Source organism: Strigops habroptila, chromosome W, assembly GCF_004027225.2.
Source record: "Strigops habroptila isolate Jane chromosome W, bStrHab1.2.pri, whole genome shotgun sequence".
NCBI classification, from domain to species: Eukaryota; Metazoa; Chordata; class Aves; order Psittaciformes; family Psittacidae; genus Strigops; species Strigops habroptila.
Genome location: NC_044301.2, coordinates 24,051,068 through 24,123,156, shown reverse-complemented (window position 1 = coordinate 24,123,156; position 72,089 = coordinate 24,051,068).

Sequence of the window (72,089 nt, the reverse complement as noted above, 5' to 3'; positions counted from 1 at the left end):
ATTCGTCAGCCAAGTAATTCTATCTTGTTGTGGGTCAGGTTGAGCAGTGGCCCCCCCTAAAAATCCTTCATAGTAATTCCCATTTGACGGAGTGCATCTCGGCCTAACAGGGCTTGTTCTATCCTAGCAATAACAGGAGTCACTGTGGCAACCAACTGTTTTCCCTGCTCTTCATCATCTATTATAAACATCATTGGCTGCGAGCTTACAAGAATGTTAGTATCCCCTCCCGCCCCGGTGACCTATCAAAAGTGGACTGTCGGAGGGGATGGGTGGGATCTGTCGTTGCAGCTTGTATGCGGCCTTGCAGTTCGAGATACCATGCCTCCTTCAAAAGAAGGAATAGCAGGCCAGTTAGTACCGCCCTTGCCAGCTGCCTAGCGTCGGCAGGGGCTAGTGGCTGGACGTGGGCGGAGTCGAGCAGCATAGGTGTGGTTTCGCTCGACAAACCTTCCTCTTTTATTGCCTTGTGAAGGGCCTGAACCAACTTAGCGTCTAGGGGCGTCCACATAGCTCCTCCTTGTGGCCCAACCTGAACAGGGAACGCCTGTGGAGGCGCGGCCGCAGGTACAGCTTCTAGGGTTACGCCACTTAGCACACAGTCTTTCGCAATCAAGTTCCAATTTGGCTGCGCCACAGGGGGCGGGGTTTCGCCCAGCCGCTCCAAGGCGCGTCCCCGCATCCCCGCCTGCGCCTCCAGCACATCCATCGCCCTGCCAAGTTCCTCCACAAGGTCCCCCGGTGTCCCACGCCCCTCCTCCCCGGCACCCGAGCCCCGAGGGGGTCCAGCGCCACTCGCCGCAGCCTCCTCATTTTCTGACTCAGAATCAGAACGCATTTCACATCCACCTCCCCGCCATTCCCGCCATGCCGTTTGTTCCTTCGGGGTACTGCGTTCCTTCTTCCGTGCCCCAAAGGGCCCTGCGTCACCGCCACCCACACGTTTCAATCCCAGGTCTAATAATTCCTCGTCGTCTAGATGCCTCAGTACCATGCCTGGGAGCGCATCTAGGGGGTCCACATTCTGATTTTTTGATTCACCCGGCCCAGACCCGCCGCCCCTGATTGCAGCGTCCCCTTTAAGACATTCCTTGTTAAGACGGGCTGCAGACTTGCCGCCCCTGACTGCAGCGTCCCCTTTAAGACATTCCTCGTTATAATGAGCTACAGTATCCTTTAACTCCCCCCACGGATATGCCGGTGGCGCGGGGGGCTCCTTCCGCGCGGCCCCTCCCTGCGCACCGGTCGCAGAGGGCTCCTCTTCAGACTCAGTAACAAGAAATGCCTGCGGCTCAGGCAGCTGCTCTATAGATTTATCCTCCACCTCGTCCTCCCCACCATCACCAGGCTCGCCAGTCTGCACTGCCGCTGTTGTAGTGGGAGGCGCAGTTTCAAGCGCGGCTCCCCGTAAGTATAACTGCGCCGCCCCCCATGCCTCCCGATCTTGCCGAGCCAGTTGTAATAAAGCCAACAACTTTCCCAAAGTGATGAGGGCGTCTGGCTTTCCCGCCAGTGCCTGCTCAATCAGTGTCTGTTTAAGTTGTGGCCAATTTTTGGAATTAAATATCTGAGCAGGGTGACCAAGCACCCCACTGTGAATCAAAGATTCCAGGCACGCCTTAATGCTGCCAGATTTGATACAAATCTTGAAATCCTTTGCCAACGTTTTCAGTACCTTAACCGTCACCCCCATGCTCGCGAGCTACACCTCTGCCCTCCGAACGAATCACGTCGGGCTCACCACTTGTTGCTGCATTGCTTCAGCCAAGACTTGCAGAACTAAGCCAACCCCTGGCTTAGGGCTAGAAGATCACAGACACCAATATGGAGGATGACCAAATAGCGTTTTATTAAACAACAGCAGGTGTTTTATACCTTTCGGCCACACGGAAGTACCTGTGCTGACCCAATCAGAAGGGCAGGTTAACAATTTTTACCTTTTATGGTATTGTCCAGCCTAGCCCCACAATTCCCCTCTTCATGCTATGGGGCTTGTGAGAGTACCTAGGGAGGGGCTCTCTCTTTCCGTACATCGCGATATCTTCCGGCCGCCATACCTTAACTACCTACAACTGGGTGTGACGTGCTGTGGTATGGAATACCCCTTTGGCTACTTTGGGTCAGGTGTCCTGTCTCTGCTTCCTCCTGGCTTCCCGTGCTCCTCCTCACTGGCAGAGCACGAGAGACTGAAAAAAGACCTTGATTGGAGTAAACATTACTTAGCAACAACTAAAAACATTGGTGTGTTATCATCAGCACTGTTCCCAGACTAAAGTCAAAAACACAGCACTGTGCCAGCTACTAAGAAGGAGAAAAATGACTGCTGCTGCTGAACCCAGGACATCATGTTTCCTTCTTGTTTTTCATTCTTACAAGCAACTTTGACTGGAGTGATGTCCAAGAATGAACTGCAAGAATGTCTTCCAAAGTTGAAGTGCAGAATTTATGCAGGTCTTTTTTTTTTTTTCCTTTTGTGGAAACTCTTTCTATAATTTTTAACCTACACATCCTTGCTGTATTGGCTTTGGATGTAGCTTGGAAGCTTGATTGTATCTGTTCATTTGAAATAGCACAGTGGGAGGATGTGCTGGGTAAAAAGTAAATTATTTCCCAGTGCTGTGTGGACAGTGGTTCATGAATTCATTCTGCAACAGAATAGCCATTAGTACCTGTGAATCCACAACACAGACGAAAGGATATAAAGTCTATAAAAATATAAAAGCAAGATATATCTTATTATTATAGTGGAGACTATAAAGAAATGTAAACCTGGACTAACCAAAACATATCAATCTGTTAATGCATGGGGGATATTTTTCTAATTTTAAGCTAAATAGCATGTATGTCATTGAAGCCTCAAGTATTTGTAATTTAACTTTGATATGAAGTTCCATTTAGTCATTTTTCTGCCACTGTTTTGTATTTCAGCATTGGTTTTATGCGTTTTGTCAGTGATTCCATCTGGACTGTAATTCAGAAAAAGAATAGCCAAGCTTTCCTTCAGTCACTGAGACGGAAAAATACAAAATGAAAAATTATCTTTTGTAAATAAGTAAACTCAGTTTTGTTTCGTGGTTACGGGATATTGAGCTTGGTGGTTTTGAACAATAGAAAGGAGTAAGTAACAGAAATGAGGTGCACAATAACCAGCCAGAACTGGACTGGTGGTAGTTGGCTTGACGACGGGACTTTCCAAACTTGAAGTTCAGCCAAAGGACAAGGTGATGAAGAGGAAGATGATGAAGAAACGACCACCAGGGGTCCCAAAGACCACTACCATAATAGAGTGCGCATGTGGGAAGAATAATCTAGAAATATGATGTCATGTATAAGTAACTTCATAAATATGCATGTAATGTAATGAATATGTATGATTAACAATGATATAATCACAGTTTGTTTGATGCTCGGATGGGACGTGCTAGGAGGAGCTATCCCCTGTGTACCCTGGTGCAGCAATAAAGAATACCTGCTTGTCAACTTAAAACTTTGTTGGCGAGTTCTTAACGAGTTCTACGAATCAATCTGGCACCCCAGATGGGACCCTCTCTGCTCGGCTGCAGGACATGCTGAGAACAGGGCTCCCTTGGGTACCCCCAGGGAATTTTCCTGGAGGGACCCCTTGACTCATTCGGATCACTGCGGGAGCAGACAAGGACCATCTCTTATAAGGTATTCTTTATAAACTATATTATATAGGTGTAACGGTAAAGGAAAAAGAACTCTTATGGGAGGTTAGCTGTGGTGGGGGGACTCTATATTAGAGTGCCCTATGAGCTAACCAGGGATAGCTGTGGTGGGGGTGCTTTGGTAATAAAGCACCCTATGAGCTACCCTAGCTGTGGTGGGGGTATTCTGCAATAGAGTACCCTATGAGCTACCCATTTGGTGCCTCCCGTAAATCGTGACAGAGAAAGTTTTGTAGGTAGAGGCGTATACCCGGCTGCTAGTGCTCATGAGGTATACATTGGGTTATTGGTTGTGTTTGGCTTTTGGTAACTGACCTAATATTTGGAATATGGTGACGATTTGGATATTGTCAATACGATATGACGAATTCTGAGTTGCAGTTATACATATATTATGGTCATAATACTAATCGTTGTTGTTGTAGCTGGAATTTGTCTTTGTTTTAAAAGATTGTAAGTGCGTCTGGTGGGATCCCGTGTGTCTTTCTTTGTTTTAAAAGATTGTAAGCGTGTCTGGTGGGATCCCGTGCGTGAGTGTATAAAATTAGTAATATGAAACCAACAGAGTGGCAAAAGGTTTGAGTTAATCATTAAAAGCCAAGATCCTGACTGGGGAGAAGTAGATGTAATGGTGGATGCATTAACTGAAACAGAAAAACAGCTGGTGTTAAAAACCACCCGCACTCATGTAAGTGTTCAGATTACTGCAGGAACATTAGCAGGCAGAGTGGAAAATCATATTCCCACTACAACACCAGATTGGGACTATGATACGCCTGCAGATTATGCTGCTTTGAAAAAAAAAATCAAAATTGGATAAAATTTCAATTGGAAAATGCAATTCCAAAAACAGTAAATTGGTCAGCCCTATTTGTTATAAAACAAGGGCAAGCCGAAACACCAACTGAGTTTTTGGATAGGTTGAAAGAAGCAATGCAAAAGTTCACTACATTAGATCCCTCCTCAGAGGAAGGGAAGCACCAGATAGCCAATCTATTTTTAGGGCAATCATCAGAAGATATTAGAAAGAAGCTTCAGAAGTTTAAAAAAACAGATAATTGTGATATAGAAAAATTGATAGAAGTAGTGTGGAGAGTGTACAGAAATTGGGAACAGATAGAGAAGAAAAGGTTGGGTCATACTATAGCCACAGCCACGGTGGCAGCTTTAGGACAAGCAGGGATTGGTAGAGGAATTAGCACAAGAAGTCAGGGCAGAGGCAGAGGAGGAATGTCAGGAAGAAGTGAAAGAGCAAATCCTTTTCTTGTGGGACCAGAGCAGTGTGCATACTGTAAGGAAAATGGACATTGAAAGCGAGATTGTCCTAAGTTGAAGAATGTCCAGATAGCTCCCGTGATGGAATTGGAGCTGGATTGATGGGGACCTGGGAAATCTACCCTAGCAGATCCACTGGTTAAATTGAAGCTAGGGACTGGAGAAAATGAGGAGGAATTTTTAGTGGATACAGAAGCAACTTACTCAGTGTTGAACCAGAGTTTGACTCCATTAGCAAAAGAGTTTGTTATGGTTGTGAGGGCTACTGGCAGCCAAGAAAAAGCGTTCTTTCTGAAACCTTTAAAGCACAAACTAGAAACAAATAGGAATGCATAAGTTTTTATATATGTCGAATTATCCAAAATCTTTGTTGGGGCGAGATTTACTAGAGCATTTGGAAATGTTTAAGGAAGGAGAAATGAAATTAAGAGTTAAGGATGAACAATTAATTGAAATCCTGAGTTTATCTTTAATTCAACAGAAAAGATGAAAAGGAGGACCTCCCTGAAATAGGGGAAGTCTTTAATCAGGTATATCCAGGGGTATGGGCATCTGAGGTTCCAGGTAAGGCAAAAAATGCTTTGCCTGTTAAAGTGGAAATAAAAGGGGGGGCCCGCCCAGTTCGAATAAAACAATATCCCTTAAAATTGGAAAATCGGAAAGGAATCAAAGAAATTATAGATAAATTCTTGAAGTATGGATTATTGATTGAATGTGAATCAGAATATAACACTCCCATTTTACCAGTAAAGAAACCAGATGGGAAGAGTTATAGGTTAGTTCAGGATTTAAGGTCAGTCAACAAAATTGTGGAGGATATTCATCCAGTAGTAGCTAATCCTTATACCCTGCTAACCAAATTAAATAATAATCAAAAATGGTTTACCGTCCTGGACTTAAAGGATGCATTCTTCTGCCTGTCTCTAGCAAAAGACAGTCAAAATTTATTTGCTTTTGAATGGGAAACCCTGACACGGGGAGAAAAACCCAGTTAACTTGGACAGTGTTACCTCAAGGATTTAAAAATAGCCCAACGATCTTCGGAAATTAATTGGCACGAGAGTTAATGTCTTGGAAGACACCTACTCAGATGGGAACCTTGCTGCAATTTGTTGATGATTTGTTAATTGCTACTGAAACTAAAGAGAAATGTTTTCAGTGGACTGTAGAGCTGTTGAATTTCTTAGGATTAAGTGGATATCAAGTGTCCAAACAAAAGGCTCAACTAATCCAGACTCGAGTATCTTATCTAGGATATGAAATAACAGGAGGGCTAAGAGAACTTGGAGCCACTCGGAAGGAGGCTATTTGTCAGACACCACAACCAACTACAGTCAAAGACCTTCGGACGTTCCTAGGAATGACAGGATGGTGTCGACTTTGGATTCATGATTATGGTATCCTGGTAAGGCCTTTATATGAACTGTTGAAAGGAAACCCATCCTTTCTGAAGTGGACTGATCAAGCTGAGGAGGCATTTAAACACCTAAAAATAGAACTCATGAGAGCTCCAGCCTTGGGGCTCCCAGATGTGACTAAGCCCTTTTGGCTATACTCCTATGAAAAACAGGGAGTGGCCTTAGGGGTCTTGGCTCAGAGGTTAGGACCCTATAAAAGGGCAGTGGCCTATTTCTCAAAACAACTGGATGAAGTGAGCAAAGGAAGGCCAGGATGCCTCAGGGCAGTGGCCGCAGTCGTCACTAACATCCAAGAAGCTCGCAAATTTACCTTGGGACAGAAAATCACTGTGTTGGTACTAATGTTGTGAACCCAGCATCTTTCCTTCAGGAGACTTTCACTGAACCATTAACTCATGACTGTCTGACCACAATAGAAACTGTATACTCCAGTTGACCAGATTTAAAAGAAGAACCTTTGGAAAATGCAGATTCCTGGTTTGCTGACGGCAGTAGCTTCATGAGAAACGATAAACGAAAAGCAGGATATGCTGTAACCACAACCTCACGGGTGATAGAGGCAAAACCCTTGCCCTGTAATACATCTGCACAAAAAGCAGAAATAATAGCCCTGACTAGGGCTTTGGAATTGGCAAAAGATAAACGGATAAATACATGGACTGACTCTAAGTATGCCTTTGGTGTAGTTCATGCACATGGTGCTGTTTGGAAAGAATGAGGACTTTTAACCACTCAAGGAAGACAAATCAAACATGCAACAGAAATTTTGCAATTATTAGAAGCTGTGCAACTACCTAAAGAAGTGGCTATCATGCATTGTAAAGGACATCAGAGAGGTAACACTGAACAAGAAATCGGAAATAATTTGGCTGATTATGAAGCTAAAAGAGCTGCAGAACAGGCTGACATTATGTCCTTGATTCCTAACGGTAAACCAGCAGTTGAACAGACTAGACCTAGGTATTCAAAAGAGGATAGAAAATTAATTGAGGAATTGAATGGAGAGGAAAATGAAGAAGGTTGGGATCAAATACCTCATGGACAAATTATAGTTCCATATAATCAATTATAGAAACTAGTTAGAGAAGAGCTATCTAGCCTATCCAAAGTAGTTTTGCAAAATCGAATGGCTTTGGATATATTGTTAGCCTCACAGGGAGGAGTTTGTTCTATAATCAATGACAGTTGTTGCCCTTACATAGACCAGAGTGGAAGAATCACAACTGACCTAAAGGATATATGGGAACAGGTTAAAGTATTGCATAGGGTTGCTGAGGATGATACTTTGTGGGGATTTGAGGAAATATGGAAGAAATTAACATCTTGGTTGCCAAATCTCTCCTGGTTAAAGCAGTTGTTCATAGGAGTAATAATATTGATAATCCTAATTGTAATTACTTGTATTCTCATTCAATGTTTCTTTTGGTGTTGTAAACATTCAATGATAAATTATGAAGAATGGGAAAGAAACAAAATTAAACATCAGGTAGAAACAGGAAAATATTTTGGAAAACTTTAAATAGTAATGGGATAATCTAAGAAAATTGCAAAAGAATTTGAAAAATCATAAAAAGGGGGGATTTGAGACAGGAAAATACAAAATGAAAAATTATCTTTTGTGAATAAGTAAACTCAGTTTTGTTTCGTGGTTATGGGATGTTGAGCTTGGTGGTTTTGAACAATAGAAAGGAGTAAGTAACAGAAATGAGGTGCACAATAACCAGCCAGAACTGGACTGGTGGTAGTTGGCTTGAATATGTATGATTAACAACGATATAATCACAGTTTGTTTGATGCTCGGATGGGACACACTAGGAGGAGCTATCCCCTGTGTACCCCAGCGCCACAATAAAGAGTACCTGCTTGTCAACTTAAAACTTTGCTGGCAAGTTCTTAATGAGTTCTACAAATCAGTCACCAAACACAGATGATTCCCTACCACTTCCATCTCCTCTCCAGTGCGAGATGCCCAAGCTCTTGTGCTATTTTGAGTTGTACTGTTTTTCTAGAAAACAAGTTGTTCCAGGAATGAATGAGTTAAAGTCAACATTTGTATCAGTGTTGTGAAACTATATATTATCTATTGTATTTCCTTGGCCTTAAGTGGATTCTAGAATGGGATGAATTAGGCTGGCTAGATATTTTCTGCTAACTCTGATATCCCTGTTGAGCAGCTGTCCCAGTACAAATATATTTGGCCCTTATTTTTTTTCCCACAAGCTATATCCCTGTATAAAACCAGCTTTATCTCTAAAGAACAAATAACACCCAGTGCTCACAACAGATGCCAAGAAATATTTCTGTTTTGATTTTTGAAAATAAAAATTCAACTGTGTTCAATAAAATTCAGAAGCCGTTTTCCTCTGTGGAAATTAAAGGAATACAAGGAAGTCTAGGAAGATAGCGACCTTCCTAATTAAAGCGGTAGCAACTGCAGGAATCCAGTTTTTACAACCACTTCTATCTCACTGTGCTGAGAACAAAGCAGTCCTCCATTAATATTTTATTTTCTCTTTTCTACCACTGTAACAATGCTCTATGTTCTGAGAGCGCCCTGGAAAGACATGCAGAGCAATGTTAATTATGGTTTAAATAACTGACGCTCTGATTGTGTTTTACTTTCTGATTTGTATGTGGCATGTCACTGGTTCTACATATAATTACATCTAGTCACTGCCATAATTTTTCCCACTTACATCATCATATACAGTAGTCTGTTTCAAAATCATATACAGTAACTAGTAACGTCTTCACCAAATGATCTTTGTTTTTAAGCACTTGGAGTATGTGTAGCAGCGGAGGTCTGATTGCCATCAGAGTTAACGCATCCAGGAAGATCTATTATGAAGCAGTTAATGTAAGGGAAGCTGGAAGTCTGCATTAGAAGCACATTCGGAGTCTAAAGAGTGGTTATCAGGAAATTTCCAGTGTAGCCTGATGATAATTCCTTATTTAACATTGCACCTAGATCTTCAGCTTCTGGGAACCCAGATATTTATTATCTGATATTTTATAGGTATGGTCACTAACTACTGGGATTATTAAGTACAACCAGCTACAGGACGTATAGTACCGTACAACAACATAAACAGGCTTTCAATACTTATCTTCAGGTGTTGACTGAGTCATTCTGAAAGCTTGAGTGTATGTACATGTTTGGAGAGTGAGTAACCAGATGCTTCTTGGAGTACCTCATTAGTCAACGTGACTGCTGCACAGGTGTTTCCAATTCAGTGTTTGTCCTGTAAGCAGCTAACTTGAAAATTAAATCCTACCCTTGTGATGCAGCCTTAATGAACTAAAAATATTTATGGCTTCTTTGAAAACCTACATTCTTAGGTGTGATTGCAGAGCATGTGCATTTGCTCAGAAATAGCGTAACTCCCTGGTAAAATGTACACCCTTTGGAGTTGTTTGTCTGCTTTGCATGCATGTTCTGCTGCTTGCAAATAACCTTCTGCCCACTGGAATTGATAATGGAGAGGGATTAGTGTTTGGAAAGGCTACAAGCACAAGTTATCCTCAGGCAACCTGGGAGGTTTGCACCAATAACCACTCTGTAACAATTACCCCATCTGTGTCCTTACTTCCCAGTCAAAATGACATGGCTTTACCCCTCAGTGAAGGTGGAGAGATACACAACTTCATGTTTGCTGTGGAATAAGGATACGTGCAAATGAAGGTACTGCAGGGTAGCTGCAGCATGCCTAGAAATCCACACCTTTGCTTAAGTTGTAGTAACTTGTCCATAGAATCAAACCTTTAGTGTTTTTATGATTCATGTCTCAGTAATGATTAACTGACATGTAGAGGATCAGTAGAAACTGATTTGGGACCAGCAATGACTTCCAGGGGTCTGTTCAACATAATTGTAAAGGACTCAGTAAGGTCAGTGTGTGCTTCAGAGTCTTCTGGAATTTGGGGCCTTTGACAGTGAGTGCTGGTTGTTCAATTGCTGTGAATGGGTGGAAGAAGGATACAGTGTCAGTGTCAGGTACACCTTCAGACAAATAGGGGGCTATTGGGTACTCCTGACAAAACATTTTTAAACAGAAAAAAATTAAACCCACTAAGGTTTATGTCAGACATGACATAAGAAACATGATGGTAAAGTCCTGGAAGCACTGCAGGATGGAAGTATTTGTAGTAGAAATAGCCTTTGCTCTTGTATTTAAAAAAGAAAAAAAAAAAAAAAAGGACCACATATTGTTGCTTCCCATTTGGCCTGGAAGATTATTCAAAATGTAGGAAAATTAGGAATTGTGAAGCAATAGCACGTTGAATGCTGTTGGGATTAAAAAAAAAAGTTTTCTGGGACACAGAACACTGGAAGCAGGTATCTAAAAGTGCTGTGGAAGGTGGATCTCGCATGATATTAGGCTAGATACATGAGACATCCCAGAAACCTGAACATTTTACCAATGAGAGAAGAGAAATGGAAAAGAAAAGCATTCTCTAGAAATGTCAGATGGGATTTTCAGAAGTATTTAGCAATTGTCTGTGTCTGTCCCAGCTTGAAAAGCTGTCCCTGTTTAAGACATCGCTTGAACATGTGGTTCTATGCTGCTGATGCTGATGGAGCAGAAGTGTTACATGAAGCTGAGCATGCTGCATATGGACGGGCTTAGGAATGTGTGGAAATGCTTTGTCTGAATTAAGGACCCTGTTTAGAGGCTTCCACACATTGGCAGAGGTTGAAAAGGTTTGCCATGAAAATAAGGAATGTAACTTTTTACACTGATTTTTGGTTTTGGTGTTTGTTTTAAAAGTAATGTTAGTCATATTAGCAAAAAAAAAAAAAAAAAGCACATATACAAAATATTGTCCTTAGTTTCCAGTGCTGCATTAGAGTTCAGGAGCTTTTATCTGGAAATGCTTTATGTAGGTATGTGCAGGTTTACACTTAGGAAAGCGATGAACGCTTTTAATCAACATGGACAATTGTGTGTAGGCACAAGAGGAATGGTGCTGGATTGAAAATATAATGGAGGTTTTTTGTATTTTAGAAGTTTAGTACACATGGTTAAAAATTTCAGAATGAGAACTTGACAGAGCTTTCTCATATCAAAAATCAATGTAAAACTGCACCATAAATGGAAAAAACCCATCTTTCTTGCGTATCAGGGATAAGTGTAAGTCTTGTTTTCATCTTGGTTTCCCTTATGCCTTGGTGTCATTACCAAAACAAGTATTTTGGTGCATTAGGAAATGTAATTTGAGTCAACTGATATCTGAATCAGTTCTGGGAGCCTGTGTTTGAGACCTAAATCTAAGCCAACCGAACTCATGCTCTAGGTTGGACTTTGATGAGCAATGGAGGCTGAAGGCCACTGCAAAATCTTCTTTTGGGTAAATTCAGATCACAAATTCATGTTGTTAAAGATTATAAATGTCAAAGCTTGTGATTTGTTTTTTAAATCTGGCTTCCCAAGGAAATTACATACATTTTTATCTGCACGTTTTCCACTAGTGTTTTTTGAATTGTTTTGCTCATTACATTTGGCAGAAAAGTCTGTAATATTAAGTTTCATGAGAATAGGTAGCCCAGTAGGGGAAAAGATGCTGCTAATGACTTTGGACCAGAGAGGTGACAGTGTGAGCATGCCTCTTGTGGGAAACAGAGATTTTGAAGCAAAAACGACAGAAATGAGAGCTTGTGGGCAGAAACCCACATGCTGTGGAAATCAGGTTACAAAATAATTCCAGAAACAAAAAAAATGGTTTCATGAAAAATCTGAACTTGGTGAGCAGAAACATAGTTCTATATGCTACCTCTCTGTAGGACCTGAGAAAGTTATACGTGTTAGCATCTAATTCTCATAGATATTTCTGTATTCCAATTATACTTGAAAGTAGGTCAGCTAATAGTCTGGGCATGTGAACAGGTAGTTCTCTACCACTAGTGTGCACGTGTATAGACGTATGCATTTAGTGCTTATATTGTAGTGTTTGTGTATTTTACATGTTTCACATTGAAATACTTAATGAGCATGTTTTCTTATTTGCTGTGTGTCTCAATATGTGAATGTATTATAAATATTGTCCATCCGGATACAATATTGTTGTCTTCTGAGGGAACAAACTTCGCTTTCTTTTTTCCACTCTTCCCACATTCTCCCCAGCCTAGATAATCACCAGTCACAACTTCAAAAGCGTATGAGTAGCAAAGTACTCTCTAGAATTATCACTGGATCACAAATGTTCTTTGATGCATCTTTAGTACTCTATATATGCAGAAGAGACTGATTGATTGAAAAATCATGGCAGTCAGGTAAAGTTCCTGATGACTGGAAGAAGGGAAATATAACCCCATTTTCAAGAAGGGGAAGGTGGAAGACCCAGAGAACTACAGACCAGTCAGCCTCACCTCTGTGCCTGGCACAATCTTGGAGCAGATTCTCCTGGAAAGCATGCTAAGGCACATGAAAAACAACGAGGTGGTTGGTGACAGCCAACATGGCTTCACTAAGGGCAAATCCTGCCTGACCAATTTGGTGGCCTTCTATGATGGGGCTACGGAGCTGAGGGATAGGGATAAAGCAGTTGACATCATCTACCTGGACTCGTGCAAAGTGTTCGACACTGTCCCGCACAACATCCTTGTCTCTAAATTGGAGAGGCATCAATTTGATGGATGGACCATTCAGTAGATAAAGAATTGGCTGGATGGCTGCACACAAAGAGTTGTGGTCAATGGCTCAATGTCCAATTAGAGACCAGTAACAAGCGGTGTCCCTCAGGGATCTGTGTTGGGACCAGTCCTGTTCAACATCCTTGTCGGCGACATGGACAGTGGGATTGAGCACACCCTCAGCAAGTTTGACGCCGCCGCCAAGCTGTGTGGTTCGGTTAATACACTGGAGGGAAGGGATGCCATCCAGAGGGACCTGGACACACTCGTGAGGTGGGCTGATGCCAACCTTAGGAAGTTTAACCAAGCCAAGTGCAACGTCCTACACATGGGTCGGGGCAATCCCAGGCACAGCTACAGGTTGGGCAGAGAAGAGATTCAGAGCAGCCCTGAGGAGAAGGACTTGGAGATGTTGGTTGATGAGAAACTGAACATGAGCCGGCTTCAGTGTGCGCTCCCAGCCCAGAAAGCCAACCGTATCCTGGGCTGCATCAAAAGAAGCGTGACCAGCAGGTTGAAGGAGGTGATCCTGCCCCTCTACTCTGCTCTTGTGAGACCTCACTTGGAGTATTGTGTACAGTTCTGGAGTCCTCAACATAAAAAGGACATGGAGCTGTTGGAGCAAGTCCAGAGGAGGGCCACGAGGATGATAAGGGGGCTGGAGCACCTCCTGTATGAAGACGGGCTGAGAAAGTTGGGGCTGTTCAGCCTGGAGAAGAGAAGGCTGTGTGGAGACCTCCTAGCAGCCTTCCAGTATCTGAAGGGGGCCTACAAGGATGCTGGAGAGGGACTCTTCCTTAGGGACTATAGTGGTAGGACAAGGGGTAATGGGTTCAAGCTTAAACAGGGGAAGTTTAGATTAGAGATAAGGAGGAAGTTCTTTACTGTGAGGGTGGTGAGGCACTGGAGCAGCTTGTCCAAGGAGGTTCTGAATGCTCCATCCCTGGCGGTGTTCAAGGCCAGGTTGGACAGAGCCTTGGTGACATGGTTTAGCAGGGGGGTTGGAACTAGAGAATCATAAGGTGGTCATTTCCAACCCTAACCATTCTATGATTCTTTGTTGTTTCTCATCAATCAACACACCCAAATCCACTTGTTACTGGTCTCCAACTGGACATTAAGCCATTGACCACAACTCTGTGTGAAGCCATCCAGACAATTCTTTCTCCAGTGAGTGGTCCATCCATCTGATTGATGCCTCTCCAGTATAGAGACAAGGATGTCGTGCGGGACAGCGTCGAATGCTTTACACAAGTCCAGGTAGATGACGTCAACTGCTTTGTCCCTATCCATCAGCTCCATAGCCCCATCATAGAAGGCCACCAAATTGGTCAGGCAGGATTTCCCCTTAGTGAAGCCATGTTGGCTGTCACCAACCACCTTGTTGTTTTTCATGTGCCTTAGTGTGCTTTCTAGGAGAATCTTCTCCAAGATTTTACCAGGCACAGAGGTGAGGTTGACTGGTCTGTAGATCCCTGGGTCTTCCATTTTCCCCTTCTTGAAAATGTGGGTTATATTTCCCTTTTTCCCGTCATCAGAAACTTCACCTGGCTGCTATGATTTTTCAAATATGACGGACAGTGCCTTAGCAAATTCATCCGTCAGCTCCTTCAAGACCCGCAGATGCATTTCATAAGGTCCCATGGACTTGTGCACATTCTGGTTCTTAAGATGGTCTCGAACCTGATCCTCTACTACAGTGGGCCTAAGGTCTTCATTCTCACAGTCCCTGCATCTGCCTTCCAAGACTTTTGTGGTGTGGTCAGAGCACTTGCCAGTGAAGACTGAGGCAAAGAAGTCATTGAGAACCTCAGCCTTCTCGAAATCCAGGGTAGCCAGTTCTCCCGATAGCTTCCGGAGAGGGCCCATGTTGTCTCTAGTCTGTCTTCTGTTTGATACATACCTATAGAAGCCCTTCCTGTTATCTTTCACATCCCTTGCCAGATTTAATTCTAACTGGGCCTTAGCTTTCCTGACCTGGTCCCTGGCTTCCCAGACAATGTCCCTGCATCCTTCCCAGGCTGCCTGTCCTCACTTCCACCATTTTAAGCTTCTTTTTTCCCTCTAAGTTTCCTCAGCAGCTCCTTGTCCATCCATGGAGGTCTCCTGGCCCTCCTGCTGCACTTCCTTCTAGTTGGGACACCACACTCCTGAGCATGTAGCAGGTGATCCTTGAATATCAACCAGCAGTCGTGGCCCTCCCTGCCCTCTATGGCTTTATCCCATGGAACCTTACTAAGCAGGTTCCTGAAGAGGCCAAAGTCTGCTCTCTTGAAGTCTAGGGCAGTGAGTTTACTGCATACCCTTCTCACTGTCCCGAGGACCTCGAACTTGACCATCTCATGATCGCTACAGCCAAGGCTGCCCTGGAGCATCACATTCCCCACCAGCCCCTCCCTGTTGGTGAGCACGAGGTCCAGCATGTCACCTCTCCTTGTCAGCTCCTCTATTACTTGCAAGAGGAAGTCTTCTTCCATACAATAGAGGAACCTCCTGGATTGCTTCTGCCGGGCGGCACCGTCCCTCCAGCAGATATCAGGATGGTTGAAGTCCCCCATGAGGACAAGGGCCTGCAAGCATGAGGCTGCTCCTATCTGTCTATAGAGTGCTTCATCCACAGAGTCCTTCTGATCAGGCGGCCTGTAACAGATCCCCACAGTAATGTCCCCCATTGCTGTTCTCCCTTTGACCCTGACCCTCAAACTCTCTGTTGACTCATCACCTGTCCCCAGACAGAGTTCCATACTTTCCAGCCTATCACTGACATAAATCGCTACTCCCTCTCTCCGTCTGCCTGGCCTGTCTTTTCTAAAGAGCCTATAACCTTCTGTTCCAACACTCCAGTCATAGGAGCCATCCTGCCATGTTTCTGTGATGCCAGTGATATCATATCCCTGTAGCGGTGCACACATCTCTTATTCCTCTTGTTTATTCCCCATACTATGGGCGTTTGTATAGAAGCATCTGAGCTGAGCTCCAAATGAAGCTGACTCAATGGCTGGAGCAGCTGAAATAGCTTTGTATTGCTCCAAGCATTTATTACAGGTGCTGGCAACTGACCAGGAGTGTTGGGATGGATCAATGCTCCCCTCCCCAAACACATCTAGTTTAAAGCTTTCTTGACCAGCCTGGCAAGCCTCCTACCAAAACAGCTCTTCCCCTTCTTTGTCAGACCAGCTCCACCAGCCTCCAGTAGACCTGGCCTCCCAAATGGAGCCCCATGTTCTAAATAGCCAAACCCCTGACTATGGCACCACCCTTCTAACCATTTATTAACCTGCCAAATCCGCATGGCCTTTTCAAGGTCCTCCCCTTTGACCTGGAGGATTGATGAAAAAGCTATCTGAGCCCCAGAGCCCCTAACCACCTTTCCCAGGGCTCTGTAGTCCTTCTTAATGATTCCCAGGCTACTGCTGTCAATATCACTAGCACCCACATGGACCACAAGAAGGGGGTAATAGTCAGCAGGACTTACTAGACAATGCCACCTCTCAGCAACATCCCTGATCCAAGCCCCTGGTAGGCAACACACCTCCCTCGAGATTGGGTCAGGCTGACAGATGGGTGCCCCTGTACCTTTCAAAGTAGAGTCACCTATTACTATGACCCACCACTTTTTCCTGGAGGCACTACTAGTAATCCTCTTTACTGGTGCATCAGCTGTTTGTTCATTTGGTGCGGTTTGCGTTTCCTCGTTAGCCTCCTGAAGAACTGCAAAGCAGTTCTGGGTGGGAACGTCAGATTTTAGAGGAAGCCCCTTGCTTTTAACTGTCCTCTTCTTCCTTTTTTTGTTGTTTTTCTTTTTTTTTTTTGTTACTAGCTCCCAGCTTCCTGGATTAATGCCCTCCTTTTCTGTATGCGCTATGGTGGACGCTTGTGGCCCCTGCAGATTTTGGGCATGGAGCAAGCAGTCCTGCTCCCTCTCAGCTTCCCCTCACATCTTTTAGCCTACTGACAGTTTCCCGCAGCTCAGCCACCTGCTGCAGGAGGACTTCCGCCAGGGTGCACTGAGTGCAGCCCTGTCCGTTATGCGCCCTTGCCTCAAGAGACAAGTCAAGGCACTTTCTACGCTGCAGCCTCTCCTTTCATCAGTTCTGTAAAAAAAAAATAAAAAATAGGTGCCTTCTTCCTTGGAAATAGGAATGGAATAGGAAATTGGGTACTGCCACAGAACTCCTCCAAATTGAGAACTCCAAAGCATTTGGATGCTGAATTTCTGCTTTAGTGTCTATCAGTGTTTCTTGGGTAACATGATAAAAGCAAACTATTTCAGAACTAGATCTTTTTTAGACCCCTATTTACTTGCTTACACTAGCCCTGCAGCTGCTCCCCAGGGAAAAAGACAGTTCCTGAATTTACAATTGCCCCTTATTAGCTTTAGCTGTGCAGGTAATACCCACCCAGTAGGGAAAGGAAGAAAAGTGTTTGCCTGTTTTGCGGTCATGTGTTTGGATGATGAGTCCTTTTTTAAGAGGGCCTTAAAGGCAAAGATGTACCATTTAATAGCGATAATCACACTTCTGTACCATGGAAACATGACCAACCATATCAAATATTCCTGAGCATGCTGACAGACAGTCAGAAGCCCAAAATTTCTTTGGAAAGCTTTCATTGTCCATTGAAGCAGTCTTCTCTTTCTCTGTTAATGCTGAATGATTCTCCAGAAGGTCCACCAGCTCCTTTCCTCTCCACAGGGTTAGCTGGAGTGTCCAAACTCTAAAGGATGCCAACTGGCTTGCAACTAGCCATTTATAGAGCAGCTCCTGTTCCAGAGCCGTTTTTTCCCCACCAACTTTGGCTGTTTCTCATCTTCATCCCTTTCTGTACAGAACTCTGAAGTCCCTGTAGAGGTATCATAACATCCTGAAGCCTTCATCAAATGGTAAATTGTTATTCTGTTAGGCTGTCAAAAAGGATTAGAAGGAGGGATCTATTCTTCTTGTTCTCATTCTTTAATGACAAGTTACATTGCCAGCCTGTCCACTAAATCACATCAGGCAAGGACTAATTTACTTCATACCAAAGTAGAGAGAAACCAGAAAAAAAGAAATCTCCTACTTAAGACATGTGTTGAGAATTCAGATAATTCCTGTGCTACTGTAATTTTATTTTAAGAGTTAGTATTTTATTAGTATGAAAATGCATACTACCCCTTGACTGCTTCTTTTGTTTTGGAAATATATACACCCATTTTAAGTAACTGTAAAGCTTTAAAACAATCCACATTTGAGAATTTAATCAAAATTGTGAGAGTTAATGTTTTGACACATGTATTTTCATGGAGAAATTTTCAACTAGTTCTGAGAATCTTATTCACATTCTTTATCAGGGCTCACCTCTTTCATCCTCTCAAAAGGCATTTGAGTTTAGCTGGAAACTAAGGATGCTATGTTTACCAGCACTATTTTCACCTTTACACATATGTGTAGGTCTCACATTGCAGCCAGTATCACTGCTCATGGATGTAAACATGGAGCCTGATATACACATTCTCTAAAACAGAGCCCTTAGAGAAGAAAGAAATGTCTACTGTAACATTAGAAACCTCATTCTAAAGTGCTGTTTAAGTGTGGCCAACTCCCCACGTCTAGGGGCATGACTGTCCTCCAAAGGAGAAAGGGGGGATGCCTTGAAAAGAGGGAGGTGGGAAAAAAAAAAAGAATATCCACAGCTGGCTTGATTCACCCCAAAATTCACCTTCTCACTTCCATGTTTGGAGTGCTGGCAAAATTGCTTGGTTAATCCAGCTCTTTGTATTTTGCCCTTATGATGATATATGTAGTGATGGACAGATGAGGTTAATTGCAAGATTATGATTGGCAAATGTAACCGAATAGCAGGCAGCCATGATTGCAGTATCCCAAAACAGAGCTAAGAGAGTTCAGTGAGTGTTAATGCTGTTCTGCATCCTGCAAGACCAGGATGAACGTCACACATTTCCAAGTATAAGAAATTCTGCATAAATAGGACATTCAATTACTAATGAATAGACTCTAAGTCAGTGATTAATTAGCATTTTAATTATGGTTAACACATTAACCCTGTTTTATGAAAACTCTTTTTAAAAAGATAAATATGTACTTCCATTTGATTTTCACATTTCTGATGTCTTTTCATCTGTTAGATTACTGTGTCCTATAAGACTTTCTAGAACGTTTAATTATTTACTTTAAAAATTCAGGATGTTACAATGATATTTGTAAAGAAAAAGCTAGGATAATGAATATACAACACAGTATTAGCAGCTTCCCCAACTGTTGACAGGAGGTTAGGGGGGTATGGGTGGAGGAAGAAAGAAAATCATAACAAGACAATAATGTTGCACTAGATGTATACAAGTGAATATGCAATAAGCATTGGGAATAGTATACAAAAGCAATAACATAATTTACCATTCTGTATGAAAGAACTATCTGAGGTGCTTTTGTCCATATTGAAGGTAATGTTTGGAAGTCTGCTAGAAAGCAGAATATAACCTAAAAACTGTTTGCATTATCAGTTACAGAAGAAAACATTTGTTTAATAATCAGGTATTTATTTCTATTATTTATTATTCATCCATCTCTCAATGACTACTAGCATCCAAGCTGCTACTGTACCAAGGGCTGGGATTTACTGGCCTGTTGCTGCTGCTCCTGCAGTTCTGCCTCCTGATAATTCCTATGATGACCCAGATGACCCTTTTGACCCAGGGATTATTGATCCAGAAAAGGAGCCTGATTTATACCCCCCAGACCCTCATGATAAATGGGCAGCTGTAAAGGGAGAAGTGAGACGAGCGGGGGATGCAGATGTATTGCGTGCTTTCCCTGTGGTGTATATGCCTGATCAAGATCTGCGATGGGAAGGTCTCTCGTATGCTCTTATCAAAGATATCAGGCGAACAGTGACGGACCATGGACTTGGGGCCCCATATACAATCCATTTGATACAGTCTCTCTGTGATACTCATGTATTTACCCCAAGTGATTTTAAAAAGCTGTTTCATTTAATAATGATGGACATGCAATACACTATGTGGGAGAGGATAGAAACTATTTGATTATTGCCAAAGAGAAGTAACTGCTTGGCTGGAGAAGAAAGAGTTAAAGAAGCAGCAAAGTACACTGTGTGATTAAGCAGAGCAACCCAGCTGGACAGGAGCAGGAGAACAGAAAGATAAGGAACTGGTTATTTTGGGACTGTTTGTGAAATGATGAAGAATGTTGAAAAAACAAAACTATAAACCAGGAACTAAACATGATATGATAAAATAGCTTGGTATAAAAGGTAGAGCAATAGGCTAAAAATATCTTTTGCTAGAATGGTATAAAAGCTAGAGCAATAGGCAATAAAGGGATTCGCTGCATGAAAAAAAAAAAAGTAAAAACTGATAATGGACCTGGATATACAGCCAAACCTACCTTAGCACTTTTCTAACAACAGATATCTCTCACTCTCCCACGGGCCAAAATGTACAAAACAAAAAAGGGGGAGTGGGGGATACACACCCTATGAATTAACTTAATTTTTTGAACCTCAAGAAATTGATTTGTTGGGTTCTGTTAAAATGGATGAATGTTTGTATTTTAATTATACAGGTCAGAATCAATCATTAATTCAAATTGTTAACTCTTCTTTGTCTGTCTATCAAAATGCTTCTATATGGTGTAATCATACATCTGTTAACATTTCTCGCTCCTCTAATAGTCCTATATCGCTTCCCCGAGGTGTCTTTCTAACCTGCGGAGATCGAGCATGGCCTGGTATCCCTTCTCACCTACGAGGAGGCCCTTGTAGTTTAGGCAGATTGACAATGTTAACCCCAAATATTTCTATGATACTGAATTATACTAGATTCCACCATCTCCGCAGGTTAAAAAGATCTGCTCATGCTTTTACTCCCGACTGCAAAGACACGGCTACATCTGGAGTCCTGCAGAGAAAATCTCAGCGTCCTTTATTGCACCAGGAGTAGCCGCTGCACAAGCTCTTGCAGCTCTAAACAAATTAGGCTGTTGGCTTGCAAAGCAAACAAATGCCACATCTAATGCTCTTTCCAGTCTCCTCCTTGATACAGATTCCATAAGACATGCAACCTTACAAAATCGGGCTGCCATAGGTTTTCTTTTCCTTGCCCATGGTCATGGGTGTGAGGACTTTGAAGGTCTATGTTGCATGAACCTTTCAGACCACTCTGAATCGGTTCACAAAAGTATACAAACTCTTAAAGAACTCACAGGAAAACTTCAGGTTGAGGATGACTGGAACCCTTTTTCAGGTTTATTTGCTGGAATAAGAGCATGGGTAAAAAAATTGATTGTATTAGGAGCTCTTGTTTTGTTAGTGTTTATTAGCTTGTTAATTTGTATTCCTTGTTTAATGGAACTTATGCAATCTCTTATTGATCGAGCCCTCAAACAGGTATTGATAGTAGATGTACAAAACAAAAAAGGGGGAGATGTGGGAGGTGAAGGTGATGGGATCTGCATGATGAGCTTGAGCAACACTCTGAATACAAGCTATGAGGCCCTGATACCAAATAAGCCTTGGGAAACAGATAAGCCAGGATGTTGGGAAACAGATAAGCCAGGATGTTGAAAGACAGGAAAAGCGTGGCATGCCCGGGCATGTTGGGAAAGTACCGAATGAGGGAATAAAAGGGGCTTGATTGTAATAAAGCTTTGCCTCGGTATCCTCACCGACCTGAGTCTGTGCTTTCAATACGCCACAGTCTCAGAATACGTAGCCAGAGAATGACCTGCTCCAGTCTTGCCCAAGGGATTCGGTTTCCCTCCCAAAATAAGATGAGCCCACAAGCTTGTTTGCACTAAGTCTTGGCCGAAATGAAGTCAGGATGTTACTGAAGTGCACACATTGGCCCAGAAAGGTTCATCTCCCACTTTAGGCATAAACTTAAATGCTTTAATGCAACTGTGTCAGTAAGGCATAGACTAGAGTGGAAGAGGAGCTGGGAATTCCAGCATGGACTAGAGAAGAGCATGGAATGAATATTTCTACAGATGTTTTATTGAGGGCTCATAGTAGCAAAGGAGAAATAATTTGGGGTTTGTCCTACAATGTCTTTAGTCTTCAAAGGCTGCAAATCCTATAATTGACAGGTAGAAAATAGGCTATATGGAAGTTAATTCACTAGGGACTACAATTGCTGCACCCATGCCCTCAGTGCCTATTACAGTCCTGATCCAAAGTCAGTTGAAGACAATCAATCAGGCCCTAATTGCACACTGATTAGTATCACTGTGCTTGGCAGCATAGTAAATCTTTAGGAATTTGGAACCACTGTGTTTTTGGAGTAGTTCTTTTCACCATTATGTGTGACTGATAACTTGCAGTAGGACTTACTTAAACACAAAACACTCTGTGTAATTGTTGCCAAGATAATAGATGAAATAACTTCCATTGGAAAAGTTTCAAAGGTGGAAAAGTTTCAGACAGGCATTTTCTGCAGGTGTAATGAAAGGATCAGTATGTATTTCCCCCAAGGGCTTTCATTTTTCATTTTTATCCTTAAGAGAAGCCAGTGGCACTTCCTGGGTATTGTCATTGACTAAGACACAAAAGAAGGAGAAAAAAGAAACAATTGATAAAAAAAAAAAAAAAGGGAAAGAAAAAGTGTATCAAAACATGACTTCTTGTTTTCAAGAAGGGCCAACTTTTACTTTATAATAACAGCTTTGAGATCAGCAGCTGTGGGATTACATGGCAGAGGTTTGTAAAAAAAATCAATAACTGCTGCTGTTTGGAGAGAGGGAAAGAAAGGACAGCTAACTAGACCAGATTGTAACAGTTCTGCAAGCAGCCACAATGCTCACCTTACAACAGCACAGCCCTGCAAATTATTAAATAATAAATCACAAAGTCGAACAGTCTTGGGTGGACAGAATGCATTTGACTGTAAAGCAGACAGAGGCCTATGAATTATTCACATCTCAAGAAAAGATAAAACAAGCAGAGAAGAAATGAGAAGAATTCTTCCAAACAGTTTCTCCTGTACTGAAATATACCTTTTGATTACTGATACATATTTGGGGATTCAACTGGTCAAAGTCATGCCAGAACTAAGAAGAAGGAGACAACTGCAACTTAGGTTTAGTGCTATGGGAAAATCCTGACATTAATAAGTAACTTCAGAAGTAATATTCCTGTGAAATATCATTTTGCAACATTAGTATGTTAGCAATTCAGGGTGAAAAATGGATCTCAGAGAATAAGTGTCATAGAAGTGTCAAAATCTCAAGTATTTAATTTAGTGAGTTAAAACTTTGTAAGAGCTTATTTTAATTAGAATGGCAAGCTGAAAGCTGAAAACCTGCTGTCGTGGTTTGAGCCCAGCCGGTAACTCAGAACCACACAGCCGCTCGCTCGCTCCCCCCCTTCTTCCTCCCCCTGCTCCCGGAGGGATGGGGAGGAGAATCAAAAGAATGTAACTCCCATGGGTTGAGATAAGAGCAGTCCTGCAACTAAGGTATAATACAAAAGCACTACTGCTACCACCAATGATAATAATGATTAGTGAAATAACAAGAGGAGAGGATACAATTGCTCACCACCCGCCAAACAATACCCAGCCCGACCCGAGCAGTGATCTCCCCTTCCGGGTAACTCCCCCCGGTACATATACTGGGCATGACGTGCTGTGGTATGGAATACCCCTTTGGCTAGTTTGGGTCAGGTGTCCTGTCTCTGCTTCCTCCCGGCTTCCCCTCCTCCCTGGCAAAGCATGAGACTGAGAAAGTCCTTGGTCGGAGTAAACATTACTTAGCAACAACTGAAAACATCACTGTTATCAGCGTTGTTCCCAGGCTGAGTTAAAAAACACAGCCCTGCACCAGCTACTAAGAAGGAGAAAAATGACTGCTGTAGCTGAACCCAGGACACCTGCTTATGAAAATGGTGGGAATCTTATGTTTTGATAATTTCAAGCATCTGACTTCTTAGCTGAAATAGGAGGAAAAAAGTTAAAGCTGATCTTCAATATAACGACAGGAAAGAAAAGCAGAATTCTCCATTACAGACTGTGGGGTTTTATTACTGGTTTATAACATTTAGGTTGTTTGAACATAGCTAATGTCCAAGACTTACAGAAGAAACACAGTAAATCAAAACACTCATTTTCCTTTGAAGTTGTCTCTTTTTTTTTTTTTTTTTTTTCCCCCTTGCAGAATTTCAGGCTTACTACACTGAAGCACTGATATAGTGGAAGAAAATATGTATGGCCAAATCCTGCTGACACTGACTGAGGCCAGAGCATAATGCTCTTGGGCTGTATTCATGACATGGCTCCAGAATCTCATCCATTCCACATTCCTTCAGAGATGATTTAAAAAGGGCTTTACCCCACCATATCTGCATGGTTTAAATGATAATTTTTGTTTAAAACTCACTCTCTTAAAACTGGATTTATATGTATAGACAGTAGTGATTCCTTCTTTATGATGGAATGGCAATATATGGATATGATTTCATGAAGGATGGAAACATACTGCTGATGAGCCTAATGCTGTCTGAAGCTATAGAAAACCACCTCTCCTTCATTCTTTGATTCTTGAAGACCAAGTCTATGAACAAACCTATTTGTGGGGAACCTTTTCCATGACTTACTACTATGTGTTACTACATGTAGGAGCAGTGGTGAAGTTGTGTGCCTCATCTTTCAATCTGTTCCCATGTTACTGACAGATTTATTTTTGTAATAAGAGAGTCCAATTAAGAGGAAAGGGAGGAGGACCTAACTCAAGGGAAGACACAACTAATCCTGCTGAAGTCCCCTGTACGAGTGCACTGGAGTCCCACCTATGGGTTGGAAACTTGCGTATTCCAGTAACTGGAAGCAAATGCTCTCAGTTTCCAGGCACCAGCTCTTCCAGTGGCTGGGTTTATGAGTTTCCCACAAACGTTTGGCCTGATAAGGAATAGAGTTGCTTTACTAGTGTAGCTGCTGCAGAAAGCAAGTGCAGCTGAAAAGCAGCACATGCCACATCCCGAGGATGGGAAGTCTGGTTCAGGGTGCAAAGGTGGGGCCTCCCTCCCCACACTTGCTCCAGAGTCAGTCTCCTCATTCCTGTTTATTCCCAGCCCAGAGTCTGTCCTTTTACCTGAAATGTGTAGAAATGTTCAGGTCAGTCTTCCCAGTTTCCTGATTTCCTGAACTCAGCAAATCAATATTGACCTGTCCATGCCCTGGCAAAGGCTGCATCCAAACCTTGCTCCTTGCATTCCAGACCCATTGCTCGCCCAGCTTTGCACTGCAGTCAGCTCTGAGCCTCCTCATCTCGCTCCCACCTGCCTTCACATGTAAACCAAGTGTCCTCTTGTACCAGTGTGTGATTTCCCCTGAGCTGGAGGGTTAAAAATCCAGCTATGAATTGATTTTCAGAGGTGAACATTAGAGGGGTACAATAAGACTAGGGAACAAGGGATGAAATGTTGTAATTCAAGAGAGATTTGGGAGGGATGTAAATGATGCTCATGGCCTGGATAGGAGGATCCTTCACTGGATTGGAAACCAGCCTGATGGCTGAGCCCAAAGAGTGGTGGTAAATGGCATCACATCTAGTTGGCAACCGGTCACTAGTGGTGTCCCTAAAGGCTCGGTGTTAGGGCGAGTGTTGTTTAATATCTTCATTGATGATCTGGATGAGGGGATTGAGTGCACCCTCAGTAAATTTGCAGATGACACCAAGTTGGCTGGGAGTGTTGATCTGCTGAAGGATAGGAAGGCTCTGCAGAGGGATCTGGACAGGCTGGAATGATGGGCTGTGGCCAGTGGTCTGAGGTTCAACAAGGCAAAGTGCCTGGTCCTGCATTTGGGTCACAACAACCCCATGCAATGCTCCAGGCTTGAGGAAGAGCAGCTGGAATGCAGCTTGGTGGAAAGTGACCTGGAGTGCTGATTGATGGTCGGCTGAACATGAGCCTGCAGTGTGCCCAGGCAGCCAAGAAGGCCAACAGCATCCGGGCCTGTATCAGAAATAGCGTAGTCAGCAGGGCCAGGGAAGTGATCATCCCCCTGTGTTTGGCACTGGTGAGGCCACACCTCGAGTACTGTGTTCAGTCCTGGGCCCCTCACTACAAGAGAGACATTGAGGTGATGGAGCAGGTCCAGAAAAGGGCAACAAAGCTGGTGAAGGGTCTGGAGAATAAGTCTTATGAGGAACAGCTGAGGGAACTGGGGTTATTAAGTCTGGAGAAGAGAAGGCTCAGGGGGACCTTATCACTCTCTCCAACTACCTGAAAGGAGGTTGTAGTGAGGTGGGGGTTGGTCTCTTCTCCCAAGTAACAAGCAATAGCACAAGAGGTAATGGCCTCGATCTGCGCCAGGGGAGGTTTAGATTGGATATTAGGAAAAATATCTTCACAGAGAGGGTAATCAGGCATTGAAACAGGCTTCCCAGGGAAGTGGTGGAATCACCGTCCCTGGAAATGTTCAAAACTAGTGTAGATGAGGCCCTCAGTGATATGGTTTAGTGGTGGTCTTGGCAGTTCTGGGGTAATGGTTGGACTTGATGATCTTAAAGGTCTTTACCAACCTAGGTGATTCTATGATTCTATGATCAGTGATAATACAGGAGTAAAAGTGATTGATATGCAGCAGAGCTTACAAGGTGCAGACAAGAGGCTTCAACTTCATAAAACCAAATCTAAAACAGTGAATAAAAGCAACTTAAAGGTAAATGGCCAATACAGCCATCTGTGAGAAGGTGTTACTCCAGTGCTTTATGTAGTCTGTAGGAAAGGGGTGACTTGATATCAGAATCTTTAGCGACTGAGACAAAGGGAGATGTCAAGTATTAGTAGCTAGAGCTGGCAACTTCTCTTGGGTATTTTAAACAGTACAGGACACACCGCATTTGACTGAAGCGTGCTGATGCATGTGTGGAGCAATAGAAATTCACTCTGGTGCACCAGAACTCAGCAGATATTTTCCTGATACCTGCTTGCCAGCAGCCAGGAAGTTGTGCATCCCATAGCTGCCTCATTATGCATTTAATGTGTGCATTCAATGATTAGAAATGAGCTTGTAGGTTTTGTATTGAAACTCCACTTCCTAGGAGTTAGATTCCTCAACAACAGATATTCAGTGGAAAGCATAAAATTACCCAGAGGATGTACTGCATTGGTATTGTTTAAATATTTCAGGTGGACAGATGACAACTTCAGTAGCAACTGAAGTTAATCAGGTTTCTATACATGGGACAGCATAAATACAACCTGTACTTATGAGCTGGTAAGAAAGCTTACCATGGCAGCAGTAAGTTTCAGCCTTGCTTTAAATTACTTAATTAGGTTTGCCAAGAATCATAATCCAGACTTGCAAAATTTACGTAGAAGTTTGCAATATCTGTGTTGTTAATTCTCTCTACAGTAGTTAGGAGAGGACCCGCCATTTCTTTTGCAGAAGTCAAAGAAAAAAATAGTTCCTAATAGGATCTTCCATTTAGATGTGCCAGTGTATGAAGGGTTCAGCTGCAGCAATCATTTTTCTCCTTCTTAGTAGCTGCTGTAGTGCTGTGTTTTCAACTTTAGTCTGGGATAGCGTTTTTAGTTCTTGCTAAGTAATGTTTACCCCGATCAAGGACTTTTGAGTCTCATGCTCCGCCAGGGAGGAGGGGAAGCCGGGAGGAAGCAGAGACAGGACACCTGACCCAAACTAGCCAAAGGGGTATTCCATACCACAGCACATCATGCCCAGCATATAAAGTGGGTGAATTTACCCAGAAGGCCCAGATCGCTGCTCGGGTCAGGTTGGGTATCGGTTGGCAGGTGGTGAGCAATTGTATTCTCTCCCCTTGTTATTTCCCTTATCATTACTATTATTTGTGTTAGGAATGGTAATTTTGTACTATACCTTAGTTACTGGACTGTTCTTATCTCAGCTTGTGGGAGTTACATTCTTTTGATTCTTCTCCCCATCCCTCCTGGAGCAAGGCGAGGAAGAAGGGGGGGAATGAGCGAGCGGCTGCATGGTTCTGAGTTACCAGCTGAGCTTAAACAACAACAGTTCTTTTTGGCATCCGAAGTAGGACTCGAAGGGTTGAGATAAAGACAGATCTGACTGGAGTGTGTCTAATCATATTTGTGATAAGCATTCATTGGTTTGGATAAATAGTCACTCGTTATGATGCTGATTTACTTGCTCTCGGAGTTGTCGCACTTTATCTCAGAGTTTCAGCATGTCACACCTTACTTACAGCCAGTATTTGCTGTTTTAATGTTTATCAATCAATCAGCTAGGGGCCCTGGGCTAAGGTTCTTGTGTCGCTGTACTTCATGGTAATGACTTGTAATACAATAGACTCATTGATCATGAAACCTGGCTGGTACGCCTCCTCAGCGTGGTCATCACCTCTATACTATGGGAGGCATGTAATGGGAATTTTTAACAATCACACATCTTGCTTTTTCCTTCCCTCAGGGGGTCAACCTATGGAGGAGACATTCCCTCATACCCTCCGCTCCCCCACCAGGCCATTTACAGTAGGAGTAGATTCTGGAAATGTTAAAGATCTTGAATATCCTTTCAATGCTCTAGAAAGCACCCTGCCCCCTTTGCTGGGAACCAGCTTGTTGCTGCATATGTTCTCTATGTTTTGACTACGGCATGACCACCCTGAGAACGCCCGATCTTCTCCAGTCTCAGAAGCTAAGCAGGGTCTGGCTAGGGTCTTGTCTAAGGTTAAACGATTATTTAAGAACACTAGCAAGAGATCTTCCCTGAGGCTGGACAGTTATGACTGGCAGGGTGTGTGGGACAGTATGGGCAAGCTCATAGGCCAGTTGGCCCCTCCAGTGCTTTGGAATTTCACTCCTGAACAAATTTGGAATCCGGAAAAATTAGCAGAACATGTAGACGAGGTGTGCTGTCATCCTGGCATTTCCAGAGAGGGATAAATCGCTGCAATGTGAGGGGGTTTGGACTAAGCCTATAGGGCCCTGTTCCATAACGAGCAGGAAAAAGATGTCTCTGGATCTGATGGCAAAGCAACAGACAACACAGCTACTCAACCTCCAAGCACAGCAGCTACACCAACCCCGACAATAGACACTGCAGCCTCTCCAATCCAGGTGAAAGACACTGCAGCCTCTCCAACCATGGTGACAGACACTACAGATAAACCACAGGACCAATCCGTGCCAACATCAATTGCCCCTATAAGGAAGGGGAAAAGCAAATGAGAGGCACAAAGAGCAAACCGTGCAGTGAAGAAAGATGAAGACCCAGTGCAATTACTACAGGGGACAGCATCTCAACAATAGTTACTAATACGTGGATCAGAGGAAGAGGAAGAAGAAGAAGAGGTGACTTCTCGACCTCGGACCTCAACCGAGCTGTGGAATATGTGAAAAGATTTCACCCGTCTTCCAGGGGAGCACATTGTCACCTGGTTGCTCCAATGCTGGGACAATGGGGCTGACAGTCACGAACTTGAAGGTAGGGAAGCCAAGCAGCTGGGACCACTTACAAGGGAAGGAGGAATTGACAAGGCGATTGCAAGAGAGAAATGAGCCCTCAGTCTTTGGAGGTGGCTCCTGGCAGCTGTGAAGGAAAGGTTTCCCTACAAGGACAATGTTATGAGTCGCTCAGCCAACTGGACCACGATAGAGAAAGGCATCCAGTCCCTGAGGGAATCAGCCATTCTAGAGATGATTTATCGTAGGCCGGATGCTGGGAATGCACCCCTAGATGAATTTGAATATACATGACCCATGTGGCGGAAACTAACACGGAGTGCACCATCATCATATGCCCACTCATTGGCATCAATGACTTGGAATGATGTAGCACCACCAACAGTGGATGAAGTGACTCGTCACCTCCGAGAGTTCGAAGGCAATCTCACCCCTTCCATCATTTCAGCTGTGGAAAAACTGTCCCAGGAGTTCAAACAATTGAGAGATGATTTATCCGATCTATCCAGCTCCCCACGCGTACCAACCCATGTCTCGGCTATTAACAGAAGGCGCCCTACTGCTCCAGAAAGAAAATATAGGAGGTACACGCCCCAGGCCACCCTATGGTTTTACCTGCGGGATCACAGAGAAGACATGAGAAAGTGGGATGGAAAACCTACCTCAGTTCTGGAGGAACAGGTGCGTGAACTGAAGAGGAGAACAATGGTCAAGGATGATCCTCCCAGGAAAGCTGCTGCTCCAGTCTCTGGTGAGCAGTTTCCCAGATGGAGTGGAAGAGCTGATTTTACTCCAGCTCCTGTGATAAGGAATACTAATCCCTTTCTACAAGACAGAAGTGGAGAATTTTATGATCACTATTAGAGGGGCCCTGCCTCCAGCCAGGTGGAGGAGAGGGACAATCGGGTTTACAGGGCTGTGTGGATCAGATGGCCTGGCACATCAGTCCCAGAGAAGTATAAGGCTCTAGTAGATACCGGTGCACAGTGTACCCTGATGCCATCAAGGTATCAAGGGGTGGAAACAATTTATATTTCTGGAGTGACAGGAGGATCCCAAGAGTTAACTGTACTGGAAGATGGAATCAGCCTGACTGGGAGGAAGTGGAAAAGCACCCCATTGTGACTGGTCCAGGGGCTCCATGCATCCTTGGCATAGACTATCTCAGGAGAGGGTACTTCAAAGACCCAAAAGGGTATAGATGGGCTTTTAGTATTGCTGCCTTGGAAACAGAGGAAATTCAGCAGCTGTCCACCTTACCCAGTCTCTCAGAGGATCTTTCTGTTGTGGGGTTGCTGAAGGTCGAAGAACAAGTGCCAATTGCAACTACAACAGTGCACTGGCGGCAATATCGCACCAACCGAGACTCCCTGATTCCCATCCATAAGCTGATCCATAGACTGGAGAGCCAAGGAGTGATCAGCAGGACCCGCTCACCCTTTAGTAGCCCCATATGGCCAGTGCAAAAGTCTAATGGAGAGTGGAGACTAACAGTAGACTATCGTGGCCTGAACGAAGTCACACCACCATTGAGTGCTGCCATACCGGACATGCTAGAACTTCAATATGAACTGGAGTCAAAGGCAGCCAAGTGGGATGCCACAAGTGATATTGCCAATGCATTTTTCTCAATCCCTTTGGCAGCAGAATGCAGGCCACAGTTTGCTTTCACTTGGAGGGGCGTCCAGTACACTTGGAACCGACTGCCCCAGGGGTGGAAACACAGCCCTACCATCTGCCATGGATTGATCCAGACTGCACTGGAACAGGGGCAAGCTCCAGAACACCTGCAGTACATTGATGACATCATCGTGTGGGGTGATACAGCAGAAGTTTTTGAGAAAGGGAGGAAGATAATCCAAATCCTGCTGAAGGCCAGTTTTGCCATAAAACGGAATAAGGTCAAGGGACCTGCACAGGAGATTCAATTTTTGGGAATAAAATGGCAAGATGGACGTCGCCAGATCCCCACAGACGTGATCAACAAGTTAACAGCAATGTCTCCACCAACTAACAAGAAAGAAACACAAGCTTTCTTAGGTGTTGTGGGGTTCTGGAGAATGCACATCCCAAATTACAGTCTGATTGTAAGCCTTCTCTACCACGTGACCCGGAAGAAGAATGATTTCAAATGGGGCCCTGACTAACAACAAGCCTTTGGACAAATTAAACGAGAGAGAGTTCATGCAGTAGCCTTTGGACCAGCCCGGGCCGGGCCAGATGTGAAAAATGTGCTCTATACCACAGCTGAGGAGAATGGTCCTACCTGGAGCCTCTGGCAGAAAGCTCCAGGGGAGACTCGAGGTCGACCCCTTGGCTTTTGGAGTCGGGGATATAAAGGATCCGAGTTCAGCTATACTCCCACTGAAAAAGAGATACTGGCAGCCTATGAAGGGGTTCGAGCTGCTTCAAAAGTGATTGGAACTGAAGCGCAGCTCCTCCTGGCACCCCGGTTGCCTGTGCTGGGCTGGATGTTCAAAGGCAGGGTCTCCTCTACACATCATGCAACTGATGCGACATGGAGTAAGTGGGCCGCACTAATTACACAACGAGCTCGAATAGGAAATCCCAGTCGTCCAGGAATTCTAGAAGTCATCATGGACTGGCCAGAGGGCAAAGATTTTGGAATGTCACCAGAGGAGCAGGTGATGAGTGCTGTAGAAGCCCCAGCAAATAATAAACTCTCGGAAAGTGAAAAGCAATATGCCTTGTTTACTGATGGGTCCTGCCATATTGTGGGAAAGCATCAGAAATGGAAGGCAGCTGTGTGGAGTCCCCTGGGACAAGTTGCAGAAACTGCTGAAGGAGAGGGTGAATTGAGTCAGTTTGCAGAGGTGAAAGCCATCCCGCTGGCCTTAGACATGGCTGAATGAGAAAAATGGCCAGTACTTTATCTCTATACTGACTCATGGATGGTGGCAAACGCCCTGTGGGGGTGGTTGCAGCAATGGAAGCAGAGCAACTGGCAACGCAGAAGTAAACCCATCTGGGCTGCTGCACTGTGGCAAGATATCGCTGCCCGGGTGCAGAACCTGGTGGTGAAGGTACGCCACGTAGATGCTCATGTACCCAGGGGTCGGGCCACTGAGGAACACCAGAACAACCAGCAAGTGGATAAAGCTGCTAAGATTGAAGTGGCTCAGATGGACTTAGATTGGCAACATAAAGGTGAATTATTTTTAGCCCGGTGGGCCCATGACACCTCAGGCCATCAAGGCAGAGATGCAACGTATAGATGGGCTCCTGATCGAGGGGTGGAATTAACAGTGGAAACTATTGCCCAGGTTATTCACGAATGTGAAACGTGCTGCAATTAAGCAAGCCAAGCGGTTAAAGCCTCTCTGGTATGGAGGACGATGGCTGAAGTACAAATATGGGGAGGCCTGGCAGATTGACTATATCACACTCCCACCGACCCGCCAAGGCAAGCGCTATGTGCTTACCATGGTGGAAGCAACCACCGGATGGCTGGAAACATACGCTGTGCCCCACACCACTGCCCGCAACACTATCCTGGGCCTTGAGAAACAAGTTTTGTGGCGACACGGCACCCCAGAGAGAATTGAGTCAGACAATGGGACTCATTTCAGGAACAACCTTATAGACACTTGGGCCAAAGAGCATGGCATTGAGTGGGTATACCACATCCCCTACCATGCACCAGCCTCTGGGAAAATCCAACGGTACAATGGGCTGTTAAAAACTACCCTGAGAGCAATGGGTGGTGGGACTTTCAAACACTGGGATACACATTTACCAAAGGCCACCTGGTTGGTCAACACTAGGGGATCTGCCAACAGGGCTGGCCCAGCCCAATCAGAACTTTTACATACTGTAGAGGGGGATAAAGTTCCTGTGGTGCACATAAAGAATTTGTTGGGGAAGACAGTCTGGGTTATTCCTGCTTCAGGTAAAGGCAAACCCACTCGTGGGGTTGCTTTTGCTCAGGGACCTGGATATACTTGGTGGGTAACGCGGGAAGATGGGGAAGTCTGATGTGTACCTCAAGGGGATTTGATTTTGGGGGAAAACAGCCAATGAACTCAATTGTATGCTGTTGCCTGCTCTATAACACTTTTATAGCCCACCAGCTAGATATCTTCAGGTCGCCATCAACTGACCCTGACTTCCCTCCGATTATCACCCCAACAAAGAATGAACTTTGTTGAAATAATATGACCTCAGCAGTGATCAGATGCGTTCAACGGTGTCATCAGCAGGCAACAACCCAACACTACACACCTTCCCTCCTGCCTTCAAAGACTGCTGCAAGAGATGGAGCCTGACATTATGGACTGGATGAATTCAGCAACGTTTTAGGGATTGTTCCATGGACTAAGGAATGATCTCTCCATTTGGGTGTGTTTGTGGGTGTATATACATATATAAATGATTCAAAAGCGATAATATATTAAAAAAAGTGGGATCTGAGCATGGCGTGAATGGAATGGAATGATGGGTGGATACTGTCCTGTTATCAGCTACAGCAGTCATTTTTCCTCCTTCTTAGTAGCTGGTGCAGTGCTGTGTCTTCACCTTGTCATGGTTTAAGCCCAACCTGTAACACAGAACCACTCAGCCACTCATTCACTCCTTCCACTTCTTTCACCCCTGCTCCCGTGGGATGGGGAGGAGAATCGGAAGAATCTAACTCCCACCGTATGGGATAAGAACAGTCCAGTAACTAAGGTATAATACGAAACTACTACGACCACCACCAATAATAATAATGACAAGGGAAATAACAAGGGGAAAGAATACAATTGCTCACCACCCACTGACTGATACCCAGCCCGAACCGAGCAGCAGTGTCCTCCTTTTGGGTAAATTCCTCCAGTTTATATAGTGTGCATGACATGCTGTGGTGTGGAACACCTTTTTGGATAGTTTTGGTCAGGTGTCCTTTCTCTGCTTCCTCCCAGCTTCCTCTCCTCCCTGGCAAAGCATGAGACTGAGAAAGTTCTTGGTCAGAGCAAACATTACTTAGCAACAACTAAAAACATCGGTGTTATCAGCGTTGTTCCCAGTCTAAAGTCAAAAACATGGCACTGTACCAGCTACGAGGAAGGAGAAAAATGACTGCTACTGCTGAACCTAAGACACAACTTTAGTCTAAGAACAACGCTGATAACGCCAATGTTTTTAGTTCTTGCTAAGTAATATTTCCTCCGATCAAGGACTATTCAGTGTCATTCTCTGCCAGGGAGGAGGGGCACAGGAGGAGGTCCATGAGGATGCTGCAGGGGCTGGAGCATCTCCTGTGTGAAGACAGGCTGAGAAAGTTGGGGCTGTTCAGCCTGGAGAAGAGAAGGCTGTGTGGAGACCTCATAGCAGCCTTCCAATATCTGAAGGGGGCCTACAGGGGTGCTGGAGAAGGACTCTTCACTAGGGACTGTAGTGATAGGATAAGGGGTAATGGGTTTAAACTTAAACAGAGGAAGTTTAGGTCAGATATAAAGAAGAATTTCTTTACTGTGAGGGTGGTGGGGCAATGGAACAGGTTGCCCAAAGAAGTGGTAAATGCTCCATCCCTGGCAATGTTCAAGGCCAGGTTGGACAGATTCTTGGGCGATATGGTCTAGAGTGAGGCGTCCCTGCTCATGGCTTGGGGGTTGGAACTAGATGATCTTAGAATCATAGAATCATAGAATCATAGAATCGTAAGGTTTGGAAAGGACCTTAAGATCATCTAGTTCCAACCCCCCTGCCACGGGCAGGGACACCTTGCCCTAAACCACGTGGCTCAAGGCTCTGTCCAACCTGGCCTTGAACACCGCCAGGGATGGAGCATCCACAACCTCCCTGGGCAACCCATTCTGGTGCTTCACCACCCTCACTGTAAAGAACTTCTTCCTTATATCTAGTCTAAACTTCCCCTGTTTAAGTTTGAACCCATTACCCCTTGTCCTACCACTACAGTCCCTAAGGAAGAGTCCCTCCCCAGCATCCTTGTAGACCCCCTTCAGATACTGGAAGGCTGCTATGAGGTCACCACGCAGCCTTCTCTTCTCCAGGCTGAACAGTCCCAACTCTCTCAGCCTGTCTTCATACGGGAGGTGCTCCAGCCCTCTTATCATCCTCGTGGCCCTCCTCTGGACTCGCTCCAACAGCTCCATGTCCTTTTTATGTTGAGGACACCAGAACTGTACACAGTACTCCAAGTGAGGTCTCACGAGAGCAGAGTAGAGGGGCAGGATCACCTCCTTTGACCTGCTGGTCACGCTTCTTTTGATGCAGCCCAGGATGCGGTTGGCTTTCTGGGCTGCAAGCACACACTGCCGGCTCATGTTAAGTTTCTCATCAACCAACACCCCCAAGTCCTTTTCTGCAGGGCTGCTCTGAATCTCTTCTCTGCCCAGCCTGTAGCAGTGCCTGGGATTGCCCTGACCCAGGTGTAGGACCTTACACTTGGCTTGGTTAAACTTCATAAGGTTGGCATCAGCCCACCTCACAAGTGTGTCAAGGTCCCTCTGGATGGCATCCCTTCCCTCCAGCATATCAACCGAACCACACAGCTTGGTGTCGTCGGCAAACTTGCTGAGGGCGCACTCAATCCCACTGTCCATGTCACCGACAAAGATGTTGAACAGGACCGGTCCCAACACCGATCCCTGAGGGACACCACTCGTTACAGGTTTCCAACTGGACATCGAGCCATTTACCACAACTCTTTGAGTGCGGCCATCGAGCCAGTTTTTTATCCACCGAGTGGTCCATCTATCAAATTGATGTCTCTCCAATTTAGAGACAAGGATGTCGTGCGGGACAGTGTCGAATGCTTTGCACAAGTCCAGGTAGATGACATCAACTGCTCTGCCGCTGTCCATCAGTTACGTGGCTCCATCATAGAAGGCCACCAAATTGGTCAGGCAGGATTTCCCCTTAGTGAAGCCATGTTGGCTGTCACCAACCACCTCGTTGTTTTTCATGTGCCTTAGCATGTTTTCCAGGAGAAACTGTTCCAAGATTTCGCCAGGCACAGAGGTGAGACTGACTGGTCTGTAGTTCCCCGGGTCTTCCACCTTCCCCTTCTTGAAAATGGGGGTTATATTACCCTTCTTCCAGTCATCGGGAACTTCACCTGACTGCCAGGATTTTTCGAATATAATGGACAGTGGTTTAGCAACTTCATTCGCCAGCTCCTTCAGGACCCGTGGATGGATTTCATCAGGTCCCATGGACTTGTGCACGTTCAGGTTCTTAAGATGGTCTCGAACCTGATCCTCTCCTACAGTGGGCCTAAGGTCTTCGTTCTCACAGTCCCTGCATTTGCTTTCCAAGACTTTCGTGGTGTGGTCAGAGCATTTGCTGGTGAAGACTGAGGCAAAGAAGTCATTAAGAACCTCAGCCTTCTCCAAATCCATGGTAGCCAGTTCTCCTGATAGCTTCTGGAGAGGGCCTACATTGTCCCTAGCCTGTCTTTTATTTGCTACGTATCTATAGAATCCTTTCCTGTTATCTTTTACATCCCTTGCCAAACTTAATTTTAGCTGGGCCTTAGCTTTCCTAACCTGGTCCCTAGCTTCCTGGGCAATGCTCCTATATTCTTCCCAGGCCGCCTGTCCTCGCTTCCACCTTCTATAAGCTTCTTTTTTCCCTCTAAGTTTCCTCAGCAGCTCCTTGTCCATCCATGGAGGTCTCCTGGCCCTCCTGCTGCACTTTCTTCTAGTCGGGATGCAACACTCTTGAGCACGTAGCAGGTGATCCTTGAATATCGACCAGCAGTCTTGGGCCCCCCTGCCCTCTAGGACTGTATCCCATGAAACCTTACTAAGGAGGTTCCTGAAGAGGCCAAAGTCTGCTTTCTTGAAGTCCAGGGCAGTGAGCTTGCTGCATGCTCTTCTCACTGTCCTGAGGATCTCAAACTCAACCATCTCGTGATCACTAGAGCCAAGGCTGCCCTGGAGCGTTACATTTCCAACCAGTCCCTCCCTGTTGGTGAGCACAAGGTCCAGCATGGCACCTCTCCTTGTCGGCTCCTCTACTGCTTGAAAGAGGAAGTTGTCTTCCACACAATCGAGGAACCTCCTGGATTGCTTGTGCCGGGCCATACCGTCCCTCCAACAGATGTCAGTATAGTTGAAGTCCCCCATGAGGACAAGGGCCTGCGAGCGTGAGGCTGCTCCTATCTGTCTGTAGAGCGCTTCATCCACAGAGTCCTCTTGATCAGGCGGCCTGTAACAGATCCCCACCGTAATGTCCCCCATTGCTGTTTTCCCTTTGATCCTGACCCACAAACACTCTGTTACCTCATCACCCGTCCCCAGACAGAGTTCCATACTCTCTAGCCTATCACTGACATAGATAGCAACACCCCCTCCCCGTCTGCCTGGCCTGTCTTTTCTAAACAGCCTGTAACCTTCCATTCCGACATTCCAGTCATAGGAGCCATCCCACTATGTTTCTGTGATGCCAATGACATCATATTCCCGTAGCCTTGCACACATCTCTAATTCCTCTTGCTTTTTCCCCATACTACAGGCGTCCTTTCCAACCTTAACCATTGTATGATTCTATGATTCTATGAATACAGGTAATACTTTTGGGGTGAACACAATATTTTCCCTTTTTATTGTTTTTTCATGGGGTTTGCTTCTGACCATCCTAAGAAGGGTGAAGGCCATTAAGCTGTGTGTGTGGACATGGTACTGAAAGGGTTGGCAGAGATGCCACAACCCTCGTAAAGCACATAACACGTGATCTCTTGCAGTCTCCAAAGTCCTATGTTTGCCATAGTGTATTCTCCAAATCTCTTCAATTTAATAAATGAAAGTTTTTTAGAGTTCTAACTTAACCAAAATCTGTGATTAGACTCTGTTGCTATATCAAGTCAAGTATTCTTTGATGATTTTATACATATATTGCTCCTGCATCCATGTAAAGCTCTGTGGTAGCATGGCTCCCTGCTTCACAGCAAAGAGCAGGGAATTGGATAATTGTGATAAATTTTTCAGCTTAATCTGGTAACCGTAGGTAAAGTTGAAAAACACGAACTAATTTACCTGTGGGATCATAGTATTCACTGCATTTTACTCAACTTCATTAGTCATTTGGGCTTCTCCAAAACTTGATTTGGGGGGGAAATTTATTAATTTTTAAAGTTGTCCACTTTTGCATATAAGCTGTTAAAACTGAATTTCTGATATGAAAAGCAAAGTGTCTAGCAACACCAGAGTATATGATATTAAGCTTTTTTAAAAATAGGAAATATTTTATGATATGGAACCTGAGCGAGTCCCGTCAGCAGGTGCATTGCCAGATAATTTCTTGCAGTTGAGACTAATGAAGCAGTTTATCTTGTGGTCTAGAGTTAATAAGTGTGGTGGGTTTTCTGAGCACTTAATCATTCTCAAGATCTGAAGCGGTTTCCATTCATGTAATTTTCTTACATGGCTCTATCCAAAACACTGTCTTGTTGAAAGACACTTCCCATTGACTTCACTGCTTTGGACTAGCTTCATAATGTGGTGCTAAGTGCCAGTTCCTTTTTCAACCAGTCTGCAGAGGGATAGTCTTTTTGAATCCATTGTCTTTAATTCTCAATTTGTCTTTAATTAACAAAATGAACCAAAATTTAGACACTTTCCATTCATGCCTCCTATTTGAGAGAACTGCTAAGTAATTTGACATGAAAGCAGTTATAGAAACTGGCTCACATATATATTTGAATCATCTGTCTTCAAGGAGCTATCAAACAAATTCGTAGCTGTGTTACAATGACCCCCAAGTTCTAATTAGCGAAACTAACCTGACACACATTTCCTGTTACCAGCTTTTAAGCCATTTTCTTTTGAGTCTTTTGGAAGCGCTGGGGAGCAGGCCTGCAAGAATTAATAATGTTACTGCAGCGTGTCATCCTGGAGTAAGTTAAATGATGTGTGTGTTCCGACACTAACCTTTGAGGTTATTATTATGTCCTGCCACAGCAGGAGCAAGTCAAGAAGCAATTATATGCATGATTAGTTTGTCAGTTTCCCAGAAGTTCTTTGGGCCACTGTTCGTCCTGCCTAGGTCATTGTGGTGAGGATTTAACACTAAGTTTTGGTTTGATAGTGTGTGCTGCTGTTGCACTGGGCTCCCCCAGTCATCAGTGCTCAGAGAACAAAGATAACAGAGTGGTGGAAAGCAAAATGTGCTCAAAGCCTCACTTGACAAATCTGAAAGGAGGTAAATGCATTATTTCATGGAAGGTTGAATTGAACACCTGTAAGTTCTCCCTCAGGAGAAGGTCTCAAAACATGAGTTATGCAAAATAGTTTCTCTTCAGCTTAATGCAGGGGCTGGAAAAACTTTAAGTAGGTTTAGTGGAGCTACACTGACCTGGGTCCTTCTGGCCTTTTACTTCTGCTCATGTCCTCAAAATAGCTGTTTTGTGCTGTTCTGAAAATATAACAATGATCTACAATGGCCTTGATAAAAATGTTAAATTAGGCTGCATGATCTTTGCATAGCAAACAATGATGGAAATCGAATAAACCATAAAGCATAATAAAGCTAACTCTCCTCACCCCTGCACATGCAGAATATAGAGACTATACAAAAGGAATACAGAGCCTTTCCTTTATAGCACTGTGAATTTTCTGCATGCACATTCTTTTGCCATTTCATGGAATTATTTTCTACTGTTGGTAGAAGGCCCCATTAAAAACCATGTCATGAAATCAAATTACTCTGGCCTCTCAGCCACAAGTTTTGCATAAGCAACAATGAAATGAATTGTCTGCCTGGCTCAGAAACAAACTTCTCATTCTCCTGTCTGGAAGCAAGGCAGGCCAAACTCATAAACAGTTTTCCTCAAGTTTTGATTTTTCCAAGAAGCATAGACAAACTGGACCTTCCGGTATCTAAAAAGACAAATAATACCTTGTTTTAATGCTGAAGCTCAGAGCATGTCTTTAGACAGCATGGCCATAATGTAGAATTAGAATATGTGAATGCAAACAGACCACCAGAATAGATGCGTGTATCTTTGTGGAGACCAGGGCGGACAGACCGAGCAGGGCATAGGGGGGCTTCATAAAGTATGGGGAGCATGTGATGGTGTAAGCTCTCTCGTGGGTTGCTCAGGGTTTACAGGGTTTATTGACAATATTTATGGAACTGGAACTGTTCGCTGCTGAAAAGGGAGAAGATAGGTTAACAACGTGCAAGTAGATATGTCTTGATGATGGTGATAAATTATTGCTTGTAGGTTACAATGAAGATATTGTAATATCCATCCTAATGTTTAGTGTTTTAAAAAAATCAAGACATGGTTGGGGTTTTTTTTAAAGTCACTAAAATTGGCCAAACTTGCTGAGTTAAACCATACATCAACAAACAAATGCTCCTGCTTCCAGCCATTGTTTTTATTCTCTGAAAAATGGATGGTTTCATTACAGAATTTGTTGGGTCACCTTAAAAAAAATTCCCAGTTGATCCATAACACTTCAACTGATGGATTTACAACAAAATCCATATCCGTTATTTTACATACATTTTGTTGCTTAAAAAGAATATCTTAATATAACAGCTGATACTTTTTAAATCCACATTGAAACAACTGTTGGATTTTTATACTGTTGTAAAACTCTTTGTAGGGTATTCATAGAAAATGTTTTATTAATTGCCATATGTTTATTGATTTCTCTTTCATGTTGGTTCTTTTGTTCTTTCTTTGTAGTGGCAAAAGATATTTCTGCATCATCATTTGCAAGTTATCTAAAATGTCAAAGGTGTTCTTTTGAAGTTTTTATAGATCACATGCTGTACAGACCTTGACTTTGGCATATTTACAAAAAAAGTGCATACTTTAAAAGCTCAGAAAGAGATTGGGGCTGCATTAGTTAAAAAAAAGAAAGAATATTTTCCTACTTTTTTCCTTTTTTTTTTTTTAAATTTAAGAGGAATGTAAACAATTCTCTGTTAGAAAAACTGATGTGTCAGGTAATTGCTGTTTTCTTTTGCCTATCTCACTGTATCTCACGTTAGGATTGTAAAGCAGATTGTACACAACCTAGGCTTAATTCTCCCAGCAGGCATGTTACATCAGTAGACCAGGGGAACTAAGAGAGGGGAGAGAGGCTGCATTTACTGTGGTAGGACCATTCCTTTTTTCCAGTTGAGAATCTGAACAATTTGGCACTGGGATCTAGCCAAATGAGCAAGGGCATGTGAAATCAGTTTGTACAGCAGCAGTGTCTTAATGAGATGGCATTTCTGAGACATGAAGAGTTTTGCTGCATTTCCTCTGTTCTGGCTGCTTACAAAGAGCTCCAAGCATTTGGATGTGGGAGTGGAACAAGTGGCCCAATAAAAAATAAAAAAGTTAATAGTGCTATTCACCGAGTTTTAAGCTTGCTATTTATGTCAGCAGATCTTTTCCTTTTGAAACCAGAAAGTAAGTGGGGGCTTTTTTTAAGCATAACCAGGAAAAACCTGTGCTTTGATCTAAAGGTGGTTCAAATGAGATCCACACAGAGTTAATGCCCAAGCATGTCAAACTTCTTTTTTTCCTTAGGAGAGAACCAAGCTCTGCTACTTCAATTGTCTGACAATCTCCCTATGAAAGGCTTCTTGAGTAAACAGGCTGTTTTAAAACATGTATAGGTGCTGTTTGCTACCCCTAGTACATGTGAAGAGAAAGGTCCCCAAGAAAAGCATCTGGGGGTTATATTTTTTAATATATTTTTCTTTTCTGATAATTAATATTTAGAAGCCTAATAAACTGCAAGTGAAGCCTGTGCAGTGTGGGGTGTGTGCAGAGCTGTCAAAGCAGGGACCCAAGGAGGAGGTTGGTTAATACAGGGTGCTGATGTACTGGAACATGGGTACACCAGCAGTGGGATTCCCACATCATTTACATTAATTGAGATCAAAGAAGCTACTCCCAATTTGCACTAACCTGAGATCAGTTAATCCATGCATGCTTAAGGAGAGATATATTTTATATGGTAAAGGAGGAAGTGATGGCATTGTGAGCACTTTCCTGGCTTGTCTAAAACCTTGTTTTATTGCTTTGTAACTCATACTGTGGAAAAGCTCTGTTGAGAGTGTCCCACAGCAGGGAATGCTCTATTCTGAGTTACTGAGTTACTACCTTCTCAGATGAGGGAATTATTAAACAAAACAAAAAAAAAGAAAAAACAATAAGAAAAATCAGAGCCCTTGATGGTTTTCAATCATAAAAAATTAGTGTTTTTAAGAGCATGCAGAATCCACAGGCCCTGTTTATGGGGAAAATTTTTGTGGGGATATTTACTTTGTATTACTTAACCTTTTAACCCTGATTTTCATTTGGCTTTTCTTTTCTTTCTGGAAATGTTGATAATTGTCAAGCTAACTTCCCAGATTCTTGAGGGGCAGTATTTCAGTGATGCGTCAGCTTTCTATAAATAATGTTTGTAAGAAAGACGATTGCATTGAGAGACCATATGTAGACTTCTGAAAAGAAATCGGTGAAAATGGTGCTAAAAATCAAAGACAATTAATAGGATCATTAAGACTGATAGGGTTTATGGCTGCCTATAAAGATGAAATATAAAACAAAATTACTAGCCTTTTGAATTTAAAAAGAGCTCTGGTAGGTGAAGATGAAGCAAAATTGAAACATCTGCTATTTGCAGGTAAGGTTAAAATAATCAACATTTCAGCCTCCCACTTAAACTAAAAATTACCTTTGCCAGTTGTCATTATGGCACTCTAAATCTGCCACTTTATGTTCCCTGTAAAATCATTTTTTTTCCATGGACTGAGGGTGGAAAGATACACCCTTGAATACAGGTAGAAAAAGCAGATGATGCAACTGCTCCAAGGTGCTACCTGCAGGCTTAGAATTTTCTATTGAAATAGAATGTGTTTCTGAAATCTCTGTGGGTGAAATTCACCCCTGGAGGCAGGACAAGGCTCGTGCGTGATGTGCATCCCTCGTGATCCTGTCTGGGGACCCTAGGATGCCTGGATTAGTGCTTGCATTTCAAGAAGGGGGAAATATTGGCCTCGCTAAATAAAATACAGCTCAGATCTGTCCATATAGAGTTCTGTGTTGAGGTGCTGCTACCTGAATCTCACATGAAGCAAAGTAATTTCCAGCTTTTAAAAATAGAAACAGAATGAGTTTGACCTATTTAAAAAAAGATTAATTGAAAATATAAACAATTGCCATGTTGTATTAAATACCATTAGAGTACAGAATGAGGGAATTAGGGGGCTGGGGAGTTTTGCTTCTTCCCAACAGTGACTTTTCTAGTCATTTTACTGGGGTTTCAGGAGGCAAATGCACATGGGGAGCATGTGAGGTTCAGGGGAACATGGCTGGTGGGAGCACTGTTCTGATCCCTACAAAAGCGAGTTGTGCATGGAGAGGACAACAATAGCAAAGGGTCCTATGCTGTTCACCTTCAATGGGCTGTCATTTTGATCTGCCCATCCACCTTGGGTAATGCTCATCATCTCCAGGCACTTTATGCCTCATCCACACAGGAAACTCCATCTGTTCCATTTAATGATTTCTGTTTGATGATTTTTTCTGTATTCATAAAGGGAGATGCTGTCACAAGGGACAGACTCAAGCACACCCACCCCTAAAATCTTTATCATCAAGCTCCCAGCCATAATCATTCAGGCTCTGCTCCTAATATAGCACAAGCCCTGCAGAATCAGGGGTTCGCTGGCAGCTGGCTTCTGATTCCTTCATAAACTGTGATTCTGATGCTGCAGGTTTAATTAAGTATGTGGCAGTTAGCCACTGAAATAAGGGGCCCCCACTGTGGAGTTACCTGCGTGAAAACAGAACAAACATGAAGCGGCTCCCTTGAAACTCTAGCACTCGCGTTTTGGTGGGGAAATGGAAAGAAAGTTATCAAATAAAATCTGTTTGCTTGTGGCTGTACTGTGACAGCTTTGTTAGTCCCAACAGATGAGAAGGATTATTCAATCAGTATAGATTTACCCTGAGAGTTTTGCTGTTTTCAGGCACTTCCAGGAAAATTAAAGCCATTAAATATGTACAAAGGCCAGTCTGGGGCCTATGGCCTCTAGCTTTAAGCTGCTGCCTTTTCTGAGTTATGTCAGGATCAATTTTTTCTAATAGATTTCACTTATCCTACATGATAATCAGCCTATCATAGTACATTGATTACATGACAGCCTGATTTAGGTCTGGTCTAGAAGATAAGAAACACAGGGAAATCTCTTGCCTGGATTGTCAGGGACTTACCCTCTTCCGGAACTTTTCCTTGAAGTTTTGTACGCACAGAAGCCAAGGGAACTGTTTTGCCCAGTTCCCCTCTCTCATACGTCACCCTCACTCCTGCATAGCACTCTGGAATCGCAGGGAGCCTTAGCCAAAGACTTAGGTCTGCTACATTTATGTCATCTGGATTTTGGGAAGCTGATGCCGGTCCTATTGATTAGCACTGATTGTTGTTCCAGTAAGAGCTGTTGTCTCATTCTGAAGGCTCCGCTAGACTTGATCGCATGGTATTTGGAGAGATACACAGCTTGGGATCTGAGTCAGGTGAGTGCTAGACCTGATCAAACAGAAACTTGCACAACTACAGATACTGTTACCAGCTGAGCGTGAGATGACATCCTAGTTTTATATAACTCCAAATATCATATTTTTATTTCTATTAACAATGTTTTCTTGAGATATCTTGCTGTTAGTGCTACTGTGCTTATTGTGGTGCTGGGGTCGAGGTTCCCTGTTTCTCGTGGTATTCAAGAAGGCTCAAGGAGGGCCTTTGTGTCTGAAATGTCTAGAAAGCCATTCCAGTGCTCTTTGCTGAATGAGAACAAGATTGCTGGTGTCATACTGGTGAAAGCTAAGGAAATGCCCTCCTCAGCTTGTATGAGAGACTGTTGTAAGGGACCCTTTAAACTGTCATCTAGATATTTATACACAAGCTTTTATTTCCTGTCAGGGTTGGAATTAATCTTGTATATCTTCTTCTATAGAACAGTCTCCTCTCTTTAGGTCTGTGGATCCTACTGGAAGTCTTACAAAGACTCAGCAGAATTCTTCATGTAGATATGATGTAGATTTGGCTAAACATATGATGGTGTGTTTCCTTGGTTTGTTCTGCGAATTGCAGATAGACATATGAAACTACACCAAGTGGCCTAACATTGCTTTATTGAATAAGTAATGGCTACGGTTGCCACATGGCAGGGATACAAAGCCCAAATGAGAGGCAAAGTGTCTATATATAATCTCTTTACAAACATGGTTTACTCTGTGAAATCTACTGACAAAGATGTAACATAAAAAAGTTTCAGCTCATGAACATACATGGTTTTGGAGGTTTTCTTGGTCAAATATATAATTCCTTGTCCTGGGTTCAGCTATAGCAGTCATTTTTCTCCTTCTTAGTAGATGGTGCAGTGCTGTGTATTTTAACTTTCAGCCTGGGAACAACACTGATAACACTGATGTTTTCAGTTGTTGCTAAGTAATGTTTATTCCAACCAAGGACTTTCTCAGTCTCATGCTTTGCCAGGGAGGAGGGGAAGCCGGGAGGAAGCAGAGACCGGACACCTGACCCAAACTGGCCAAAGGGGTATTCCATACCACAGCACGTCATGCCCAGTATATAAACCGGGGGGAGTTACCTGGAAGGCCCAGATCACTGCTCGGGTCTGGCTGGGTATCGGTCGATGGGTGGTGAGCAATTGTATCCTCTCCTCTTGTTATTTCACTAATCATTATTATCATTGGTGGTAGCAGTAGTGGTTTTGTATTATACCTTAGTTGCGGGACTGCTCTTATCTCAACCCGTGGGAGTTACATTCTTCCGATTCTCCTCCCCATCCCTCCGGGAGCAGGGGGAGGAAGAAGGGGGGGAGTAAGCGAGCGGCTGTGTGGTTCTGAGTTACCGGCTGGGCTCAAACCACAACATATTTCACTAACGTGTACATGTTAAATAATCAAAGGATTCAACATGACTATATGGTTATAGTTATCTTAAGTGCCTTCTGTGGTGAGGAACCGAAATTAAGAACTTGAACAAAACATGATACATGAAAGTGCAGATTCTACAAACATTGGGTTGCTTATTAAAACTACTTTGATCCCTCGTTTCTTTGATATCCGAGATCTTATAAAGAATTCACTTTCAGGGGTAAATATAGGTAGTTCAGAAAGACTTTATGACATACTGTACATACTGCTTTTCCAGAGACACTTTTTAATTACTTAAGAAAAAAAAAAAATCCAGCAAGAGAAAAATGCTGATGGAGTCACTGTCAACTGCTGCTCACTTCAAACTGCTGATTATTTTGGTGTAACCTATTTGAATAACGCTTTTCTCAGAACTGGTCAGGCTTGGGTATCTGAACAGATCTACTAATGTTCCAGATTAGCAGGATGAGAGGTGGGTTCATGCAGCAGATGGGGTATATGCTTGTCCCTAAAGGGATCACATATTTGCTTGCTTCTCTGAATATTACCCAGGCACCCACTGGAAAAGCTGGATTTTTGCTGCTGTTCACTACCTTAGTTCCCTGAGCAGGGCTGCAGGGAATTCTCAGAGAAGAATCAATATTAATAACATTTATTCTCTTTTTCAAATCACTTTGAGACCCTGCTTTCTAGTCACTGAGACTGGAGGTAGTTCTGATGAAAATATATAATGCCTTTTTCAAATACACTGCTCCAGTTTTTACCTATATTCGTTAAAACCATTGTCAGCAAATCCAGGGCAATATTATAGATCTTGCACAGATTCTTGTGTTTCAGAAATGTGGTTTTGGATTGTGACTTTTGAGGCTTTTCTGCATAATGGGCAGATGCTAAACCTGGTGCTGTGATGTGAGGCTGCAGGGTGGGAAAGATCAAGTTCAGGTAGTAGACTATGTATTTTTGTAATAGGCAACTGCAGTGTAGGCCAAACCTTTATTTTATAACCTTCAGTGGGATTGTCTTCTAGCAGCCTAAAAGGTTCTATGTACATTTTTAGGCCCAGGAATGTGAATTGCCGAGGTATCTCCAGAGAGGACGCCTTTAACACCGGAGCGGGGGAAAGCACAGCGTCCAGGAGCCTCAGTTCGGAGCGGCAAGAGCGACTGAAGGAGCCTCAAGTCCTCGACAGAACTTGCCCAGGAGCCGGCAGCTCAGCTGACGCGAGCAGCTGACTCACAGGGGGCGGCGCCAGGAGTGACGGCACCAGCCCTCAGTGGGTAAAAACCCATCCCAAAGAACGCGGCGAACAGGGCGGGCAAGCAGGGCGTGGCACGTTAGTTTGCACGGCAGTTTGCGCAGGCAGGGCGAGCGGGATGGTGAGCACTCGCTTAAGGACCAGGGCCCGCTCTGGGAGCTCTGCCCCGGCGGTGGCCAGCGTAGGCACCCAGACAGAGCCGATGAGAGGGGAGGCTGCGGCGCAGACCTCGGAGTGTAGGAAGTGCCTCAGCTGGTCTCTTGAGGCAAGGGCGCACAATGGACAGGGCTGCACTTGGTGCACCTTGGTGGAGGTCCTCCTGCAGCAGGTGGCTGAGCTGCGGGAGGCTGTTGGTGAGCTAAAAGATGCCAGGGAAGCTGAGAGGAAGCTGGGCTGCTTGCTCCAGGCCCAAACTGTACAGGGGCTGCAAACGTCTGGCATTGCTCATATAGGAAGGAAGGAGGGCAGCAACCCAGGAAGCTGGGAATTAGTAACGAGAAAAACCACCAAAAAAAGGAGGAAGAAGACAATTAATGGCAATGGACTTCGTCCTAAATCTGATGTCCCCACCCAGAACAGCTTTGCAGTTCTGCAGGGGGCTAATGAGAAAGCACCCACCACACCTAATGAGCATCCTGCTGATGCACCAGTAAAGAGGATCACTACTGGTGCCTCCAGGAAAAAGCGGAGGGTCACAGTAGTAGGGGACTCTATGAAAGGCACAGAGGCACCCATCTGCTGGCCTGATCCAGTCTTGAGGGAGGTGTGTTGCCTGCCAGGGGCTCGGATCAGGGATGTTGCTGAGAGTCTGCCTGGTCTAGTAAGTCCTGCTGACTATTACCCCCTTCTAGTGGTCCATGTGGGTGCTAGAGATATAGATAGCAGTAGCCTGGAGAACATTAAGAAGGACTACAGAGCCCTGGGAGAGGTGGTTAGGGGCTCTGGAGCTCGGATAGTTTTTTCATCGATTTTCCAGGACAAAGGGGAGGACCTTAAAAAAGCTAGGTGCATTTGGCAGGTTAATAAATGGTGAGAATGGTGGTGCCATAGTCAGGGGTTTGGCTATTTAGAACATGGGGCTCCATTTGGGAGGCCAGATCTACTGGAGGCTGGTGGAGCTGGTCTGACAAAGAAGGGGAAGAGCTGTTTTGGTAGGAGGCTTGCCAGGCTGGTCAAGAAAGCTTTAAACTAGATGTGTTGGGGGAGGGGAGCATTGATCCATCCCAACACTCCTGGTCAGTTGCCAGCACCTATAATAAGTGCTTGGAGCAATGTAGAGATGTTCCAGCTGCCCCAGCCATTGAGTCAGCTTCATTTGGAGCTTGGCTAAGGTGCCTCTATACAAACGCCCGTAGTATGGGGAAAAAGCAAGAGGAATTAGAGATGTGTGCAAGGCTACGGGGATATGATGTCATTGGTATCACAGAAACATGGTGGGATGGCTCCTATGACTGGAATGTTGGAATGGAAGGTTACAGGCTGTTTAGAAAAGACAGGCCAGGCAGACGGGGAGGGGGTGTTGCTATCTATGTCAGTGATAGGCTAGAGAGTATGGAACTCTGTCTGGGGACGGGTGATGAGGTAACAGAGTGTTTGTGGGTCAGGATCAAAGGGAAAACAGCAATGGGGGACATTACTGTGGGGATCTGTTACAGGCCGCCTGATCAAGAGGACTCTGTGGATGAAGCGCTCTACAGATAGGAGCAGCCTCACGCTCGCAGGCCCTTGTCCTCATGGGGGACTTCAACCATCCTGACATCTGTTGGAGGGACGGTATGGCCCGGCACAATCAATCCAGGAGGTTCCTCGATTGTGTGGAAGACAACTTCCTCTTGCAAGTCATAGAGGAGCTGACAAGGAGAGGTGCCATGCTTGACCTCGTGCTCACCAACAGGGAGGGACTGGTTGGAAATGTGATGCTCCAGGGCAGCCTTGGCTGTAGTGATCACGAGATGGTTGAGTTTGAGATCCTCAGGACAGTGAGAAGAGCATTCAGCAAGCTCACTGCCCTGGACTTAAAGAAAGCAGACTTTGGCCTCTTCAGGAACCTCCTTAGTAAGGTTTCATGGGATATAGTCCTAGAGGGCAAGGGGGCCCAAGACTGCTGGTTGATATTCAAGGATGAACTGCTACGTGCTCAAGAGTGTTGCATCCTGACTAGAAGAAAGTGCAGCAGGAGGGCCAGGAGACCTCCATGGATGGACAAGGAGCTGCTGAGGAAACTTAGAGGGGAAAAAAGAAGCTTGTAGAAGGTGGAAGCGAGGACAGGTGGCCTGGGAAGAGTATAGGAGCATTGCCCAGGAAGCTAGGGACCAGGTTAGGAAAGCTAAGGCCCAGCTAAAATTAAGTTTGGCAAGGGATGTGAAAGATAACAGGAAAGGATTCTATGGATAGGTTGCAAATAAAAGACAGACTAGGGACAACGTGGGCCCTCTCCGGAAGCTATCGGGAGAACTGGCTACCCTGGATTTGGAGAAGGCTGAGGTTCTTAATGACTTCTTTGCCTCAGTCTTCACCAGCAAATGCTCTGACCACGCCACGAAAGTCTTGGAAAGCAAATGCAGGGACTGTGAGAATGAAGACCTTAGGCCCACTGTAGGAGAGGATCAGGTTCGAGACCATCTTAAGAACCTGAATGTGCACAAGTCCATGGGACCTGATGAAATCCATCCACGGGTCCTGAAGGAGCTGGCGAATGAAGTTGCTAAGCCACTGTCCATCATATTTGAAAAATCCTGGCAGTCAGGTGAAGTTCCCAATGACTGGAAGAAGGGAAATATAACCCCCATTTTCAAGAAGGGGAAGGTGGAAGACCCGGGAAACTACAGACCAGTCAGCCTCACCACTGTGCTTGGCAAAATCTTGGAGCAGATTCTCCTGGAAAACATGCTAAGGCACATGAAAAACAACGAGGTAGTTGGTGACAGCCAACATGGCTTCACTAAGGGGAAATCCTGCCTGACCAATTTGGTGGCCTTCTATGATGGGGCTACAGAACTGATGGACAGGGGCAGAGCAGTTGACGTCATCTACCTGGACTTGTGCAAAGCATTTGACACTGTCCCGCATGACATCCTTGTCTCTAAATTGGAGAGACATCAATTTGATAGATGGACCACTCAGTGGATAAAAAACTGGCTCGATGGCCACACTCAAAGAGTTGTGGTAAATGGCTCGATGTCCAGTTGGAAACCTGTAACGAGTGGTGTCCCTCAGGGATCGGTGTTGGGACCGGTCCTGTTCAACATCTTTGTCGGTGACATGGACAGTGGGATTGAGTGTGCCCTCAGCAAGTTTACCGACGACACCAAGCTGTGTGGTTCGGTTGATATGCTGGAGGGAAGGGATGCCATCCAGAGGGACCTTGACATGCTTGAGAGGTGGGCTGATGCCAACCTTATGAAGTTTAACCAAGCCAAGTGTAAGGTCCTACACCTGGGTCAGGGCAATCCCAGGCACTGCTACAGGCTGGGCAGAGAAGAGATTCAGAGCAGCCCTGCAGAGAAGGACTTGGGGGTGTTGGTTGATGAGAAGCTTAACATGAGCTGGCAGTGTGTGCTTGCAGCCCAGAAAGCCAACCGTATCCTGGGCTGCATCAAAAGAAGCGTGACCAGCAGGTCGAAGGAGGTGATCCTGCCCCTCTACTTTGCTCTCGTGAGACCTCACTTGGAGTACTGTGTACAGTTCTGGTGTCCTCAACATAAAAAGGACATGGAGCTGTTGGAGCGAGTCCAGAGGAGGGCCACGAGGATGATAAGACTGCTGGAGCACCTCCCATATGAAGACAGGCTGAGAGAGTTGGGGCTGTTCAGCCTGGAGAAGAGAAGGCTGCGTGGAGACCTCATAGCAGCCTTCCAGTATCTGAAGAGGGTCTATAAGGATGCTGGGGAGGGACTCTTCCTTAGGGACTGTAGTGGTAGGACAAGGGGTAATGGGTTCAAACTTAAACAGGGGAAGTTTAGATTAGATATAAGGAAGAAGTTCTTTACAGTGAGGGTGGTGAAGCACTGGAATGGGTTGCCCAGGGAGGTTGTGGATGCTCCATCCCTGGCACTGTTCAAGGCCAGGTTGGACAGAGCCTTGGACCACATGGTTTAGGGCAAGGTGTCCCTGCCCATGGCAGGGGGGTTGGAACTAGATGATCTTAAGATCCTTTCCAACCCTAACTATTCTATGATTCTATGATTGCTTCTAGTAAACCCCATTTCTCCAGTTTTTGAATGCTAGGTGGACAAACAGGTATGGCTTATGTATCAGGAGTCTAGTGATCATCAGGTAACACAAAATTCAGATTTGAAATGAGCCAGTGAAATATAATCTTGATATGCTCTGGGTATTTAGGGGAAAAGGTTTCTTTTTTCATTTTGGTCAAACACAAATAAAATGTACATGACCTGAAGCTAGCTGCTGAAAATACACTGCAGTCAGACCCAGGCTCTGCTACAAAGTACTCTCTTATTTTGACCTGCATGTTTTCAGCTTTGAAATATGGCTGGGACTCTCACTGTTTTCTTGAGTCAAAAGTAAAATACCCACCAAATGAAAATTAGAGATCTTTAGAATGTGCACAAGTGAAAATCCTTGAGCAGTTTTATTAGGTCAGTTCTTCTTTTATGACTTCTCTTTTGTTTCAACAAGCAACTTAAAATTAAAAACTTAAAGTACCTTCAGTTTCCAGGCAAAAGCATTTTTTAGTGATAGAAGTGGACTCTTGCTGTCAGACTGTCACTGTCAGAAAACTGCCACATTACCAGAGCTGGTTCATTCTGGACATGGGACTGTTGCACTTCCAAATGCCATTTTCTTCCCTCTCAATATAGGCACCTTATTAAACTAGTCTTTTTCTGCTAAAATTTACAGTTATGATAAATTAGTATTTTTAAATTAAAAAAGTTTAATGAAGAGATATTGAATTCACTCTGGAGGCATCTTTATGTTTCCAAAACCCAAATAGACCCCTTAGTACAGGTTCACTTGTGATTTCTTTCCAAGGCAGAGCTCCAGCTCCTTTGCTGTGAATGCCATTTTACATGGCAGGAGCAGAACACCTATGACACCCAATTAAGCAGCTCTAATTCAATCCATCTGTGTGCACTGATTACCCACAGAGGTGCTTGGTGAGAATGTAAATCTCCATGCAGAGAGCCTTGGCAAGCCAGGTGTCTGTATATCAAATATCAGCTCCCAGAGATGGCAGCATCTTTGTGAAATGCCCACACATGCAAGTGCAGCTCTGTAGAGGACGAGACTGTCCTTAGCCTTAATCCATGCTTGAAAAATAAGGTAGAAATTTCTTCTCTTTCCTTGGTCTGCTCATGTTCCTATTCACTAGATCATGGTGCCTTTTATTAATGAATTACTTGTCCAATAAACTGCTGCACTTTAAATGATCTATTAATCTAAAGGATAACTATGACTCAGTACTATTTTGAAATCTATGGTAAGGTATTTGTCAGTTTTGTGAATTTGCAAATCACTTCTGTGATCAACCCATATTATCTAATGCAATTTCTATAATAATTTAAGTTTATAATTTCCATATTCAAGGTCTTTAAAACTAGTAACAAAACTCCTTTTGGAGATGATTTATAGATTTATATTTAGATCTATTTAATTCTTCATTATAGTTCTTAGAATAATACTATTAAATAGGTATCTGTGTTCTCTCCTTAAATCCTCCACTGTTTTGGTGGGTAATGGGTGATGGACAGCCAGGAAAAAAAAAAAAAGAGTTTTGAACCTAGGAAAAGATTTTTTATTTTTAAATTATAAACTCTACTTTCTGTCTTCAATATCTCATTGTTATCAAGAATTTAAGATCTCCCTTTGAAAGATTTTTATATTAATCAACCATTTCAGACATGTTTACCTCACACATAATAGAATTCCTTCAGACACTGAAGACATAAAAAGTAATGTAATTTCCCTGAGTTGTTATTTCACCATTTGACTATGCAAGCTCCCCATTAATTGATACTTGAAAACACAGGTAATTTGTCATCTCCAGATAGAGGGGAACCAAAACAAGCTGCCTGTAAATGCGGTCCTGTTTGGGGTAGGTCTTTGGAGTGTGCTTCACATCTTTTATTTAAGTGACTTGGATCAAACATTCCAGCACCATCTGTACCTAATATTGTTTCCTGGCCTAAACAGATAATTGCTTTTCTGGATGTATAAAAGATGCCTCACGGAGCAAAGTGAAATATCATTAATAAAGGAGAATGATTTACGAATTCTTCAAGAAGTAAGATTAATAAGCCATCCCCTGGTGTTAGATATAATCTTCAGATCTCTCTTCACTGCATGACTTATTTTTGCAACAACTGCACTATTCAATCATTAATCATTACACTCAGTGAGCAGTTTATCTGTGCTAATGTGCGTGCTCTACACAAACAACAACTATCTCTTACATTTGATGAAGGAGGAGGAGGAAAAGGTAGGCTCTACAGTGTGATGTGAATGAAATAAAATGAGGCTGCCATATGATACATTTTCATTCCAGATATAGCAACTTCAGTTAGAAGCTATCCCTTTCCTAATGAAAGCAAGATTGCATTTCAATGTGGAGTAATGGTTGTAAGCGAGAAAGTGTGTGTGGGGGCCTTAAAAATACATCTGCTGTCTTATCTGTTCTTACAAGAAAAGGAGACATAGGTTTGGCTCTTACCGGTGTGCTGATAAGGTAACCTGCATTACCCAAAGCAGTTTAGCTCTGCTAGCACAGAACTCTGGGGGCTAATTTACCTTGAACTTAAAGCTATTTTTACATGGTGCAAGCCTGAGCATAGACCACTCACTCCAGTGATGGGGGGGCGTGGGGGGGTGGGATGAGAGAATTGCTTTGTTTAGCAGTTGTTGGCTGATCTGGAGCCTGCAGGAACCCTGTGGGTGTTGGCAATCTGTGCGAGGTGGGTGCACAGCAGGACCCCCTTCAGTTTTATTACTAAAAGTGATATGGCAGTAAACTGAGCATTTTACATACCAGAGGGTTTTGTCACAAGTAATAGAGCTCAACTCCATTAGCAGTGACAGAACAGCACATACCACCCAGTCCAGTTCAGAGTTTGTCTTCCAGCAAATTCCTCTCACTTTCTTTAGAAAACTGACTTGCCAGACAACTAATGAACTAAAGGAGTAAAACTGTCATCGAAGGAGACTCCTAAGTTCAGGATATAATACTTCTGAGAGACCTGGACCCATAATTATAATAAAATAATAATGATTATTAGCTTCATACAATCTGACATAAATGTAAAATTAATCTCTTATTTTAAAATTCAGTTGGTTTTCATGTGCAGATATCTACCACTATCCCCAGATACACAAATCAGTTCTGTTTCTTCTAAGGACTAGCAATAACTTTTTTTTTTCCTTCTTGTTGATGCTGACAGCCATCCAACAATTCAGTTACAGCTGCATGCTCATGTATGTTAATAAAGTGCTCATGATTAGGAGTTCATTGTCTATTCCCCCAGTGTTCTCCAACAAAAAAACAACTGAGGGGGAACTGGAGCAGGGAAGCCCGAATCCAGTCTCTAGAGTAAGTCAGATTCTGCAGGTAATCCTGCATCTGCCCTGAGTGGAGAGGTGTGTGGGATGAGATGAATCCTGTGCTGGCAAGGCCAGTGGATGAAAAACAAAACAGTGGAAGAAATGTCAACTTTTGTTTGGCTCTCCTCTGCCCCTGCATAAGCCTTTTGGTGAGTGAAAGAGCTCAAGACTTTGTAATGGAAAAAGATGGTCTGGTGGTGACCTTAAGAGATGGAGGGAAAGTGAAAACACATGAGTTTAAGTGCTTGATAGCATTTTAGAGAGATAGCATGCAACTGGGAGGGGAAAAATTAATCATAGGAAATAGCTGTTGCATTTCCACATTACATTTTGAAGTAATTGAAAATGTTCCATTGATCTTGGTTTTTTCCATTGGAGGACCTGGTTTTCAAAAACATTATTATTCAAGCCAATATCTGTATATAGGGAATCTTTCCTAATGACTGGGTATTGTTTAGTAACTGTGTGATATTTATTGCCTTAAGTGCCAGCGAAGAATACACCTATCCAGGCCATGAGCAGCCAATTTGTCCAGGAGAATGCTGTGGGAGACAGTGCCAAATGCTTTACTTAAGTCCAAATAGGCAATGTCCACAGCTTATCCCTCATCAACCAGGCATATGCTACCTAAAAATCCTTTCCCTTAATTTGCCTAGAGAAAGCCCTCTTCACAAAGAGTTTTTGCTGTGGTTTAATTTTTATTCAGCTAGAGAAAGACGATTCTACCTGATATTCAGAAGAGCACTTTTCTCTGATAAGATTAGTTCATGTGCATGTCTGTCAATAAAAAGATAAAAAAAAAAGTAAGGTTTTTGACAGTCTTTAGCACTGTCCACTTTTCTTCCAACTGCAGATTCATGGGTGTTTTTACCAGTGGTTTTAGTGGGAAGAGGATTGAGTCAGTGCTTCTGCAAATCCCACCTGGGACATTTTTCCATGTAATAGCTCGGGACTGAGCCACATGGAGAAATGAAAGAGTCTGTTTTCTCTGTATAATTGAGAATACCTCTCAGGAGCCAGAGATACAGATGGTAGGAAAAAAAATCCTGGTTGCGTGCAGTCTAAAGAAATAGGTTTGTTGGTCAATAATTCTGGAAAGATAGCTTTATTTTTCTAAGCCAAGTCAGAATACAGATGTTAGGTGCTGCCTCTCCAACCCCATCCCTGGAGTGGGGCTTACAGCTCCCTGCTGCAGCGGTGAATCTTGAGTAGGGTAAATACATGCACGGACTTGACCTCATGAGTTCCTTTTATGGTTCATTTTCATCACTGTCCTTTATGCTTGTCTCTGTGGGATCGTGGAGCAATCCAGCCTAAGCAGCAGAGGAAGGGCAGGATCTCCCTTGTGGGGCTGTTATGGCTGCATCTGAGCAAAGCCCCTTAATGATTCCGATAGACTCACCTGGGCTTACAGTGGGAGAAAAAATCACCCTGGAAATAAAGAGCAATAACTGGTGGAGCTCCCAGGAATACACTGAGCATCTTAATTATGTTGAGCTCAAGTTCAAGCAGTCTCTGTGGGTAACATGTGACTTCAGAGGCAGAGGTTCACAAAAGTGAGTGCTATATTTTGGTAGACTGTAAACTTGCAGATGATAGCAGGCATTAATCTAGTAAACACAAAAATAAATACATCAGTTATCCCATGGAAAATAGAGTTGTGTCCGATAGTTGACATCAATAATTGGGACGGATCAATGTTTTTCAATAAGAAAATTAACAAAGATATCATTTCTTGCCAAAAGAATGTTTCTACTGGAAATGGCAGTTACTGGCAACTTTTTTGTTTTCGTTGAAAACCCCAAGACTGAAAATTCTTGATTTCCAGCCTGTTAGTTAAAACACACAAACTTCTATAAAAAAACTTTTGTGAAAGTGTTGTTCTCATTAATATCCTTTGTGAGAACAAAAAAACATTTCCTGCTTGACTTAGTGGTTTTTAAATTAAGAATGTTCCTCCGTGTTTCACCCCTCAGCAGGTTGTGCCCCGCTGGTAGGGAGCACGCTGCAATACAGGTGACTGTTCCAGGGCGTGCCATGCTGGCCATGATGTCTCCCATTGCCAACACAAAGGTTTTGCAAGTGCAGGAGGACAAATTCAGATTCAGTTGTGTGAAACTTCAGCAAGTTAACTTCACTGTTGTTTCTCTGGATTCATGAAGTGTAACGGGCCATGAATCAGTAATTTTATTCACAAAAGAGCTTGTATATATTGAAGTCCTCCTAACCTTGCTGTAAGCAGCAATGCCTATTAAACTTTCTAAACTACTTAAAGTAGGTCAGAGTGAGGGAAAACTGCACCAACATTATGATTAAAAGGCACCAGTATAACGATCTTAGATAGCATTGTTGTCTTTGCTCCCATGAGTCACTGCCTAACAATATTGTTATTTTAGCTCTGTGACTTCTTAAAAAAAGCTTTATCCACATCTTTAAAAAAAAAAAAATCAGCCCTCTCTTCCCCCTTTCCTGCTAGATTATATGCTGTTGCTGGCTTGCTAGAAAATAATTGCATGCTTTTAAATTTTATTCTGTCTCTTTTGCCCCTTATTTGAATTACTAATGTCCCTTCCATTTCCTTCTAAGGGTCTGTGTGTCAACTGGTAAGGACTGCATCCTTACCAAATGCAAAACAGTAGCTCCCCTGAAATGTTGCCAGGAAAATGTTTGCCAGGTTCTTTCTTCATTGGGTTGATTTTTTTTTCCCCTTTTCTGCTGGGGGAAGAGAGTAAATGAAGCACCCAAGATTTTATGATGGGCCCTAATCAGATTTCATAACAATGAAAGTGTCCCTATGGCATGAATATTAAATTTTGATGAAGCTTTTTTTTTTTTTGAGGCTGAAGATTTAAGACAGCTTGGCTACCAGAACCCCTCTGCTCTGTGTCAGCTCTCTGTGAGATATTGAATATTATCATTTCTATATTTGCTGCTCAGATGTCATTTAATATTAATATGCAAAACACTCATTCCCTTTACAAATAATGTTCTTATTGTATGATTTATTTGATGTGGAGCTTAGAGTTTCGTCTTTTCTCACATAAAATAAAGCACCTTTCAGAGGGAGATGATCTGTTTCTTCCCGTATGTGTGGCACAAAATGTTAACATTCTTCCTGTCATTCTCAGACTCAGTGAACGGTGAAGCAAACATCAGGCAATGCTTGTGCCGAGAGCAGTGGGGAACTATTGAGGTTTTGTTTTCAGAAATGTGCACCATGAACCTGAAACGTTCAAGGATTTGCAGCCACTGCAATGTTTTCTTATTCATCCTCCTGTGACTCCTGAATTCTTGAACTTTGATCTGTAGTTTTTGACCCTCAAATCTGGATCTTGTGGCTGTAGTCCTTATGCTTGCAAAACATACAGGGTCAGACTGCTGGTGTTATTCCTGTGTTCAGCTCTCAGCATGGACAACAGTGAGATCATGAGAAACTGCACGGGCCCACGAGTAAACAATTAGAGATCAGGCATAAAGCTGGATGTTTTGCTTACAGTATAAAAGCAGGACCCTCTTGTGGCCATGGGAGAAGCCTCACTGATGGGTGGATGCACCACGTAGGAATTTTCCCAGTTACCTGGACTCCTGGCATTGGCTGCAACAGGGCTTCCCAGCTGGAAGTGTGGGCCTGGATGATGATTAAGTGGTAATTGGTGGTGTATTTCTTCTTAATCTCTGTTCTCTCCATGCAGTAATGATTTGATGCATTGCTAACTTTCTTCGGTACTTTACTTATATAACTATATTGCTGATTCTCTTTATTGTACTTATTTACTATATATAGAGATTTACCTGACTCACATTAGTGTGCTTGTTTACTTTAGTGTGCTTATTGGCTTTAGTTTGCATATTTAATAAAGTGTGCATATTATACAGCTGGTGTGTGGTCATTTTGGGGCATGCCATGTCTGTCAGCAGAACACCATCAGTAAACAAGGCATATTGCTTCTCACTTTCCGACAGTTTATTTGCTGGGGCTTCTACAGCACGCGCCACCTCCTCCTCTGGTGGCATTCCAAAATCTTTGCCCTCTGGCCAGTCCATGATGACCTCTAGGATTCCTGGATGACTGGGATTTCTTAATCGAGCTCATTCTGTAATTAGTGCGGCCCACTTACTCCATGTAGCATCAGTTGCATGATGTGTAGAGGAGACCCTGCCTTTGAACATCCAGCCCAGCACAGGCAACTGGGGTGCCAGGAGGAGTTGTGCTTCAGTGCCAATCATTTCTGAAGCAGCTCGAACCCCTTCATAGGCTGCCAGTATCTCTTTTCCAGTAGGAGTATAGCTGGCCTCAGATCCTCTGTATCCCCAACTCCAAAAGCCAAGGGGTCGACCTTGAGTCTCCCCTGGAGCTTTCTGCCAGAGGCTCCAGGTAGGACTATTCTCCCCGGCTGTGGTGCGAAGCACATTTTTCACATCTGGCCTGGCCCGGACTGGTCCAAGGGCTACTGCATGAACTATTTCTCGTTTAATTTGTTCAAAGGCTTGTTGTTGCTCAGGGCCCCATTTGAAATCATTCTTCTTCTGGGTCACGTGGTAGAGAGGGCTTACAATCAGACTGTAATTTGGGATGTGCATTCTCCAGAATCCCACAACACCTAAGAAAGCTTGTGTTTCTTTCTTGTTAGTTGGTGGAGACATTGCTGTTATCTTCTTGATCACATCTGTGGGGATCTGGCAACATCCATCTTGCCATTTATTCCCAAAAATTGAATGTCCTGTGCAGGTCCCTTGACCTTACTCTGGTTTATGGCAAATCCGGCCTTTGGAAGGATTTGGTTTATTCTCTTCCTTTCTCTAAAAATTCTTCTGCTTCCAGAGCTTGCCCCTGTTCCAGTGCAGTCTGGATCAGTCCATGGCAGATGGTAGGGCTGTGTTTCCACCCCTGGGGCAGTCAGTTCCAAGTGTACTGGACGCCCCTCCAAGTAAAAGCGAACTGTGGCCTGCATTCTGCTGCCAAAGGAATTGAGAAAAATGCATTGGCAATATCAATTGTGGCATCCAACTTGGCTGTCTTTGACTCCAGTTCATATTGAAGTTCTAGCATGTCCGGTACGGCAGCACTCAATGGTGGTGTGACTTCGTTCAGGCCACAATAGTCTACTGTTAGTCTCCACTCTCCATTAGACTTTTGCACTGGCCATATGGGGCTATTAAAGGGTGAGTGGGTCCTGCTGATCACTCCTTGACTCTCCAGTCTATAGATCAGCTTATGGATGGGAATCAGGGAGTCTCGGTTGGTGCGATATTGCCGCCGGTGCACTGTTGTTGTCATGATTGGCATTTGTTGTTCTTCAACCTTCAGCAACCCCACAACAGAAAGATCCTCTGAGAGGCCAGGCAAGGTGGACAGCTGCTTAATTTCCTCCATCTCCAAAGCAGCTATACCAAAAGCTCATCTGTACCCTTTTGGGTCTATGCTAAGGATGCATGGAGCTTCTGGACCAATCACAGTGGGGTGCTTTTGGCACTCCTTCCACTTAGGCTGATTTCAGCCTCCAGTACAGTCAACTCTTGGGATCCTCCTGTCACTCCAGAAATACAAATGGGTTCCACCCCTTGAAACTTTGATGGCATCAGGGTACACTGTGCACCGGTATCTATTAGAGCCTTATAGTTCTGTGGGACTGATGTGCCAGGACATCTGATCCACACAGTCCATTAAAGCCGATTGTCCCTCTCCTCCACCTGGCTGGAGGCATGGACCCTCTAATAGTGATCATAAGATTGTCCACTTATGTCTTGTACACAGGGATTAGCGTTCCTCTTCATAGGAGTCAGAGTAAAATCAGCTCTTCCACTCCATCTGGGAAAGAGCTCACCAGAGACTGGAGCAACAACTTTCTTGGGAAGGTCATCATTGAACGTTGTTTTCCTTTTCAATTCATGTACACGTTCCTCCCGAACTGAGATGATAGGTTTTCCATCCCACTTTCTCATGTCTTCTCCATGATCCCACAGGTAAAACCATAGGGTTCCCTGTGGTGTGTACCTCCTATATCTTCCCTCTCAGGCAGTAGGGCACCTTCTTTTAATAGCTGAGATGCGGGATTTCTGCCACATGTGTCATGTACATTTGACTTCATCTGGATCTACAGGTGCATTCCCGGCATCCGACTTGCAATAGACCATCTCTAGAATGGCTGATTCCCTCAGGGACTGGAGGCCTCTCTCTATCATTGTCCACTTGGCTGAGCGACACATAACATCGTCCCTGTAGGGATACCTTTCCTTCACAGCTGCCAGGAGCTGCCTCCAGAGGCTGAGGATTCATTTCTCTTTCGCAATCACTTTATCAATTCCCCCTTCCCTAGCAAGCGATCCCAGCTGCTTGGCTTCCTTACCCTCTAGGTTGTGACTTGTTGGCCCCATTTTACCAGCATCAAAGCATCCAGATGATGACGTGCTCATTTGGAAGACGGCTGAAATCTTTACGCGTATTCTGCAGCTCTTGTCAGGGATGGAGAAATTACCTCTTTCTCTTCCTCTTCCTCTTCCTCTGTTTCTTGTACTAATTCATATTGTTCCTCTCGTTCAGATGTTGCCCCCTCTAGTTCATGCATTGAGTCTTCATCTTCCTTCACTATGTGAGTTGCTTTTCATGCTTTTCATTTGCTTTTCCTCTTGCTTATAGGGGCAACTTATATTGGCATGGATTGGTCCTTTGGTTCACTTACGATGTCTTTCACTGGCGTTGGAGTGGCTGCAGTGTCTTTCACTGGGGTTGGAGTGGGTGCTGTGCTCATTGCTTGGGGTGGAGCAGCCACGTTGTCTATTGCTTTGCCATAAGATCCAGAGACATCTTTTTCCTCCTCCCTACAGAACAGGCCTCTGTAAGTGTAGGCCAAGCCCCAGCACACTGCGGTGATTTGTCTCTCTCTGGTATTGCCAGGACGACAGCAAACCTTGTCTAAGTGTTCTGCTAATTTTTCCAGATTTTGCACTTGTTCAGTGGTGAAGTTCCAAAGCACTGGAGGGGCCCACTGGCCTAGATACTTGCCCATACTATCCCACACACCCTGACATTCATGACTGTCCAGCCTTGGGGAAAATCTCTTGGTGGTCCACTTCTTATTTTGTCATTTAACCTTGGAGAAGACCCGAGCCCAACCCTGCTTAGCTTCCAAGATCAGATGAAACAGGGTGTTCTCAGGGTGGTATGGCCGTGGGTCAAACATATGCAGCATATGCAGCAACATGCTGATTCTCAGCAAAAGGAGCAGGGTGGTTTCAAGGATATTCAAGGGATATTCAAAATCTTTAAAATTATCAAATGCTGCTGTAAATAGCCTGGTGGGGGAGCAGAAGGTGTGAGAGGATGTCTCGTCGTAGGTAGGCCCTCCAAGGGGGAAAAAAAGATGTGTAATTGTTAATAATTCCCATTAAACACCTCCGAAAGCATAGAGGTGATGGCCATGCTGAGAACTCATACCAGAGCAGTTTTACGATCAGTAATTCTATTCTATCACCAGCCATTGTCATGAAGTACAACAAAACCCCCTGGCCCCCAGCCGATAAACACTAAAATGGCAAACACTGGCTGCAAGTAAGGTGTGACGTGCTGAAACTCTGAGACCAAGCACAACACCACCAAGAGCAAATAAATCAACATTGTGACGAGTGACTATTAATCCGAGACAATGAATGCTTATCACAAATACGATTAGACACACTCTGGTCAGATCTGTCATTACCTCAACCCTTCAAGCCCCACGTGGGGTGCCACAAAGGACTGTCATGGTTTAAGCCTAGCCAGTAACTCAGAACCACGCAGCTGCTTGCTCACTCCCCCCCTTCTTCCCCCCCTGCTCCTGGAGGGATGGGGAGGAGAATCAAAAGAATGTAACTCCCATGGGTTGAGATAAGAACAGTCCAATAACTAAAGTATAACATAAAACTACCACTAATAATAATAATAATAAGGGAATCAACAAGAGGAGAGAATATAAAACTAAATGGGGAAAGGAAAAGAAAACAATAAGCACAAGTGACACACAATGCAATTGCTCACCACCCACTGACCAATACCCATCCCGACCCGAGCAGTGATCTGGGCCTTCTGGGTAACTTCCCCCAGTTTATATACTGGGCATGACGTGCTGTGGTATGGAATACCCCTTTGGCTAGTTTGGGTCAGGTGTCCTGTCTCTGCTTCCTCCCAGCTTCTTGTGCCCCTCCTCCCTGGCAGAGCATGAGACTGAAAAGTCCTTGATGAGAGTAAGCATTACTTACCAACAGCTAAAACATTGGTGTGTTATCAGCATTGTGTGGCGTATCAAAAGGCACGGACTCAGGTCGGTGAGGATACCGAGACAAACTTTATTACAATCAAACCCCTTTTATACCCTCATTCGATACTTTCCTAACATGCCTGGGCATGCCACGCTTAATCTCATTGGATTCTGTGAAAATCCCATAGGTTAAACACGCGTACAATAGTCCAATCACAGTGCTGATCACGCGCTGTTCACGCAGCGACAGTTCAGCCTCCTTGCTTCACATCTGGCCTTCAATTAAAATTCTTTGTTACACTCCCTGTTTTTCACCATCCTGGCTTATCTGTTTCCCAAGGCTTATTTGGTATCAGGGCCTCATAGCTTGTATTGAGAGTGTTGCTCAAGCTCATCATGCAGATCCTGTTGCCTTCACCTCCCACAGCATTGTTCTCAGACTAAAGTCAAAAACACAGCACTGCACCAGGTACTAGGAAGGAGAAAAATAATTGTTACAGCTGAATCCAGGACAACGGTGTTGTAAGTTTAAAGTCATTAAAAAATCACATTTGCTTGCATTTATTGAGCCTTACTATCAAACTATAGCGAGAGCAAAAAACTCTTGCATTTGGATCTGAGTTTGCCTGCACGAATGGGATAAATCTGCTCTTTCTATGGTGGTGGGATTCTTCCAAATCATGCTCTGTGATGAGGTGGGTAAAGGGCAGTTAATTATTTTATTCCCAGAATATACAGCCATGTTCTGTTCATGTTCCAGTTGAAGCTGAGTTGTTACCCTCTTCTACTGCGTGCTGTTGAGGCTGCACCTGGAATAGTGAGTCCAGTTATGTCCCTGTTCTGTCACCTCACTCCATCTCTGTTCAGGGGTGATGTGGAGGAGCACACAAAGCCATGGCCTGATCTAGCACTGGCAATGGTCATGCTTGGAGTGGGAGGTTGGACCTAGGACCTCCAGATGTCTCTTCTACCCAACATTTCTTTTATTCTGTGACAGAGCATGAATATTCTGTTCATTGAGTGCTTTTCCTAATTTATATTCTTCTGAGGTTTTAGTGTGATTTTGCTCAAGGCCAGAGTCTACTGCTTCTATGTTAAGAAGTAATTTTAATCCCCTGTAATCAATAGGACTATTTTTGGCACCAAATTCTAGATTGAAAAATCTGCAGATGTCTGTATTGCAAATCCTAAAGGGATTTGATTTCTTTCTTTTTTCTTCTATTTTTTGTAAAACACCTGACATGTTTAATGAATGAGCAAATAAGAAAATTACTAAAGGTGAAGGAGCTTGATGAAACATGATTACGACTCATCTTTTAAAATTCATATACTACTTTCTTCTCTTTGAACATATATTATATTTCTCTAAGAAAGTGATAGTTGTGTGTGTAGGCATTTATCTTCTCTTTACCCCTTCTTGAAACTTGATTGAAATCTCACTTTGTTTGTGGAGGACTACTTGGAACAAAATGGACACATGAGCGATCCAGGACTCATGTCAATAGCAAGAGTTTGAGTTAGGTCTCACGGCCTAGCATCAAGGTGATCTAAAGGACACTTGCGGGGGCAGAATGAGAAAGCTGGCTCAAGAAAAACAACTCCCGGATGCAAAACTTGGCAAACTTAAGGACTTGTAAGGCCTTCACATGAACTGAAAGCTTTAGCCAATCATAAGCTGTATCTATGTGCGTGTCTTGTTAAGCTCAACCAATTAGGATTGTATAAAGTCCGCGTGGACACTCAGAGAGAATATATAAACAGCTATCTGGGCTTAATAAAGCGTCAGCATTTAATCACATTGATTGGTGTGCTGTCCGTTTATCTCCCGCATTTGTTAACTTTAATTGACATTGAAAGAAAATTTGTTTTTTCCAGAAGCCAGGCAGATCAATATGAATTTGCACTCTGCTAAGTTTAATTCTTGGAGTTGTCTTGAAAACTGTAAGAAAGCTCCATATATGACGGAAAGCATGGAGTCTTTGTTGTTACTTTACATTTGCTGTGTTATGTGGGCTACCAAAAACATTTCAAAATAAACTGAGAAATGATAGTACAGCCATTAGAGATGAAAGCAGCCCTTTAAAGTACTTCAATTTGCACTGAAGAGATATATGCGCTCCTCCTTTTGTGCTTGATTCAGAATTAAACAGGATAATCAAGTTTGGACTGTGATTGATTATTACTCCAAACATTTTAGGCTGTCCAATAAAATCATTGCTCTAATTAAACTAAAGAGTAAATTACAGCTTTCAAGCACCTAGATCCCCCAGTATATATGGTGGCATTAAGTGCACCTTCAAAAGCAGAAGTAAATAAGTTAACAGCAAATCTAAAGGGATTAGTTCTATCATGATTTAATTAGACAGTAGAAATTATGGCCAGAAAGAGCACCATGTCTTTAAAAATAGCAAGGTCCGTTTTTTTCTGAATGGATAACATTTGCCTGAATAATGTGGCCTGACACTGGGTTTCATTAGGTGTAAATGACATTGCAGAGCCCCAGGCTTTAAAGTGGCTTGAGGATTTACAGGAAGGGCATTTTTCTTTCACCTGTCACCACTTATTTTCCTGAGTTACTGGCCAGTAGCTTGGCATTTTCAGCTAATGGGAATTAAATAATACAGCTGTAATACAAATGTTGTTTCTCATTGCTCGATCTTATGTGGCAGTCATTAAAGTTTAAATAAAAATCTGGAAAGAGAGCCATATTTAAAACAGTTAAGGACTCTCATCTAACTTTGGATTTTTATGGCCTTCTCATTATAGCTATTATACACTAACACAACCACTAACGAAAGGCTTGGAAACTTTGTGTGGGATGAGGCTCATTTCAGGCAGGAGGAGGAAGTGACCATCTGCTCAGAAATGGCTGCATGTGCCAGCCCAGTGCAGCCCTGCCTGTGGCTCTGCTTGCTTTCCTAAATTAATTTACAGCTACATCCACCTCGGCTTTTTACCGGGCTGTGGGAGAGGCCACCCTTGTTACCAGTGTGTGCCGCATCCAGCCTGCGCTCTGGGAGCTGTCACAGCCTTCACTCACATCCCAACCCTCTGGGCACTTGCCTCTCTCTCCAGCAGGGCTGGTCCAAGGATGGGTATTACCACAGCAAAAGGCCTGTAGAGTCTTAGTTAAATCCTTCCTAGTAAGAGGCTCTGTTTTCATGGTAATGTGCTTTCAATTACGCTATTGATATTATTTCTGTGTTATTTTTTTTAGTATTTCTTCCCTGCAAAAGACGTTTGCTCATTATAATAGCTTTTGATTCTCATACTTCTATTTAGTCGCTCACTGTATGAAAATTGTACATCCCAGAGGTAACAACTGTTGCTATTCCTGGTGAGGAATTTTCTGTGCTACCCGAAAGAAAGCAGCTTCAGTTCTAGCGAGGCATTGCACAACTTGTTTCTGCCTGCAGTGGTAGTAAAATAAATCTTCTCAGATGTGAGGGGGGATTTTTAGCATCTCTTTCTGGGCACCTTTTTCCTGTGTCCCAGGGTGCTCTCTAAGGCTACCACTGCTGCTTTCCACCGGCTTGCAAGGAGTCACACTGCTGCTTTGTGCCTCCATCTTCCTGTCTGTTAAAGAGGCATTGCAATGCCTACCTCCCCAGTTAAGTACTTTGAAGATTATTGATGTTGCAGCAAAGCTTTTATATGAGCATTTGATTCTAATATTTCTTCCTTCCACGGTATGTTTTATTCAGGCCAAACTCCTACTCACTTTCCTTACAGCTAACGGAGCAGAGAATCCTTTATTGTGGCTGCTCCCTATTGTGGTCTGAGAGGCCTGTTTTGATATGTCAGCACAAGAAACTTTCCTTTTAATAATTACATATTTTGTCAACCATTTTGACTACTAATCGAGCTGCAATATGGATTATTGCCTTATTAGTAACATGAGCAGTTCTCTGAAACATACAGCCTGAGGCAGAGCCTTGTTATGGAAGACAGCAGGCCAGTTTATTTAGCAAAGTTTTAAAGAATTGGAAATAAGATCTTATACTGGGAAATGTTGAGTAACCTTAACTGTAGGCATAGAACCCTGCTTCTCTTAGGGACGCACCTATCCATAGGTATTTTGCTGTTCCTATTACTGGTTATATGTTAGGAGGGAATCCACTAGCTGGTATTAAACCAGTGGATGAGGCTGCCCTATGTCAGCCGGTGTGTTTAAGAAAAGGACTATGAGGTATCCATCTTAAAACCTGCCTTTGAGAAAGACACTTGCCTCAAGAGGAAAGAGTAAAGTGGTCAGTGACATAATTTGAATGCAAAATTAAAGACTACTGCTGAACATTAAAATATTTCTTTTAATTCCCCTGGGATTCTGCATTGTGCTCACTGTGAATGGCAGAGGGAATATATTTATACTTGGTAAATTGGCTGGATGGTCTCCTGAGATTTGAATTGTTTAACACAGAAAGCTCTTGATTTGGGGATATTTTGTAGCATCCAGTGGCAAGATCCACCCAGAACCCCTCAAGGGATGTATTTAAAAGAATATGTCTAATTTTGCATCATGAGTAGCTGGAGAAGAATACAAGCCAGGCATTCAAGCTGCATGATTTAAAGAGCAATACAAAATAAGAGACATGAATAAAAAATTATCAGAAAGAAAGTTTTATCTTAAACATACAGAATTGGACTAAATACTTTGACTGGTGCTTCCTCCCCCTTCCTGAAATAATTCTGTTCAGGTCAACTGAAACATTTCTTGAATTATGTTGGGTTTAGTAAACATTTTCAAAGGGAAGGAAAGCTGAACACCATTCCCTGAGTCTTATTTTTGCATATTTATTTAACTACCTTAGAAGGATTCTGGTTTAGGTTTTTTTCCATGAAAATGTTACCCGTAACTAAGGCACAAACAAACACAAAGCCACTTTGTTTTTTGTCTATTTTAAATGAGTGTTGTGTTGGTGTAGAATCACTCTTGAAGTAGTCTTTATCTTCTGAAAGTGTATCCAAGCAGATACACATCCAAAGCACTTTTTCCATCCACTAAAGAAAACATGTTCACAAAATTAAGCACTTTTAAACATTGTCCTGGGTTCAGCTGTAACAGTTATTTTTCTCCTTCCTAGTAGCTAGAGCAGTGCTGTGTTGTCAACTTCAGTCTGAGAACAATGCTGATAACACACCAATGTTTTTAGCTGTTGCTAAGTAATGCTTACCCTGCAAGGACTTTCCAGTCTCTCATGCTCTGCCAGTAAGGAGGGGCATGGGAAGCTGGGGGGAAGCTGGGGGGAAGCTGGGGGGAAGCTGGGGGGAAGCAGAGACAGGACACCTGATCCAAACTAGCCAAAGGGGTATTCCATCCCACAGCATGTTATGCCCAGTATATAAACTGGGGGGAGTTACCCAGAAGGCCCAGATTGCTGCTCAGGTCGGGATGCGTATCAGTCGGTGGGTGGTGAGCAATTGCATTGTGTGTCACTTGTGCTTATTGTTTTCTTTTCCTTTTCCCCTTTTAGTTTCATATTGTCTCCCCCTGTTATTTCCCTCCTCATTATTATTATTGGTGGTAGTAGTAGTGGTGGTTTTGTATTATACCTTAGTTACTGGACTGTTCTTATCTCAACCCATGGGATTTACATTCTTTTGATTCTCCTCCCCATCCCTCTGGGAGCGGGGGGGAGGGAAGAAGTGAGGGAGTGAGCAAGCAGCTGCATGGTTCTGAGTTACCGGCTGGGCTTAAATCATGACAAATGCCTATGCTAGCAGGTGAAGGAAACAACCATATTAGAAGAATTAATGTGAGAAGAGCCCAGGAACAGTCTCTTTCTACTAGACTAATAATCTGCTCCGAAGGTAGGCTAAGTTTCCAACATCTGAGAATTGAAGTAGCAACAGGCCGTGGGCCAGGGTGGTATGTGATTTTGAGGAATCAACTTCAGGTGCTTTGAAGGAGGTGAGAGTTCAGGGTGGCTTTCCTGAAAATCTAACCCATCAAGGCTGTCCTGTGGCTGACTCCTGAGAGGCAAGTGTCATTAGCTGTGGAATAAAAAATAGGTCTGTGGAATAAAAAATAGGTCTGTGGAATAAAAAATGAGCCTGTGTCTTTTTGGAGTAAGGACCAAGGGGAATAAACAAGGGGAGTGATGGAATGCTTTTATAGTCAGTGTTTTGTCTTCAGTAATTAAGGTTTACTTTAAAAAGAAATTTGTTGCTTCTTTGCCTTGATTGCTGTCAATATTGACTTTCTGGTTCACAGTTTTATGGTCATGTTTTTGTTTCTGTTTACTATAAGAACTTCCAGACTGTGTCCAAAGCAGAATCTTGTTTTCGGCTATGTAAGGTAGTCAGTCTGCAGGAAGAGGTGAAGATGTAGGACGTGTACACAGCAGTGCTTCTCCCAACTTGTTCTGCGGGTTTCAGATAATAGTGGTTACTGACCATCCACTGATGGACCTTTATCCTGTATGGATTTGTCTAATCCTACTTTGAACCTGTTAATACTTTTGGCCTCTACAATACCCTCAGGCAACGAGTCTCACATGCTAATAGTGTATGGTATGGTGTTTGAACTGTGAAGAGCTTAAAGTAGGTCCAGACTGTCTTTGGGAGAATGATGGCATGATTCATCTTTGTAACTGGAGGACCTGAGCCTAATCATAGAATCATAGAATCATAGAATCGTTAGGGTTGGAAAGGACCTTAAGATCATCTAGTTCCAACCCCCCTGCCATGGGCAGGGACACCTCACACTAAACCATGTCGCCCAAGGCTCTGTCCAACCTGGCCTTGAACACTGCCCGGGATCGAGCATCCACAACCTCCCTGGGCAACCCATTCCAGTGCTTCACCACCCTCACTGTAAAGAACTTCTTCCTTATATCTAATCTAAACTTCCCCTGTTTAAGTTTGAACCCATTACCCCTTGTCCTACCACTACAGTCCCTAAGGAAGAGTCCCTCCCCAGCATCCTTGTAGGCCCCCTTCAGATACTGGAAGGCTGCTAGGAGGTCTCCACACAGCCTTCTCTTCTCCAGGCTGAACAGCCCCAACTCTCTCAGCCTATCTTCATACGGGAGGTGCTCCAGCCCTCTTATCATCCTCGTGGCCCTCCTCTGGACTCGCTCCAACAGCTCCATGTCCTTTTTATGTTGAGGACACCAGAACTGTACGCAGTACTCCAAGTGAGGTCTCACGAGAGCAGAGTAGAGGGGCAGGATCACCTCCTTTGACCTGCTGGTCACACTTCTTTTGATGCAGCCCAGGATACGGTTGGCTTTCTGGGCTGCAAGTGCACACTGCCGGCTCATGTTAAGCTTTTTGTCAACCAACACCCCCAAGTCCTTTTCTGCAGGGCTGCTCTGAATCTCTTCTCTGCCCAACCTGTAGCAGTGCCTGGGATTGCCCTGACCCAGGTGTAGGACCTTACACTTGGCTTGGTTAAACTTCCTAAGGTTGGCATTGGCCCACCTCACAAGTGTGTCAAGGTCCCTCTGGATGGCATCCCTTCCCTCCAGCATATCAACCGAACCACACAGCTTGGTGTCGTCAGCAAACTTGCTGAGGGCGCACTCAATCCCACTGTCCATGTCACTGACAAAGATGTTGAACAGGACCGGTCCCAACACCAATCCCTGAGGGACACCACTCGTTACAGGTTTCCAACTGGACATCGAGCCATTTGCCACAACTCTTTGCGTGCGGCCATCGAGCCAGTTTTTTATCCACCGAGTGGATAAAAATAAATGAAGCATATTTTGAATTGCAACCCTGAGCAAATAATAAGGTGCAAAAGTAAGAATTCCTGACTTGCTTGCATGAAAATACGTGGAAGCTCAGAGGAATTACACAGTTATAACGCTGACTTGTTATGAATCAAGGAAGTTCAGTCACCAAACTCAGTCTGAAAACTTTTGCAGTTAGTGTTGGTCTTCAAAGGGGATGCTGTGCACTGCAGGTGGTGAAACTTCTCTGTGTGTTTTGTGCTTCCCTATTTGCCAACATGTGCTGGCATCAGACAGAGTAAATGTTAGGGGGTGCTTGGCTGCTCTTGTAGCAAGATGATGAGGAAAATACAGCCATTTTTAACTGCTCTGACTTTGTTTTCAAATTCACTGTTTCATGTGTCATTTGTCGGTTTCTCAGATTATCCCAGGGAACCAGGAAAAAAACCACCTTGTTTCATTCTGTATCAGACTAGGCTTATGGATATTTCTGGTTCTTTATACTCTGTTTGACCATCAGCCAAGGTGTGGAGAGAAAGGGAGATTTCTGTTGTGTACTTCATAAGAAAGTGAAAACAAAGGCAGGTGGCATGCAACTTATTAAATGGCTGCATTCATTGCCAACGTGTACGTTGTAAATGCTGTACATTTTTTCTTCTGGAGACTTGCAGAGCTGCTTTAACCTGGCCCTGGTAAGATTAACATGGTATCCTTTCAATTACCTTGAACAAAACATTCCAATTTTCTATTGCCTATTTTTAGGCTTCCAGCTGGGCCTAAGAATTGAAAAGTTATTAAAGAAAGCCAAGATCTGAGCAAATGTGCCTGTTATAAACTGTAATATAAACCACTTATAAGTATAGGTTTTATCATAGAATCATAGAATAGTTAGGGTTGGAAAGGACCTTAAGATCATCTAGTTCCAACCCCCCTGCCATGGGCAGGGACACCTCACACTAAACCATGTCGCCCAAGGCTCTGTCCAACCTGGCCTTGAACACTGCCAGGGATGGAGCATTCACAACTTCCTTGGGCAACCCATTCCAGTGCCTCACCACCCTC